We start from the raw sequence: 66684 nt of genomic DNA on the forward strand, positions 1-66684 counted from the left end.
GCTATTTTGAAGAAACTAGAATATAAAACATGTTTTTAGTTATTTATTTCACCTTTTTTGTTAAGTATATAAAACTCCACATGTGTTCATTCATAGTTTTGATGCTTCAGTGAGAATCTATATTGTAAATAGTCATGAAAATAAAGAAAACGCATTGAAAAAGAGAAGGTTTTGACCTGTACTGTATAAGCATGTGGTACATGTGTTCATGTGAAATGACTTGTAAAATTTTGTTTGACTCTGATTCAGGACTTGTAAACAGTATTCTGTGGTGGGTTCTTTTTTTTTTTCCAGTGCTGTGAATGTTAACCCGTTATCTAGAAACTTTATTGTGTGCACCTTTTTAAAGCTCCACTAGGTAGGATTGAGATTTTGTGCTCGTGGGCTCCCCCTACAGTTGTAGAGTGTAATAAATGTTTCAGGCGGATTAGTTTCTCTTTCTCGTTTTCTGGATTTCACAGACATGTTCGGTCTCTTTCCAGCTTCTGCCAGAGTGTCTGTATGTTAGTTTGTAAAGAATGAACCAGTAGTCCTTGTAGAACTGTTAGAACTAAAGGTCGGAAAGCAGGTCGCGGTTCTCGCGAGCGTTGGTCGCGGCCGCCTCGTAAAAACTTTCAGAGTCTGGTTTGAGCTCAGAGGAGCTCCGGCACAGACACGAGAGCACCGCTATTCCTCCTATTACACCTCAATGCAGCGCTGCAGTGAGTTTCAAGCTGTAATTTTACTTCTTTAAAAAGATCAAAAATCGTTTTTTTTTTCCGGTATGCGGTCGGAGTAGACAGACGTGGGTGCATCGTGCTCCAGCCAAAACTCGATAATTCCGTACTTAAACTCGTTTTTCAGGTAGGGAGAGAGTTTTAATACAATAAAAGGGAAGCCAGGACAGCGAGAAGCTAGCTTTAGGAACCGACCATGCCTAAAAATAAGGAGAAAAACGGCCAGACTTTAAAAGCTAACGAGGCACCCTCACAGGCTAATGCTAACTCAACCGAAACACCAAAGCTAACTGGTGCGGAGGTAACACCGAGTGATCTCCTGGAAGCCATAAAGGAGCTTAAGTCCGATCTCAAAGGGGACAATGACCAATTAAGAAAGTCTATCGACTCAATACGTCGGGAGATGAGCAGCAAACTAGACAGCCTAACCGAGGAATTGCAGGGGCTGAAGGAGCAACTGGGGGAGATGGAACACCGCGTGGCGCAGGTGGAGGACTGGGCCGCAGAAGTTTCTCGAGTCCTCACGGCTGCCACGCAGAGGGAAGAAAAGATACAGCGGAAACTCACAGATTTGGAATCCAGATCTAGGAGGAATAATATCCGCATATTTGGAGTGCCTGAAGGAGAGGAAGGTAGCTCGGTAACACATTTTGTGTCGGAGCTTATAAAGCGTGAATTCCCAGCGACTGCGGAGCTGGAACTAAAAATTCAGCGAGCCCATAGATCCCTCGCTCCCAAGCCAAGGTCTGAGGCGCCCCCGCGCCCCCTTATTCTAAACTTTCAGGAGTTCACGACAAAGGAGATCGTGCTAAGGGAGGCTTGGAAGAAAGGGAAAGTGCAACTGGGAAACCGAACGCTGTTTTTCGACCATGATTATGCCGCGGAGATCGTTCAAAAGCGCAGAGAATACAACGGGCTAAAGAAAGCTCTAAAGGAGAAAAACATCCGATTTCAGACGCCTTACACTAATATGAGAATTCACTGGGATGACGGCACCCAAACCTATAACAGCGCACATGAAGCAGGGCTGGAATTAAGGAGGCGAGGATTTACGGTAGCCGTACCTGAGGCAAGGGAAGAGGTGGACTCGGTTGGGACTCGATTGGAGGAGCTCCTTGGCTGGAAGCGTCAGGAAAAGTCCCGGAGATTAAGACGTTCGGCAGCCGCGGAGAGAGCTAAAGAATCGCTCCGGAGATTCGAAAGGTCTGACAAGTCAAGGTGTGGGAGCAGTGCCGGGTCAGAGGAGTAAAGGAGCTTCAGTTGTTCATAGCTGGGAGCAGCACCAGAAAGAGTATGGATCGCTGGACATATAGGATGGTGCATATCTTGCTGTTAACCACCTATGTGGGGCCCTTTCACTATGATTGGCTTCCCCCGCGACCCACCAGCAGGGTCATGGAGAAGGGTAGTTTTTTTCTCCATCACCGGAGGTACCGCTTGTTCTTAATTTGTTCTAGATTTTATTTCACAGTTCATGTTTTCAATAACACATGCATAGTGTTCAAAGGGGTGTCTGTAGCACTTACGTTGTTATATAAGTATGGCGCAGGGGGTTAAAATTGTGTCTTGGAATGTTAATGGCCTAGGTAACCCTGTAAAAAGGAGTAAAGTAATTGCAAAGCTGAGAAAGACAAGATCAGATATGGTGTTTCTCCAAGAGACACATTTAGCGAGAAATGAGCATGAAAATTTTAAAAAACTAGGCTTCACTAACTCTTTTTACAGCTCATGTAAGAATAGTAGGAGGAGGGGGGTCATTACGTTAATATCTAACAATGTCAATTTTGAAGTGATAACAGTAGAATCGGATAAGAATGGCAGATATGTTATTGTAAAGGGCAGATGTAATAAGGTTGTGTTCACTTTAGTTAATGTATATATACCTCCAGAGAGTGACCTGAAATTCCTCAGTCTTCTTTTTGACAAAATATTCTCCATGAGTGAAGGCATTTTAGTTTGTGCAGGTGATTGGAACACTGTATTGAACCACAGTCTGGATACTACAAGTAATAGACTACATAAGCTAAACAGATCTAAAAACATGAGGAACCTGATTAAGGATAATGGACTATTTGAAGTGTGGAGGGATTTCAACCCGGACGTAAAAGATTTTACTCATTACTCTTCAACGCATAAAGTTCACTCTAGAATAGATTACTTTTTAATGAACATCACGGATAGATGCAGGGTCTGTGACTGTTCAATTGGGACTGCTGATATCTCTGACCACAACACTATTTATTTGACAATTAACATAGAAGACATGAGACGAGAAACTCAATGGAAACTAAATATAGGATTATTAAATAGAAAAACAGTAGTGCAGGATATAAAGAGAGAAATTAAAGAATGCATAACCTTAAACAAAGATGATGAAGTAGAACCTACAATACTTTGGGATACGGTAAAGGCGGTAATGCGTGGTCACTTGATATCAAAAACATCTTATATAAAAAAGATGGAGAGACTTGAATATGACAACCTACAAAAACAGTTAAGAGAACTTGAAAAGCTATACCAACTTAACCACAGGGAAGAAGTGGCACAACAAATAAAAACAATAAAAGAAACACTGGACCAAAGGGCATGTGAAGAGCTTGAAAAGAAACTGCGATTCACTAAACAAACATTTTATGAATCTGGACCAAAGGCAACAAAAATTCTGGCAAGGCGCCTTAGAACACAAAAAACTAGGAACTTTATTAACAAAATCAAAGACCCCTCTACTAATACATTAACTTTTGATCCAGAGGACATTCATACAATCTTTAAGAACTATTATAAAACATTATATTCTCCATTGGAATACCTAAATGAAACCGAAATTCAAAACTACTTGCAGAAATTGGACCTCCCAACCATAGACCCTCACTTGAGTGAAGCATTAACCTCCCCAATAACAAAGGAAGAATTGGATAAAGCTATTAGTAAACTGAAGACTAATAAAAGTCCAGGGGGTGATGGATACCCAAATGAGTGGTACAAGATTTTTAGGGAGGAAGTCTCACCCCTACTGCTAGAGTCATTTAATTGGACACTTAAAAAAGCTACCATCCCACCCTCTTGGAGGGAGGCGATAATCTCCGTAATCCCTAAGGAAGGTAGAAACAAGGAACTTTGTGAGTCATATCGACCAATTTCTGTGCTTAATGTTGATAATAAACTCTATACTTCAATATTGGCCAAGAGAATGGAAACGCTTCTATTCAACTTGATAAATGAGGATCAGACAGGATTTATAATATACCGTCAAACCCAGGACAATATCAGAAGGACAATTCAAGTTATAGACACAGTCAATAAGCAAAAAATAGGCGCGGTCTTAATAAGCCTTGACGCTGAAAAGGCCTTCGATAGAGTGAGCTGGCCCTTTCTGTTTGCAGTTATGGAGAGAATGGGCTTTAGTAGCCAATTCATAAAGTGTATTCAAGCCCTTTATAAGGATCCAATAGCTCGAATAAAGATCAATGGCACTCTTTCAACTAGATTCAGTCTCTATAGAGGTACAAGGCAAGGATGCTGCTTAAGCCCCTCACTTTTTGTCCTATTTATTGAGCCATTGGCCCAGGAAATTAGAGAAAACAAGGACGTTGAAGGAATAAGGATAGCACAGCAAGAACATAAAATAGGATTATTTGCAGATGATATTATCACTTACATCCAAAACCCGGAATCTTCCCTTCCTAAGCTTTTTACAATTCTTAATGAGTTTGGAGAGAAATCGGGTTATAAACTAAATATTATAAAAACGCAGGTACTTTGTATCAATTATAGTCCAAGTAAATTACTTAAAAAGAAATTCAAGCTAAAATGGGATTTGGATGCAATAAAATATTTAGGAGTTAAGTTGGTTATAGATCTGAAGGGACTTTTCATGGCAAACTACCCAAATCTCAACAATAACATAAAAAGAGATCTAGCACAATGGTCATTACTGCCAATGGACTTTAGTTCTAGAATAGAAGTGATAAAAATGAACATACTCCCCAGATTACTGTACCTGTTTAGCTCTCTACCAGTCCAAATACCAGACTCTCAGTTCATAATCTGGGACAGACAAATATCAAGGTTTATCTGGGCAGGCAAGAGGCCGAGGATTAAGTTCAAGACATTGCAGTTGGGGAAAGATCAGGGAGGACTTTCCCTACCGAACCTAAGGGATTATTTCTATTCTGCCCAAATGAGATATATTGTGTGCTGGTGTTCCTCAGACTATACTGCTAAGTGGAAACAGATAGAATTGACCCAAAGCAAAGTCAAACCACAGGCCAGACTGGGAGAGAAACAGAGTAGATTTCAGGGGGACGATAACACTACAGTAACAGTAACACTAGCAATATGGACAGAGATAGTACAGAGATACAAGTTGGAGGGAGATTGCAGATTACTCCTTTGGCCCTCATATACTAGCGCCTTCAGACCAGGGAAGACGGATCAGACATTCAAAAGATGGACAGAAAAAGGCATAACAGCCATAGGTACTTTGACTGAGGTAAACAACTTTAAGTCATTTGAAAAGGTTAAAAAGGAATTCAAATTAGAAAACAAAGATCTGTTTCGATATCTGCAGTTACGACATTTCTATGATACCGAGGTGAAATCACAATTATTGGACAACTGCAACAAGCTAGTGGAAATGTTGTTGGTTTCAATCGATCAGATGCCCTCTAGGACTGTTTCTAAACTTTATTCTTGCCTTCAAAGATGTAAGGGGAATAATACATACAACGTAAAAGTTAAATGGGAAAAAGAAATGCAATTGGATATCTCTGAGAGTGACTGGCTTTTGATGTGTAAAACACAACTCACTTCAACCAGCTCTAGAAGTTGGAGGGAATTCGGCTGGAAGAATCTATTAAGGTACTTTATTACTCCCTATATCAAAAGTAAACAAACTAAAGTAAACCAGATTTGTTGGAGAGAATGTGGCCATATCAATCCCAATCACCTGCATGTTTTTTGGTCATGTGTGAAATTACAACCACTCTGGTCGGAAGTATTAGACATAATAGAGGAAGTCCTCCAATATGAAGTTCCGAGAGATCCAAGGATTTTATATCTTGGCCTGATTCCGGAAGGTTCGATTGAAAAAGCGGATGTTTATATCTTTAAAATAATGATTATGGCGGTAAAGAAAGTTATTACAAAGAACTGGTTGAAAAAAGAGTCACGAAAAATAAAACAATGGATGGAAATAATGGAAGAGATATATAACATGGAAAAAATGACATTCCTTCTGCGTATCCAAAAAAATGCGGCTGAGCTGAGCTGGCAGAAATGGACATTCTACAAGAACTCCAATGCAAATGACTTATAATTATGGGAACCGTCACCCCACTGTGCATGTTTTCTTTTCTTTTTTTTGTGTGTGCATATTTGTGATTGTACTTTGAAGTTCTTTCTTTTCTTTTCCTTTTGTTTTGTTTTCTCTACTTTTGTGATTCCTATGTATCAAAACAAAAATTGCTTAAAATAAAGAGTAGAAAAAAAAAAAAAAGATCAAAAATCAAGGAAATCCTACCTTGTGCTGCTTTAACACAAATGAATCATGGTAACATGTTTGTTTATAAACATCTTCCTTTAATTTCCTCACAAATGTCACAAAACCTGGTGGCATATTAACTACTGATGAGTTCAGAAGGTAGAAAGACTTTTATTTATGATGAAATATGGATTAAATCTCATGACTAATACAAGATGTGTTAAAAAATAAGATTTTTCTATTTAAATCGATCTTCACTTAAATGACCCAATATTGATTCATATAAACCTGAGATCGTTTTTACGAACTAGCCCATTCACCCCGTATATGTGTACAGTTTTAATATCTCATGTTTCATAATTCTTTTTTTCAAGCACTGCTTAATTAAAAAAAATAATAAAATCACACTGAGATAATCGTAGATTTTTAGATAGATTTAGAGCAGGGGTGTCCAAACTACGGTGCAAACTACGGTGCTCCAAAAAAGGAAACGGGCCACAAATGGTCCGCGGGCCGTAGTTTGGACACCCCTGCTCTAAATCTATTTTATTTTAGAAATAGAATGAAAGTTAGCCCGCTGTTAAGCAGGTTTTTATAATGTGAGATTCAAAGTTTGAACGCTAGGTGTCAGAAACAGGCCAAAGAGTCTGAAAGCAGAGAGAGTGCGCATTTCTAGTGCAGAAAAACGGGCCCAAAGAGTCTAAAAACAGAGAGAGTGCGCATTTCTAGCGCTGAAAAACGGCCAAAGAGTCTAAAAGGGCAGAGAGTGCTCAATTGTAGTGCAGAAAAACAGGTCAAAGAGTGTAAAAGGTAAAAGTTGCCGTAATTAAGGAGTTTAATATTAAGAGACATGATGAAATTAAACATCAATTTAAAAAATCTTAGTTTACACAACACTGTCAAAGATGAAGATAGTAAGTCAAGTAAAATGGTGTGTAAATGAAAGTAATCAGGAAAATGTATTATTTAAAGTGGTATATTTCATTATTTGTTTTATTACAGAGTCTGTGGCCCGTGACTTCAAATATATTTCTCCTTCTGGCCCCCAACAAAAAAAAGTTTGGACACCCCTGGTTAAGAAAAGGTTTTATTTATTTTACACCTAAATATGCATTATTTCAATTTCTGTGTTTCTGTGATTGAACCCTCTATGGCATGAATTCTATGGATTTCATAGAATGAGAAGGAGCTTTGTAGCCCCTTTGGAGATATCAAATATAAATTTCCATTTAACTGATCATTTGTATGCATGTTCTTGCTCAAAGCCAAGAATAGAGTAAGAATATAAACAGACCAGTATACTTCTTTATATATATGTGATAGCACATCTAAATCCTTTTTTACTTATGACTCACTTGTATGTCTTCTTGTACTGGACGTAGATATGTCCCATTATCGTATTAGTTCTAGTGTGTCATGTAGACCATGGTAATCAAATTCAACTTCAAATTTGAGCTCAAAGATAGACCCGGTTTTATGGGCAAACAGGACAAAACCGTAACAATGGATACTGTGAGACTTACTGTATCAGTGCGATCAGCGTTCAGTGATAATTAAGAATCACTGAATCAAAACTTAAAGTATTGATAGATTTCTGAGTTGTTATAACCAAGTTTTTCTTTTAACAATAATTAGCATTTCTTACTTTAAACTGGAGTATAAAGCTTCCATGTTAAAACTTAACAAATTTCAATTTGAAACTATTTATATTCATAAAAAAATATATGCTCCTAGAAATGAAAGTGTAAACAAAAAATGTGAAAACTTTAAAGCAAAACTATTGGAATGTACTTACTTTATTAAAAAACGTCTATAAACGATCCCTAATGATTCTATACTGTAAATGACTACTGTGTGCTTTTTATTGTAATTTCATGTCTGTTTTTTGGACAATGGCACAATTTTCAAAAAACTTGAGGAAATTTGCCACACCCTTGGCCTCAGATGTTAAGTCAGTACTCAAGTATCTATGAATACTGCGACTATTGGGAATATTTGTCCAAGGAGCTATGTTATTTCACTAAAAATGAAAAGTGTTTGGAACCATCCAAATATTTGTAAAACTGTAATTGGCACCAAGCCAGAGTTGACTTGGCCAAAATTGGTAACATCTACTCGCTCCAACCCTATGAACCTAGTCCACATAAAAGTGACTCTAAATAAACCAAAGCCATCTCTGCCCAGATTTATTCTAATGTGAGTTCACTATGCCACACATATGCCAAGTTATATATTGTATCAGTAAACAACAATTCAGTTGTTGTTGCTGTATCAGAAACTTGGTTAAATACTGACATTCTGGACAATACTCTAACCTTTCCTGGATTGGCGTGATCGTAAGAGCAGCAGGGGAGAAGGAGTACTGTATGGTAAGAGTGACCAGTGATGGTATAGCTACTTTGAAAAAGTAATCTGATTACTGATTACTGATTACTCCTTTAAAAAGTAACTTAGTTACTTTATGAATTACTTGATTTTAAAAGTAACTAAGTTATTTATTAGTTACTTTCAGCAGCTGCAGACACCACCTCCCGCCACATTTACATAAAAATTATAACCAGTTTTGCCAATACTCCCTTTACTGGAAAATGCATTTTAACAACAACAATGTATCTCTAGACATTTAAAGGTTTATTTAAATTTCCTGAAAAAAAAAAACATTTTAATAAAAATAAAAGACCATTTCTCTTGAACTAACTTAACATAAATATTTTCTTTTTATAAAAAAATAAAATATGGTCTTTCTTGATTTCACTTCACATAAATACTTGTTTTTATATAAAATATAAGTCTTTCTTGACCTGACATATTTAACACTGTAAAACTGAACATTGAACCTGTTGTTCTCTGCAGGGCAGCAAGGAGTGTTTTTATAAACAGAACCGTGTATATGGTCTAGGCCAGGGATCACATATATGTGGACTGCGGTCCGGACCCAGACGTTCTGCAATGCGGACCCAAACCAATAAACTACTGAAAAGGATTTAACTCTGAAAGCGTTTATTTAAAAAACTTTTCTTGTCTTTACGGTATTCACGCTCTGCAGTGAAATATTGAAAGAATATCAAAATGCTGAAGTTATCATTATTGTGAACCCAAACAGGTGTAACTCTGAACCATCTGTCATGTATGACACAAGCAAGGCCAGCCAACTTGATGCAATTTTTTACCAACATTCCTTCCATGTATGAACTACCTGTGCATTTGCCCCCTGTTGGCACTTCTGATCATCAAACCCTCATGTGGAATGCTGGTGAATAGCCCTGTCAGCCCACTCAGTGCATCATATGCCGAAAATGTACACATGAGCCAATGAGGCAGCTGTGGCTTCTTATGAACACTTTTGATGGTAGAGGTAAAGGTTACAGCCATTTCCTACATGATGCAGTCTATTGGACACAGCTGTTCCACTAAAGAAAGTGCCAATTACAAATAAAGACAAGCCGTTTTGCTCTGGAAAAAAAAATGCTTACAGAAACATACAATAGATTATTGTCAAAAAGATCAAGACAGCAAAGCAGAAATACTACAGGAAAGAGGTGGAGGAACTGCAGTGTTTCAGTTCAGAACAGTGGTTCAAATAATGTACAGCTCTAAAAGGAAAGGAGAATTGTAAGAAAACTGTAAGGAGAGTAAACATCAGCTCCCACAAAGCCACAGCATCACCCTCATCAGGACAGGGCAGAAACCTCGGGTGGCTCACAAGGTCCCATCTGGGCTACTGGCAACAGCCCATGACTGGCAGTTGAAAGCAGACCTCGGGAGACACATTGCAAGAACATCACTCAGGCTTGACCTGGTCTTAACATCTGAGTCTACCAAGCAAGTAGTGCTGCTGGAGCTTACAGTTCCCTAGCAAGAGCGGATGGAGGAGCCCACGAACGGAAGAAGCCCAAGTATCTGGAGCTGGTAGAGTCCTGCAGAGAGAGTGGCTGGACGACCCGCTGTGAACCAATTGAGGTGGGCTGCAGGGAATTCCTAAGGCAGTCTGTGCACCAGGCATTCAGGCTACTTGGCATCAGAGGGTTGCTAGAGAGAAGAGCCACCAGAAACGCGCACTAAGACACATTCATAAGCATCCATGCTGCTATAGAAAACTTGCCTACTTGCCTACTCTCCCTATTTTTGTGTATTTATCTTAATATCTATTTTATTTTATATCTTTATATTTATCTATTTTAACAATTGCTCTTTGGGTGTAACCTCGTTCCACCTCATGTGAGGTGAATGACAAAAAAGTCTCCTGAAATCAGAGTATTGGACAGGTAGAATCCATAGACTAAGTGGGGGAAAGTAGGCAGGACCTGACAGTATACCTTCTTGGGTTTTAAATACCTTTTATAAGGAATTGGCAGCTGTGTGGTGTGATTTTTTAAATGCATGTATCCTAAAAAAGTTAGCCCTAGCTTTCCAGTTGACTATCGTCAGCTGTGTTGGAAATGTGCATGAAGGAATACTAAGAGATGTCCTATTGAAGGACACAGCTTCTAAAATTGCCTCTTCTCAGCATGTTTTTATAAAACAAAATATTAACTTTGACTGCCCTGATTTAGACCCTGCAAAAGCTGGCATTAAGCACTTAATAATCAGCCCAGGGTGGATGTTAATGCAGTGTTTGTTGATTTTCCACGTGCAGTTGATACTATAAAGCACGATCAAATGCTTCATACACTTGCTTGAGGAGTTATCTGAGGGTTCCTGTATATCTGAGCTCTGTGCAATACCAGCTGGTGTCCCACAGGGGGGACTGTTATCTCCATTGCTCTTTGTCATCCAGTATGTATCAACAGCCTGGATTCTCATCTGCATACTTCTCTTATTCCAGTGATGATCTTACAATGACAGAGTTCCTGATGGGTCTCTACCAGGCTCGACTCAGAAAGCCCCAGATTCTATGGCTGATTGGCAGAGGTGGAAAGTAATGAATTACATTTACTCAAATTACTGTAATTAAGTAGATTTTATGAGTAATTTGTAATTTTTAAAGTAGTTTTTAAAATAGGTAATTTTACTTTTACTCAAGTATATTTTGACACAAGTAATTTACTTCGCTACATTGGAAAACTCCCCGTTACTGAGGAAAAAATAAAATGCTGTGAAAAAACAATTGTCTGAATAAAAACAGATGATCGCACGTGGAATAATGAGGCAATGCCTGCCCCGCCGGACAAAGCTGTTCAGCTTTTAAAAGTTAAACTTAAAAAGAACAAAGCTGTTCTAAACTTCAAATGGACGTATCCAAAATATCTAAATGACTATTTTTTTGTGAAAAATGTACTTGTTATAAGACAAACTGTAAAATATGGTGGAAAAATAAGCTCCTTAGATATTATTCAAAAGACAGAATACCTTTGGATCACCTCAAAAAATGGCCGTTTTCTCTTGTCCCACACATTGGGTGACCAACTCCTTTGTAAAATTTAACAATTAAAATAAGCTCTAAATAAATGACTTCCTCTTGTATATTGTTGATCTGCATCTCCTTTACTTATGAAAACAACTTCTTTGGTCTACATTGTTTTGCATGTTACAGTTTTTATGCTATTAAGTTGTGTCCCACAACATGCGCTCAACCCTGTTACCATAAGGAATTTTACCTGCAGAGAAAGAGTTAAAAATATTTCTCTACTGGCACAAAGGAAGTGACATCACAAGGACATTTTCTGCCCACATGGCAAGACCAAGAGTAAGTGCTCTAACAATTTTTAAGTTTTTTTTCCAAATGTGTTTGTCCAAGTTGTGTGTGTCACTCAGTGAACTCAACCCTGTTACTCATATTGTAAGACTAATAATGAGTAGAGTCAAAATTTACTTTATATACTTATATAATAATAATACAGTTAGCATCTGTTCCTGGGGTAAACCACAACTTAGCCTGGATTTACAACCCTGTTACTCGCCACCCTGTTACTGTAAGTTACCAAATATATTGCATAATCTAATAAAAAAAAAACTGCTTTGATACCTGAGCTTGACGAATCAAACTTTTTGATAGTCTATTACCTGTATTTAATAAATATATTACTAAAAATTAAGATCAAATTTTCCGAAGTGACCACCCCTGAAATGTACCAAAATCCTGGAATGTCCTTTTTGTGTAATAAACTCTTATCTGCCCAGGGGCAACTGTCTGCAGCGTATCATTTTAAAAACTTTATTTTTTTAAGATTTGGCACAAATACTTATTTAGACCTATGACATTGTTTTGCACCCTCATTTTCTCCTATGCAAGAAGTGGCAAAGTGTGCCGCACATTTTATCTACCTGGTTAAGTTAAATAGGCCAGTACATCACATAAAACCTCATTTTTTCTTGTTTTATTTTATTCCTAACTGTGTTTGTTTTCTGTTTATGCTTCAAGTTATCTTGTTTCATTTAATTAAATATTACCTGTATGTACGTTCTTTCTATCATCCTTCTGTCCGTAACGAACACACTGTTTAGAAACATTTTGTTTTGTTGGTAAAATTACTCATAACTGCTTAATCACTCTAGTGAGGAGTGAAATTTGCTGTGTTTTCTTCATTTATCAGACGATTTCTCGCATTCTCTTTCTATGATGCTCTGCCTCGCCCACCTTAGCAACCTCCGACCAATCAATCAAAACTATTGGCATAAATTGTGTTGTTGCAAAAGTCCTTAAGCGCTTATTGTGATTGGCTATACAAATTTAAAGAGCATTTTACATACTGCAACTGCCCATTTTACTCCACCCTACAGCAGGTTTATCAGATAAAGCAAGGCTGCTGAAAACCTTCTGCATTAAGTAGAGGCAGCAGAGAGCTGCTTTTCAGGCACAAAGCAAAACACCTCAGTGCATTAACTCACACCTTCCAGTTCAAAAACAGGAAACTGATACTATTTCCTCCATTTGTCAGAGAAGAGCTTTAGAAGAAAAATGAAGTCCAGAAGCAGTGCATCCCTCTTCCTCCTCTGCGCTCTGATTATTAACAACTTTACAGGTAATCTGCATTTTTAATCTTCATATCTTAATGTGATCGTTTGATCTGAAGTATAATCTGTATACCTGCATTATTACTGTTGATTATGAGAAAATGTGTCATTATGTTTTATTAATACAAAAATATTTCAGTTTGTCTGAGAAAAAAAAATAAAAGTGAAAAGTTTAAATTGAATTTAAAAATATATAAAAAGCTCTTTTAGGGGTTCAGTCAGGGCCGGGATTTATCTTATGATTTAGTGTCACATTATTGTTTCTCACACAGAATTTAAAAAATGAATTTGTTTGGTAAAATATTTGTATATATTTTCTTCTCCACAGACTCCAGTGCATGTGACTTCACTGTGGCAGTAGGGAGCCCTGTTACCATTAAGCTTGGCCTTGATCAAACTGATGAGCTTTTATGGAAACACGACTCTAAGAGAGTGTTTAAAGGAGAGGTTAAAACATTACCAACAAAACTAAACACCGCGAAGGTGACCAGTGGGTCCCTTGAAATCAATTCTGTAAAAATGAAAGATAATGGCGACCATGAGTTTGAAGTTTTCCTTTCGAATGGCAAATCTAAAGCAAAAAAAACAATCACACTGTGTGTTCATGGTAAGATATATACATATATATATATATATATATATGTGTTTCTGCAAGACTTAAATCTAAATATATAATTAATGCTGCAGGTAACAGCTTAATTGTCTCTTTTGTCATTAAACAATCATTTTCCATGTCTTGTTTAATAAGTTTATATTTAAGCTAAACGACTTTTTGTCTTTTTTTTTTAAATAGAAAAGCCACCTAAGCCAACGGTGAAAGTCACATGTATAGATGGGACTCCTTACATTACCTGTGAAGTTAAAGACCAAACCGGACGGACCTTCAGTTGGTATAAAAATGGGAAAAAAATTGATGGAAATTCTGCAAGTCTAAGAAACATTGAGAGAGACCAGGACTATGAGTGTGCTGTGGAACAACCCATTCCAAGTGAAAAGAGTAGTAATAAAGTCAGACCAGCCAAATGTAAGTACTCTACACAGTTTTATTCATTCATTATTATTCATTTTATGTTTTTATAAGTCCTTAAGCATAATTAATAACAGTAAACTAATTTATTGCCGATAAATTAAACCCAGTTCACATATTTAGACTGAGTTTTGTTAAAAATGAATGAAAGAAAGGGTAGAACTGAAAGAAACTAAAATATGATAATTTTTACCATTTTATACCAGGTTTAAAAAAAGGCAACAGTTTCTGTTCTCTGATGAATTTATTCACAGTGTGTGTTTTATTAATAAAAATGATCTGATAAATCATATTGTTTATTCTACTGATTTGTTCTTACAGATTATTTATTCTTAAGTACCATTGTTGTGCAGGAATGCATGTTTTTAGTGAATAATTGATTATTTTGATTAATATGTTTGATGTCATTTTGCAGGTACAAGTTCGAAGAACGGAGATGAAGACGATATGCTTTGGGGTTTTGAGCGCTGGATAATGATATGTTTTATAGCAGGAGGAGGGAGTCTGGTGCTGGTGCTGATGATCGTGCTGGTGATATGTGCCTGTCTGAGCTGCAAACGACGAGAGAAACACCTACAAGGTAAGATAAATCAGATTTTGTTGAAGGGACGAATTTTACCGCAATATACCTGCTTATGGGATTATGGTTTTCATCCTTTTAAAGTGAGTTAGTTCTTGTTCATGTTAATGTATGTCACAATGTATATCTCCATACTGTAACAATCTTTATTATTTTTTTATTAATTAACTAAAATTGTTATAAAATAAAAATGTTACACACTCTGGCAAAAATCTACTTACGTTTAGTTACAAACGTAGAATTATTTTTTTAGTCAACATCAGTGGCCATTAAATGGATAATTGTAGAGGCTAGATGTCAGGTGTCAGGAAAGTAAGGAAGGCTTTTTCTGATCAGGGGCCTCATGTACTAAAGGTATTTCACGCTCACGGTCAGATGTACTAAATTTGACTTGAACGTGAGAAAGTGCGTTCCCCCACGGCACTTTTGTTTCGGGCGTACGCATGTTTTTTTGTATGTATATATTGTGTTTTTGTCATTTGGCGACACTAAGAGGCGATGCATTGAAATTACAACTATTAAGATATCCTTTATGCACACATTGTAGTAATAAGCCATTATTGGGTAAAATAAAGTAAATTAACCAGACAATTTTATTGGCTTACTGAAATAATCGTTTAACGTGTTTCCACTTAGCCTAGATTATAAAAACATGCATAAAATGTTGTGCTGGTATTGTTAGAGATGTCAGCGTTGGCATTATTGGAAAATATTGCTAATGGCTGAATTTGTTCCGCATTTTCCGTGACCATTATGTTTTTTGGTGATGATGACTGACTTATAAACGGTTTTAGATTTCCAAGAGCATAAGAGGATAAGAAAACAAGCAGAGTGCGTGATGGGTGGCTTCTTGGTAAGCAACTCATTTAAAGCATTTAAATTATTATTTTAGGCATTATTATAATTATAACATTATACATTATACGTAATTGAGGGAGGAGTCGTGGCAGGTGTGAGGTTTTTGTGCATTTGCGCTTGATTTCAAGTTGATAACAATGTACTAAGAGAAAGTATGTGGGATTCTGCCTACACACGGTTTGATAAATCCGGATGTTTTTGTGCGTACAGAACTTTTTCAGGTCTGAGCGTACGGAACATTTTGGTAGGAAGTCCACACAAGTCTTAGTACATGAGGCCCCAGCTCTTTTTGACAACAATTAGAAAGTCCTCTAATTTTTACATATTTCAAGCCTTGAAATAGTATAATTATCTTGTGAAATCTCATAATAATAATAATAATAATAATAATAATAATAATAATAATAATAATAATAATAATAATAATAATAATAATCATTTATGATTATTATTATGTATATATTTATATATATAGTGCCTTTCCCGAAAACTTAAAGCACTCAACAACACAGCCACAGACAGAAGGTACAATGTATAAAAAACAGCATGCAGGTAATGCAGATAAAAAACAAAAACATGTACATGTAACACATAAAAGACATGTTATCTTATTAATTAAAGTGATAGCTTTAGGCAGTTTTAAAATGTGTGATGTGGTGTGGTCTTCTTTTAGTACGAATGAATCTGATGATTGGAATTTTATTTTTTGGTATTCATTCAGTTAGTGGAGCAATTAAAACTTATTTATGTTTTCCTTTTTTTGTTACTTTTAAATGGTTTTCCTTTTCATATACACCACCGGCCAAAGGTTTTACAACAGGTTTTACCTTTATTTTTGCCACTGAAGCTCTTCTTTGAAAATTAATGATTTTTAGTAAATAATTAATTGGTTAACAGCTTACAGCTAGTAAGTCGGCATCGCTGACTCAGTGCCTGGAGTTCGGTCAATTAGGTCAATTCGTGAGAGGCAGATTGAACCACAGATAACACAGGTGTAGGTGGATGTTGTTGATGATGATGATGATGATGGTGTGGTGGTGTCCTGTTTTTGCTTCCTGGTGGTGAGCCATGGTGGTCTCGTATTCTGGCAGCCCCCTGCGAAGCACCTGCTGCCACTGAAGGTGGTCCTGATCTAGGGCTGTCGCAATAACCGCAGTACAGCAATATCGCCTCTATTCATAAGAAAATTGCAGCATGTGGGACATACCGTGATATTGGCGTTTTCCCCATGCGGGGGCCTTATGATATAATACATGATCTACATTTATAACATAAAGCTTATTAATACTGTTTTGTTATAGTTAAATAATACAGTGTCTAGATTTTGCGAGACGTCGCTACCCACAGCCTCGCCTATATTGCGCTTCGGAGCGCGCATTGGTCCTCCGAGGTCTTCAGCCTCTTTTACTTTAGTTATTGCGATCAAAGGAACATAAATACAATCTGTTCTGGTCATGAATAAAGGAAATAAACCTTTTACTGATGCAGGAGGACTGCCTCTGTGTTATCAAATATACTGTGAAGCATGTTATGCGTGTCAACCTGGAGTTGTTTGTTGTTACACTGTTAAAAAGAGGAAAGAAAAATAATATAACAATCTATATAATGGAATTACGGACAGTTCTATAAATAGCTCATATGAGACCTGCTTTAAATCTGTAACACTATGTTAAATTATAATTGGGGGGACAGACACAGTCTGAATACATTGGTATCTAGGTAACGTCTCTTTGCAGCTCGCAGACGGTCGGTTAAGCCTCTCTGTCTGCGGCCTGGTCCCAGCTCTGGATTGTCAGCAGCTTCTAATACTACTCTGCCGACTAACTAAAAGACTATGAGCTATGCTGCATGAAAGTAAGGCAGCACCCTCCCGCGTGGGGTGGACACCATCCCTACCTAAAAGACCAGGCTTGCCCTCAAAGTGTAGCCAGTTATCTATAAAGCCCACATGATTTTCTGCACACCACTTGGACATCCAGCGGTTCAGCGAAGAAAGCCTGCTGTAAGCTTCATCACCACGCCTCATTGGGATGGGGCCAGAGCAGATTACCTCCTCGGACAGCGTCTGGGCCTGTTTAATCACCTCTTTAACATTAGCCTTAGTTACTTCAGACTGCCGCAGACGAATATCATTGGCCCCTACATGAATTACTACCCTCGAATATCTCCTATTCCCTAACCTGAGGTTGCCACTAATGTCCGTTGCTCTGGCTCCCGGTAAACAAGTAACTGTTGCCGCTGGTGCCCCTAAAGGAGTAGCTAATTTCACGTGTCGGACGATAGAGTCTCCTATCACCTATCAACATCTAAATGTGTTTTAGATGTGACCAAATGTAATTGTAATACGTAGGACAAATTATATATGTACAGACTCTGTACACCTGCACCTCTGTACGGACAGTGAGTTTTCTATTGTTCCATACTCTCTCTGTGAGCTCCCCAAAAGTAGAAGCAGCTTTTCCCATGTGGCCACTTAGTTCAGCATTAAGTGACAGGTTGTTGAATGATGGACCCGAGGTAGGTGAAGGTGTTCACAGCTTCCAGAGTGTAGTTTTTAATGGTGATGAGGGGAGGTTTTACAGTGCTTTTTCCTATTTAACTTTGTTTTAGTCAGACTATTGGTCAGAACCAGTCATTGAGAGTTAGCAAGCGCTCCTGGGAGCATGCTACCACTGCTGCGTCATCAGCAAACAGCATGTCCCAGAGGACAAGCAGCCTAACTTTTAATCTGGCTTTCAGACGGGCAGGGTTTTTGTGTTGATTGATAATCCCAAAACTTCCCAAAGGAGAAGGGAAAAGAAGTTTCCCCAAACAAGGAGGGTGCCAACACGCATCCCTGCTTGACACCACAACAGATTTTAAAGGGGGAAATAATATTTATAATATTAGGGGGAATAATATTTAGGGGGAAACAGTAGAATCATATCATCTAGCTTCGTGCAGCATTCTATGTCCATATACAAAAAAGGAGGACATAAAGATTATGTTATTTACTCTTAGCAAAGAAAAATACTTTTTTAAAAGGTTTAAACTGCTAAAACCCTGCAGATCTACAGTATTATGCTGTGTTATTCAGGTTATACACTCTGAATTTACTATAGAAATCTGTTACAGTAATACTAGCTGTAAAATGGATGATTTATGATTACTATTCTTTCTAAATACTGTTGGCCTGTTTTGTTGGTGCATGGCTGGAAGACCTGCCTGCTCCCACGCTCTAAAAAAGGATATGTGACATGTTTTACTTCCCAATATAGGGCAGTATTTTGTTTTTGCAACCTTATTTTTAAAATAAACCCACAAAACTTTTGGTCATGTTTACCACAAATCCTAAACTGGCATTACTTAATGATGAGGTTGTGAAAATATTGCACAATATTTTTAAGTGTAACCCACTAAACATTTTATTGATTTTTTTATAACAACAACAACAACAAATTCCTAAAATTACATAAGTCTGAGTTTCACTACCTGCATTCACTTAGAAAAATGTTTCTCAAGAAAGTATAATTAAGTTGTTTTTACTGTAAGATAATAAAAGTAAGATTTTACATAGCTGCTAAAACAAATTCTGTCACCTGAAGTGTGCAATGAAGCGCTATTAGCATTGTGCTAGCATCATTAATGTTAGGCTAGCAGTATTAGCGAGTCCAGCGATGCCGGCTACCGGGCTTAGCAGGCGAAAGCATCAGCCAGGCCAGGCTACCCAGTAGACAGAACAATTAGCATCTGTGCTCCAGCTATCTAATGACCAGCTGCTGAATTAATCAGGTGACTAGCTGACAAGCTAGATGGGACATTTAACCTTGGAAAAACCTACAGTTTCAGCTATCAACTTCTCTGAACAATTCAGCAACATGTACTTGTATTTCCTAGCTAGCTATCAGTGGCGGATGCTGGTCTTTCAAGGAGGGGAAGCTCAATTTCGGCCTACATCTTAACATATGTAGTTTTATTTATACGTAAACTCTTTTTTTGTGAACAAAAGGCATTATTTTTAAGTTTTCACTACACAACAAAAAGGTACCCATTCTTTACATTGAAGAATTATATAAAAAAAAAGACGCTATGAAATGAATAAACATAAAATGATCAGTAAAAAAACATTATGCAAAATCTTTAAAGTTGGTAAAGGAAAGAAATGCAGGTAAATTTATTTCCTTTTTGGGCAGTTTTAATTTCCTTAAATAATCCATTTATTAATTTAAATTATTTAAATTATTTTTAATGATAACACAATACTTACTACTGGCCCCTGTTCATTTATGTCCTGAGATAGTTTCATCAAGAAGAATGGCTATCAGTAATTTTTATTTGTTACAGCACTTCAGTCCACTGCTCCATAGACCCCCAGAGACGCTGAGCGTCCGATGGGCGGGACAAAGCCCAGCATTTATCCAATGACTCGTCTGGTTTGGCCGCGCGCTTTGCTCCGCTATTGAAGTCTGTGCACTGTTTAAAGCAGCGCTGTGAAGCTGCGGGAATGAGTTAGAGGAAAGCCGCGGCGTTACCAGTGATAAGAAGCTGATTCTGAAATAAGTTCAGCGCGGTGTAGCGCATATTTAATAAGTGACATGTACACACAACAGTATATATTTAATCACTTATTTTTTTACATTTTAGGGGAAGCTGAGCTTCCCTTGCAGTCTTAGAGCAATCGCCACTGCTAGCTATACCTACAGCATAGCCTAGCTAGCCACCAGATTAAGGTGGTGTTAATGTTGTGTAAACACACACAATATTGTGTATTTGCCGTTTTAATTAAGCAAAATTTACAAATGATCATTGTAGTTAAATCTTCTCTTTTTAATAAATAAAAAATGGTTTGCATTATTTATATTTTTGAGTCTTTACAAGAATAAATGAAAAGCATAAATGAAGGATGAAAGACAAAACTTGAACTGTTTGTTTTTTGTAATTGTAGATAAAGAGGAGTTACCCCGCTTTCCAGAATCTGCTAAACCTCCCCAGACTCATCAAACATCAGAGAACACTGCAGGAAATCAGCCAGCTTCCTCCCCAACAACACCCTGAAATCTCACACTATACATAAGATACATCCTGGATCTAAGAAGAGTCCTCTGCCTGCACCCGATAGATAATGATGAAGATGATGATGATGAACAACCTACACCATTATTCCAACCCAGGAAAAATGCTCCACACAGCAAAAAGAATTAAGCAGAGGTGGAAAGTAATGAATTACATTTACTCAAGTTACTGTAATTGAAAAGATTTTATGAGTAATTTGTAATTTTTAAACTAGTTTTTAAAATAGTTAATTCAAATTTTACTCAAGTACATTTTGACACAAGTAATTTACTTTGCTACATTGGAAAACTCCCCGTTACTGAGTAAAAAATTAAATGCTGAGAGAAAAAAAACTATTGTCTGAATTAAAAAATAAATTGGCACGGATGCTCGTGCGAGGAATAAGGAGGCAATAACGTCCTCATGCAATACAAAATGTGCCCCGCCGGACAGAGCTGCCAGCTTTCAAAACTTCCACATCAAACCTGAGAAAGCATGTGGTGTAAGTACTTTTAAATAAACTGCTTTAATGTAAAAAAAAAAAACATGTAAATTTAAAGCAGTTAAAGCAGAGCAATAATAATGAACTGTAAAACAATAAAAATACAGTTTATAGTCACCTATATGACCATAACCTTTTAATAGTAAAGAAAAAAATTGGATCATAGAAACCTATACCGCTTGTTTGATGGGGGGGTCTGAACAAATACTGCCTGAAAGATCCAAATTATTATGTGAAATAATAGTTCATTAAAACGATTTAATTTATGATTTGTTTTTACTTTTTTTACATCAAATAATTAAAAGTAACTATGTAACTTTTACTCAAAGTACATTTTAAATTGAGTACTTTTTACTTTTACTCGAGTAGATTTTTAGATGGGTACTTTTACTTTTACTTGAGTAGAATTTTAGCAAAGTAAAGGTACTTTTACTTAATTACATTTTTTCAGTACTTTTTCCACCTCTGGATTAAAGAGAAAAGAAAAATCAAAATTTGACCACATTGATTTCTCATGTCTTTTGTCTAAGAGTTTAGTCTCAATAGATCTCAATGAAGTCTCACATTGAGCTCAAATCTTTCACAGTAATAAAAATAATTTATTAAAGACAGAGGTGTCAATTAATGAAGCACAAGTATTCTGTTGCCTTACACACGTAGAAATGTGGGTTATCTATACTTTACTGGAGTTATTATTATTCAAGTGAATTTTTCCTTCTACTTCTTACATTTTTACACAAATATCTGAACTTTCTACACATTTCTTACATTTTAAAATTAGCCTTTTTTTTTTTACGCCTGTTGCATTTCATCTTGTTTATATTGCAGCTTCTCATTATTAAAATAAAAAAATATAGCAGACATATGTAGCCCAGTATGTAGTCTAGTTTTTACCTTTTAATAAATTTGCATTGTCCTAAAATCAGAGGTGGAAAGTAATGAATTACATTTACTCACATTACTGTAAATTAAGTAAATTTCATGAGTAATTTGTAATTTAAAAATAGAATCAAGTACATTTTGACACAAGTAATTTACTTTGCTACATTGGAAAACTCCGTTATTGAGTATAAATAAAATGCTGGGGAAAAAAATTAATTTGAAGCGATTATTTTTTTTTTTACATTAAATAAATAAAAGTTACTATGTAACTTTTACTCAAATTACATTTTAAATTGAGTACTTTTTTACTTTTACTCAAGTAGATTTTTAGATGGGTACTTTTACTTTTACTTGAGTAGAATTTTAGCAAAGTAAAGGTACTTTTACTCAATTACAATTGTTCAGTACTTTTTCCACCTCTGCCTAAAATACGTTCATTTTCAAAGTGCATATATATGCAGCTAAAACAGGAAGCCTAGTGCATCCCAATTTTTGTAACAATGACTTATATGTAGCATATTATATAACATTATAGTCATTATGGCTTTTAGTAAAATGTGTTTTGGGGAGGAGGAGGGGGGGGGGTGCACTATAGGACTCTGTGACATGACCTATGCTTTTGTCCTTAATGCCATTTTTTCCCCTTTTTGTTTTTATACTTTAAGTAGTAAAACCTTGTATCGATACTTCCAGCTAAATATTGAATGCTACTTACTTAGTGCTAATGTTTGAATTGTTGTACCAGCAATAACACTTCAGGTGTTATTTCTAAAATCTGATTTTTTTTTTACTATGCAAATTTATCTCTGTTCAAGAAATAAAAGGTTCAGTAATAAATGTTAAACTGTTTGAACAGTTGTTTTGTTGATTAATTTGAAGGTGTTTAGTTAGTGTTAAACAACTTTAGTTCTTTACTTTTGAATAATTTTATAGCGTTTAGGCAGTGGTGGTTCAGTGGTTAAATCACTGCGTAATTGATGGCAAGGTTTACAGTTTAATTCCTGGGTTTGGCAAGCAGCAAGTCGATCTCCCTAAATCTAATCTGACTCTTCAGCCACATTCTCAGTTTTGACTTCTTTAAACTCTTAAGTACAGTGATATGAAAAAAAGTTTGAGCACTCTTGATAATGTTTGTTTTTTTCTTTATATACAGTCATATAAAAAAGTTTGTGCACCCCTATTAATCTTAATCATTTTTAGTTGTAAATATTTGGGTACAGCCATTTCAGTTTGATATATCTAATAACTGATGGACACAGTAATATTTCAGGATTGAAATGAGGTTTATTGTACTAACAGAAAATGTGCAATATGCATTAAACCAAAATTTGACCGCTGCAAAAGTATGGGCACCCTTATCATTTTATTGATTTGAATACTCCTAACTACTTTTTACTGACTTACTGAAGCACAAAATTGGTTTGGTAACCTCATTGAGCTTTGAACTTCATAGCCAGGTGTATCCAATCATGAGAAAAGGTATTTAAGGTGGCCAATTGCAAGTTGTTCTCCTATTTGAATCTCCTCTGAAGAGCGGCATCATGGGCTCATCAAAACAACTCTCAAATGATCTAAAAACAAAGATTGTTCAACATAGTTGTTCAGGGGAAGGATACAAAAAGTTGTCTCAGAGATTTAACCTGTCAGTTTCCACTGTGAGGAACATAGTAAGGAAATGGAAGAGCACAGGGACAGTTCTTGTTAAGCCCAGAAGTGGCAGGCCAAGAAAAATATCAGAAAGGCAGAGAAGAAGAATGGTGAGAACAGTCAAGGACAATCCACAGACCACCTCCAAAGAGCTGCAGCATCATCTTGCTGCAGATGGTGTCACTATAGCAGATAAAAACAGTGAAATTTGAGAAGTGAATGGAAGTTTATAGGATTTACAGAAAGTGTGCAATAATTCTTTAAACTAAATTATTGGTTTGAGAAAGGGTTAATGTGGCCAGTTGCAAGTTTTCACTCCTCTTTGCATCTTCTCTGAAGAATGACAACATGGGAGCCTCAAAACTAAACTCTGTAATGACCTGAAAACAAAGATTGTTTAACATCATGATTTAGGGGAAGGTTCTAGTTAAGGTGGGGGTGAACAATGGAGAGAACAGTCATAGTGAACCCACAGACCAGCTCCAAATACCAACAACAAATTGTATCTAAAAAAAGGAATCAACTCAAACCCAACACTGTTAAAAAGGTTATTTTTTTAATAAAAATCAATAATTTATATTATTTCCATCTGTTGCAGTTTCCTGTCTTTCAGTTCCATAAGCATTATTGCATTCAGTGAACATCAATGATGTATTTATTTTAATTGTTCATCATCACATCACTCAAATAATAATATACCCACACGTAAACACATTTTTATATTATTGAAACACATGGAAAGGTAGTTTATTGTATATACAGACGTTCCAGGATTCTCTGGCTCAGTAATGATTTAGTCTGTTATATTTCCTATTGCACAGCAGGTGTCACTACTGACAATGAGCCAATGAGGCTTCTGGTAATGAACCTTTTGGTGAACCTTTGAGCTGAAAAGCCTTATCTATCTATTGGTTCATGAAGCCTCCTTTGTGTTCAGTGAAGGTACTGGAATCTTGTTAAAGTTGAGGGTCTCATGGATTCCAGTCAATATCAGCAGATTCTTGAGAACAATGTTTAAGAATCAGTGAGAAAGTTGAAGTTAAAGCGCCGGGGCTGGATACTTTAACAAGACAACGACCCTAAACTCTGCTCAAAATCTACTAAAGAATGTAAAACATTCATGCAGAGGAACAAGTACAACGTTCTGGAATGATCATCTCAGATCATCTCAGTCCTCAGACCTGAATATTATGGAATATAATCTGTGGTGTGATTTAAAGCAGCTGTTCATGATCAGAAACCTGAATCAAACCTGACTGAACTGGAGATTTGGAGTTTTGTAAAGAAGAATGATCCAAAATACCTTCAACCAGAAGCTTCAATCAGACTCTCAGAGGAAACTATAGGAAGCATTAAAAGGCTGTTATTTCTAAAAAAGGAGAAAATCCTATAAACTTAATTTTAATTCTTAAACACCACTGTGTTCGTCTGCTATATAATATAAATGCAACTGACTGCTCATCTTAAATTGTGGAAACTATTATGGGTGCCCAAATTGTTTCATACCATCGTATATTGTGATGTGGCCACCATGACCCGGCAGTCAAGAAGCACATAGATACGCAGACACTGACGTATTTTATTCGGCAAAAACACCCTCCGCCATCACCGAAACATACTTATATAAATGTAGCCCACCCTAAAAATACTTATTTTTTTTTATAAAATTATTTTTTTATCTTATTTTGTTTTAATGTGAAATGTTCAGGACTTTTAAAGTATTTTTCAGACACTTTTCTTATTCTTACTGTTCGTAAATGCCATACGTGAGCTGATGCGCCCTCTATAGGTTAGACTTATTGTGCAGTATTTCAGTTTGGAGGGAGGACAGTAGTTCGGCTGCTCATAAACTTACAGCTTTTGTCAATATTATTATAGATGTTCAATTCTGAAAAGCCTTTTCTGTGTGTCTGAATTATATTATTTTTCATATTAGGTAAGAAAATTTAAGTTATCCTGTACATTTTACACTTTATTTTTACACTTAATTTCTGAGCACGTGTACCAACCACATGTGCTACATGCTAGCTATGGGGAAGATTAGCCAGCTATTTAGAAGCATGTACCAGGTTCAGTTTCTGTACGGAAATAATGAATAACGTGTTAATTAATTGTTTAATTGCTCATTGTTCATGTTGAAAGTTTATATTGTGCTGTTATACATTTATCTGGTTCTAAAAAAAAATTATGTAATAGTATAGGTCAGACTTATTGCTCAGTATTTCAGTTTGGAGGGAGGACAGTAGTTTGGCTGCTAATAAAACAGCTTTTGCCCTGCATCAGTAAAGAGAAAAGAGACGCTACGTATTCTACAGCTCTACAGACTGTTCCACAAACTCCAATTCACAGGGGTTCATTTCAAACCAAACGAGACTTAAGCTGCAGCTATTTTTATTAGCTTTTTTTTTATTTTATTTTGATGAATGGCCATTCATATGCATAATTGTGGTTCCTGGAAATGTTTGAGTTGAATACAATATACGTGACATTTTACAGAAGCATAAAGCATAATAAGAATGTTTTCAAAAGTAAATGCAACTGTTGTGGTGTGTGCTTATTGTGCAAATTATTAATTTCTTTCTCCTTTGGCCGCAAAAGAAAGTAAACTATATTTATATATATATTTATTTTTCTTAGTTCCTTTCTTACACTTACAAACCCAGGACACTATCCAATTGACTGGTGGTGATTCCTAGACTCTGATGATAATTAATTTTTCTCTTCCAGTGACCAGAGCCATATTTAGAACTGGGTTACATAAACATAAGAGACAGCCCAGTGAGGCTGTCCAATTAATGTTATTGTACTTACAAAGATGGAAGAAGAAGCTGCCAAATGTGCAAAATTAAGGACAGACTCCAGCTGCAGCCAGTAAACAGAGATATGGAAATAATCTTGAATCGTCAGCTATTGCGCAACGTTTACAATGTCAATTATTTTGTAGAGCCCAATACACATCATTAACCCCTTAACACAGCAAAGGGGTTAATATCTGGCTGTGTTTATGAATAATTATAGATGCCTAATATGCCATTTTAAAGCCTAAAATCTCTGCTTTTCTGTTGTCTAGCCTATTTAGCTGTATATCCTTTCAGGAAATAAACATTTAGGGCGAAATATGCCTTGTTTATTAGAATTATGATTCATAATTTCCATATTTGTGTGTTTTGTACGTATTATATTTGATCCAAGCGGACACATACATTATTCAAATCGCCTAAACCTTAGGATTACAAAACATTAAACCTTTTTACTGTAGGATGTAAACCTTGATACTATAGGATACGGTTCCTGAATTAGAGCCGAAAGAGTGCTTATACTTTTTACCGCAGCTTTATAAACAGGCCCTCACCCCCCCTGCTCACCTTACAAACCAGCAGATCCAACAAACCAGTCTCCAGTAATCCTCATTTATATCCAAACAGTGCTTGAAGGATATTGAGCCATAAAACAATTAATATCTATTTAAATCCGCTGTAACACAACTTCCCTTTAAGCTACCTGTATATAATTAATATGGTCGGAAAGCTTAAAGTCTCATCTGATCAAATATTTGTCGGCCGACTCTGTCAGCCAATCAGGTGGCGAGTTCTGCAGGGTAAGAAGGGAGGTGGGGGCTTGTTACCCGACACTCAACACAACAGTGCACAATATCACTTCTGTAGGAGTAGAATATACAAAAACAACTCCTTTACTGCAAAATAAGTTAGAAAATAAGTCGTTTTTATTCGTATTAAGTTTCCAGTCCAGTTTCCAAAGAAAATACCATTCCAAGTTTAAATCTCTATAATATCTAACCAGTGAAATGGAGCAGTTTATAATTTTATATGATGATTGTAAACACTTTATAACAAAATATAGAGCTGCAAAACCACTTCATCCATATAAATATTTCATTTTATGGATCTGAAAAGATTTTTTTTTTTACCATATTTTGACCATTACATGTTCAGTTAAATCATTTTAAGTGTTCTCAATTCTTTTTGTAAAGGCTTCTAAGTAATATTAATTCATAAAATTACATTTTTCACATTTTAAATCTTTATCTGATTTAAATTTGAATGAAACATGTTTAAGTGAAGGGTGTTCTGTTAACTTACCAACATATACTTGAACTTATATGCAATAAAAAGGCATTGTAAGAGCTAGCTGCTGTTTCATTTATTTAAATTCCTCCTCCATGGAAAAAGTGGGCCGGATTTGGGCATGAAACTCCCGGGCTGAAAAAGGGGCCCACTCCGGCCCTGATTACAAATGAAATCTCCAGGCTCTGTCAAGGGAATTTCTACTTTTATTCTTTATATAAGAGCCACACTCTGAGATCTGCTGTAGTTCTGCTGCAGGTGGAGACTGTCCGACTTGATTTCTCTCCACCTCCACCCCCCAACTGCCCCCGGCTGCTCTCGCTGACCAGCAAAGCGAGGCGCAACTGCATCTCAAACACGCCTATTAACAGAGACTTTCCAGTTCAAAAACAGGAAACTGACACTATTTCCTCCATTTGTCAGAGAAGAGCTTTAGAAGAAAAATGAAGTCCAGAAGCAGTGCATCCCTCTTCCTCCTCTGCGCTCTGATTATTAACAACTTTACAGGTAATCTGCAATTTTTCTCTTCTTATGTCTTAATATTATCATTTGATCTGTAATTATAACTGTTGATTATGAGGAAATGTGTCATTATTTTCTATTAATACAAAAATATTTCAGTTTGTCTGAATGAAAGGGTAACACTTTATAGTACTGGTACATGATAAGACATTAATTAAGACATTCATTAAGCATGAACTCCTAAGTAGGAACAAGTGAATGAATCATATATTAATATCTGCAAGGTTAAGTTACTCACCATTAAATATACGTGTACTAATGAATAAATATAAGTGTAATAAAGGCTTTATACACTATATGAATATACCAGTAATTAAAATGTCAATTAATCATGTGGTTTCAATTTGACATTCCACATTGTACATTTAGAGTTTTGAGTTTTTAAAGGTCTGTGCTGATTAACTGTGTAAAACCCTTTATTGTATTATATGGTGTATTAATAACTTATATAATTTATTGAGTATAAATAGGTTTCTGAGTTACCATTTTTTTAAACCTAAAGGCATGTTATTTAGTTTAGTTTTAATTTAGTTTGTGCAAAATGACTTTTATTTTGAAGGCCTACAGAATTACTGTGTAACTGTATATTCACACCGAACGCGATAAAATCGCTCTGTGTCGCCTGTCCAACAGGCGATGAGTCGCTTGGGGGCGTGTCTCACTCAGAACCAGCTGTCGCTGGTGGGCGTTTTCCAAATACGACACATACAGAAACAAGGGTTCAGCCTCTCTACACAATTCCTAAACATTAAAAACTTTTATAACTATTTTTAAGTACAATTATTTAACATAATTATTTCATATTACAATAAATGGGTTCACTTAAATATAAAACATTATTTTCCTTAATGTAGTAAATCATTCTCTTAATTTGTCCATAATTTCAAATATTGTTAACTTAATGTCTAAAATAAATTCTTGTAATTAATATGTTTACTTAAATATATTAAATCATCCTCTTGATTTAATAAACAGTCTTTCTCTTAATTTAATAAATAATTCCCTCAGTTTTAATAAATCTTTCTGTAAAATGTAATGAATAATTCCCTCAATTTTACCTAAATCGTTTCAAATTCCATACCTCAGTTTGAACAAATTGTTACGTTAAATGTATTAATTACTTTCTTCAGTTGTAATAAATCATTATGTTAACTTATTATAAATAATTCTCTTTGTTTCAATAAAAGGTTCTGTTAATTAAAAAAAATATTCCCTTAGTTGTCATAAATCGTTCTGTTAATTTATAAATAATTTCCTCAGTTTAATATATAGTTTTCTATTAAATAAGGTAATTCTGTAAGGATAGTACTATAGTGGGGTAGCCGCTGGTGTAGTGGAGTATTTTACCTCAGATCAGCTCAGTTCAGTTCTGTTCTTTCCGTTTTGCTGGCGGAATAAATCTTCAGTAGGAACCGAAAATCAGAGCAGCGATTTCAGCCCGGACATATGAGAATCTGTTTCTGATTGGTAGTCGCCGCCGCGCGTCGCTGCTTATTTGCATAAAGTTAAGTTCTGGTCAACTCTCTCGCGTCGCTCAAACCGCCCGCTTCGCATCGCGTCGCGCCGCGTCGCTGCCTGTCACCCAGTGTCGCTCGCTCTCATTGAAAATGAATGACTTCCGGCTGCTTTGTCACTCGCGTCGCGTTCGGTGTGGACGCACGGTTAAGTGCAAACACAGCGGAAGTGCTGGAAGCACGAGCTCTTACGCTGGATACTGTTAGTTTTTTTTTCTTTTCATTTTTGTTTTGTTGAAGTTTTCTACAAGATTATCAGCAATAAATTGCTATTGAACCATCAGTAAAGATTCACGATGTTATTCAGAGGAATTTGAATGGGCTTTTCAAAAACTGGCCTCTGTCACATTCTGTGGTGAATAAATCTGAAATCTAAAATAATCTTCTGAAAATTTGATCTTTAATTTGATCATTTTTAGTCATATATTTATTAAATACAGGTAATAGACTATCAAAAAGTTTGATTCGTCAAGCTCAGGTATCAAAGCAGTTTTTTAAATTAGATTATGCAATATATTTGGTAACTTACAGTAACAGGGTGGCGAGTAACAGGGTTGCAAATCTAGGCTAAGTTGTGGTTTACCCCAGGATTCAAGGATTCAAGGATTCAAGGAGATTTTATTGTCATTCGCATCTTATGTGGTACATGAGGTGGAACGAAATTGTGATCTCACGATCCAGTTTACACCCAGGAGCTGTTATTAAATAGATATATAGATAAAAGTACAATAAAGGAATACAATAAAAATAGAATATACAAAATAATTAAAGATAAATACCCCAAATGAAATAAATAGAAAGAGTAGACAGGTTGCAACAACAAGTCCAGAGTGCAAATGTGCTATAGCAGCATGAAATGAATTAGAGCAGTAGAAAATAAAGTGTCTCAGTGCGGGTAAAGTGACCGTGTTTGTGCAGTAATTGTCCTTGTGTGTCAGTGCAGTGTGTTGTTAAGTGGAGTTTAAGAGTCTTACAGCTTCCGGAATGAAGCTGTTTCTCAGTCTGGTTGTTTTGCACTTGATGCTCCGCAGCCTCCGTCCTGAGGGAAGCGGGACAAAAAGTGCATGTGCTGGGTGGGTGGGATCCTTCCTGATGCAGGTGGCCCTCTTCCTGCATCTGGAGGTGTAGATGTCCATGGTGCTGCCTGGATGAGGGACGCGTTGAAAATGTCGGCCAGGACGTCCGAGAGCTGGTCTGCGCAGTCTCTTAGCACCCGTCCGGGGATGTTGTCCGGGCCAGCAGCTTTTCGGGGGTTCATCCTTCTCAGCGTTCTCCTTACTTCTGCTGGTGTCACGCTGAGGGGCTCCTCTCCTGGTGAGTGTGGGAGTCTGGTGCTGGGGGGGGGTGTCAGGATTCTCAAAGCGGGCGTAGAACTTGTTGAGAGCCTCAGGCAGGGATGGGTCTTTGGAGCTTTGTGCAGCATTGGATTTGTAGTCCGTGATGCACTTGATGCCCCTCCACATGCTCTGTGGATCCTGGGAGGAAAAGTGTCCCTGGATTTTCTGAGCATATGCAGCTTTTGCCCTCTTAACTCCAACAGTCAGCTCTCTTCTAGCCCTTCTGAGTTCGTCTGGGTCTCCAGACCTGAAGGCAGCATCCCTGGCTTTCAACAGAGAACGCACCTCTGCGTTCAGCCAGGGCTTCTGGTTGGGGTAGCAAGTCACAGTCTTGGTGGTAGTGACATCCTCAGTGCACTTGCTGATGTACCCAAGAACAGCAGATGTGTATTCCTCCAGATCCAGCTCCCCCTCACACTCAGCAGCATCCCTGAAGACCTGCCAGTCTGTGCAGCCGAAGCAGTCCTGCAGCACAGCGTCGCCGTCACTGGGCCACACAGTGATGGTCTTCTGTGTGGGTTTGAAGCGTCGCAGCGGGGGGTGGTATGCGGGGACCAGCATGATGGAGATGTGGTCTGAAAGCCCGAGGTGGGGGCGCGGGAATGCCCTGTAAGCGTCTTTCACGGAGGAATAAACGCGGTCTAACGTATTATTACCTCGCGTTGGGATGTTCACGTGTTGGTAAAACCTCGGCAGCGTGTTCTTCAGTTCTACGTGGTTAAAATCCCCCGCTACCACGTAGAACGCGTCCGGATGCTTGTTCTGAAGCGAGCTGATGTTGTCATGGAGCTCCTTCAGCGCGTTGTTAGCATTAGCATCCGGTGCTATGTAAACAGCAATCACGAACACCGCCGAAAACTCACGAGGCAGATAGTGAGGGCGACACTTCACAGTCAGCTGTTCTGTCGCCTCGGAGCAGTGGCTGTTTACCAACACGCATTTTGTGCACCAACCTTTGTTTGTGTAGACGCACAAACCGCCCCCCCCGGGATTTTCCAGATAAAAGGCTGCGGTCCGCTCGGAAGAGCTGCCGGCCGGCGAGCTGGAAGGCTGAGTCCGGCATGGTCTGGTTCAGCCAGGTTTCCGTGAGACAAATCACAGCGCAGTTCCTCATCTCCTCAGAAACATTCATCCTCAGCCGCAGCAGGTCCAGTTTGTTATCCAAAGCGCGGACATTAGACAGGAAAAGCGACGGAATCGGGGGCTGGTTAGCATTAGCCTTTAGCCTGGCTAGCACACCACCGCGTTTACCTCACTTCTGACGCCGCTGGCACCGCCTCCTCCTGCCCTTTGTCTGCAGCGATCCGCTCCCCCACGCCGGAGCGCGGAGGAGCTGTAGCTCGCCCAGCGTAGCTCGGATATTATTGTCCAAAGTTGCTGTTTTACTGACCAAACTGTCCATAATCCTCAAAAGTTCGGTCCTGCTATAACTCACACGCGTGGGGTGCGTGAAGTTGGGTTCAGAACCGACGGAAAAACAGCTCAAAAAAGGGTGTTCGCTAGGAGCGTGAGTAGCCGCTGCACTACTGCGCGCCGCCATCAGTAGCATATAGGGAGCAGGAGCAGATTCTAACTGTAAAATTTAGCTATGTATACAAGATCAAGGACAAACATGGTTATATAAGTATATAAAGTAAATTTTGACTCTACTCATTATTAGTCTCACAATATGAGTAACATGGTTGAGTTCACTGAGTGACACACACAACTTGGACAAACACATTTAGAAAAAAAACTTGAAAATTGTTAGAGCACTTACTCTTGGTCTTGCCATGTGGGCAGAAAATGTCCTTGTGATGTCACTTCCTTTGTGCCAGTAGAGAAATATTTTGAACTCTTTCTCTGCAGGTAAAATTCCTTATGGTAACAGGGTTGAGCGCATGTTGTGGGACACAACTTAATAGCATAAAAACTGTAACATGCAAAACATTGTAGACCAAAGAAGTTGTTTTCATAAGTAAAGGAGATGCAGATCAACAATATACAAGAGGAAGTCATTTATTTACAGCTTATTTTAATTGTTAAATTTGCCAAAGGAGTTGCTCACCCAATGTGTGGGACAAGAGAAAACGGCCATTTTTTGAGGTGGTCCAAAGGTATTCGGTCTTTTGAATAATATCTAAGGAGCTTATATTTCCACCATATTTTACAGTTTGTCTTATAACACGTACATTTTTCACAAAAAAATAGTCATTTAGATATTTTGGATACGTACATTTGAAATTTAAGTGGTGGGACAGGAAATGTACCAAAATCCTGGAATGTCCCACAAAATGAGGACACGACTTCAGTGGATTATGGTAATGCTACAGAAACTCTTATATTTTTATATATTTTTATATATATATATATATATTACTCATGAACTATCAGTAATAAATGCTTAACATTTAATGCATTTAATGCTTCACTTTCAGTCATGTTTTTATAGCTTATTCATTATTACAAATACACTGGGGAAAAATAACATAATACTTTCACATATGAAAGCAAGTTAATGGATGTGCTATTTTACCTTTTACCAATGTAACAGCCTCAGGTGCCTTTTTGCTTTTATGACAGATAAATAGGACATAAAAATAAAACAATAAAGAGTATTAAACTCTCCTTCCAACTAATCTTATTGGAGTAAGTCATCTACAGGTATGTGTGCACTGTAGTAATATAAGTGCCAGCATTCTGGAAAAGATGACAGGGTGGACATGCAGGTGTCTGTGTTGTTTACTCAAAAATATAAGTGTATTTTTTTAATATGGATGATTTTAAATGTTATCATTCTGTAAAATATGACAGAATGGAACTAAAAAACAAACAAACCTTGCAAATATTTTATATGATTCATTCATTTGTTCCTGCTTAATGCATCCTTACTTACTGAAGAGTTCATCCTGAATAAATGCCTTAGTTAAAGTCATGTCATGAACCATTACTATAAAGTGTTACCATTAAAAGCTCTCTCATGCATTCAGTTATGGTCGAGATGTATCTTATAATTTAGTGTCACATCATGATTTCTTACACGGAAAGTAAAAATTAATTTGGTAAAATATTTGTATATTTTTCTTCTCCACAGACTCCAGTGCATGTGACTTCACTGTGGCAGTAGGGAGCCCTGTTACCATTAACCTTGGCCTTGATCAAACTGATGAGCTTTTATGGAAACACAACTCTCAGAGAGTGTTTAAAGGACTGGTTATTACAGCTCCAACAAAACTAAACAACGTGAAGCTGACCACTGATGGGTCCCTTATAATCCATTCTGTAAAAATGAAAGATAATGGCGACCATGAGTTTGAAGTTTTCCTTTCGAATGGCAAATCTAAAGCAAAAAAATCCATCACTCTTTGTGTTCATGGTAAGATAATTGGCAAAAAAATCCAAACCTACATGGCCCTGTGTGAAAAAGTGATTGCCCCCTTGTTAAAACATACCGTCAATGTGGTTTCTGACACCTGAGTACACTGTCTATAGCCACACACAGGCCTGATTATTGCCACACCTGTTTTCAATAAAGACCTCACTTAAATAGAACCTGTCTAACAAAGTGGAGTTCACCAAAAGATCTTTAAAAACTCCACATCCTGCAGAGATCCAAAGAAATTCAGAAACAAGTGAGAAAGAAGGTAGTTGAGATCTATCAGTCTGGAAAGGGTTATAAAGCCATTTCCAAAGCTGTGGGAATCCAGTGAACCACATTGAGAGCTATTGTCCACAAATGGCGAAGAAATGGACAGTGGTGAATCTTCCCAGGAGTGACCGGCCGCCCAAAATTACCAAAAGAGCGCAGCGAGGACTCATCCAAGAGGTCACAAAAGACCTACAACAACATCTAAAGAACTGCAGGCCTCACTTAACTCAGTTAGGGTCAGTGTTCATGCCTCCAACATCAGAAAGAGACTGGGCAAAAATAGCCGACATGGCACAGAGTTCCTAGATGAAAACCACTGCTGAGCAAAAAGAACATTAAAGCTCGTCTAAATTTTTCCAGAACAAATCCTGATGATCCCCAAGACTTTTGGGAAAACATTCTGTGGACCAATGAGACAAAAGTTGAATTCTTTGGAAGGTGTGTCTCCTATTGCATCTGGTGTTAAAGAATCACTGCATTCCAGATAAAGAACATTATACCAACAGGGCTGTTTTGCTGGGTCAGGGCCTGGAAGACTTGCTGTGATAAATGGAACTATGAATTCTGCTGTCTACCAAAAGATCCTGATGGAGAATGATGTCCCACCATCTGTTCGTGACCTCAAGCTGAAATGAACTCGGGTTCTGCAGCAGGACAATGATCCAAAACACACCAGCAAGTCCACCTCTGATTGGCTGAAGAAAATAAAATGAAGACTTTGGAGTGGCCTAGTCAAAATCCTGACCTGAATCTGATTGAGATGCTGTGGCGTGATCTTAAAAAGGCCGTTCATGCTCAAAAATTCTCCAATGTGGCTGAATTACAACAATTCTGCAAAGAAGAGTGGAGCCAAAATTCCTCCACAACGCTGTAAAAGACTCATTGTCTCAGGTTATCACAAACGCTTGGCTGCAGTTGTTGCTGCTAAGGGTGACCCGACCAGCTATTAGGTTTAGGGGGCAATCACTTTTTCACACAGGGTCATGTAGGTTTGGATTTCTTTTCCCTTTATAGTAAACACCTTCATTTAAAAATAGCATTTTGTGTTTACCTGTGTTCTCTTTGACCATTTAAATTGGTTTGATGTTTCGAAACATTTAGGTGTGACAAACATGCAAAAAATCAGAAAATCAGGAAGGGGCAAACTCTTTTTCACACCACTGTATACAGTATTTATTTCATGTTATCAGTTGATATTTAAACTAAACCACTTTTTTATCTTTTTGTTTAATAGAAAAGCTCATTAAGCCAACAGTGGACATCACATGTATAGATGGGACTCCTTCCATCAGCTGTGAAGTTGAAGACAAAACCGGACTGACCTTCAGTTGGTATAAAAATGAGGAAAAAATGGATGAAAATTCTGCAAGTCTAAGAAACATTGAGAGAGATCAGGACTATGAGTGTGCTGTGGAAAAACCCATTCCAAGTGAAAAGAGTAATAAATTCAGACTAAGTACCACTAAATGTAAGTACTCTACACAGCTTTATAAGTCCTTAACCATAATTAAGCACAGTTAACTAATTTACTACTAGGAGCAATCCCACTATACATATTTTGTCTAAGAGTTGTCCCTAAAAAGTAATAAAAGAAAAGGCTGAACTTTCTCATAGCAGGTTTAAAAAAAAACAGGCAAGTTTTTGATCTCTGATTCATTTTCTCCAAATTAGTGTTTTATTAACCTTTTTTTCTATTCATACTGAATTGAAAAAAAAAATTAAAACGTTTTTTTTAAGGGTTCATTTATGGGTGGGATGTATCTTATGATTTAGTGTCACATCGTGATTTCTTACACAGAATGTAAAAATGAATTTGTCTGGTAAAATATTTGTATATATTTTCTTCTCCACAGACTCCAGTGCATGTGACTTCACTGTGGCAGTAGGGAGCCCTGTTACCATTAAGCTTGGCCTTGATCAAACTGATGAGCTTGTATGGAGACACAACTCTAAGAGAGTGTTTAAAGGAGAGGTTAGCAGATTACCAACAAAACTAAACATCGCGAAGGTGAACACTGATGGATCCCTTATAATCAATTCTGTAAAAATGGAAGATAATGGCGACCATGAGTTTGAAGTTTTCCTGTCGAATGGCAGATCTAAAGCAAAAAAATCAATCACACTGTGTGTTCATGGTAAGATATAGTATATGTTTGTGTAAGATATATACAGTATATATGTCATGTTATAAGTTGATATTTAAACTAAACCACTTTTTTATCATTTTGTTTAATAGAAAAGCTCCTTAAGCCAACAGTGGACATCACATGTATAGATGGGAAACCTTCCATCAGCTGTGAAGTTGAAGACAAAACTGGACTGACCTTCAGTTGGTATAAAAATGAGAAAAAAATGGATGAAAATTCTGCAAGTCTAAGAAACATTGAGAGAGATCAGGACTATGAGTGTGCTGTGGAACAACCCATTCCAAGTGAAAAGAGTAATAAATTCAGACTAAGTACCACTAAATGTAAGTACTCTACACAGCTTTATTTATTTATTACTTCATTATTATAAAAATACACAAGGAGTGCTATAACGTGTCACACTGGCACTAATATGACCAATATTAGATGTTATATATGAACCTTGAGTGTATTATTGTGATTATACCACAGTTCCATTAACGCTGTTTATTAACCCTCTATTGCATGAACAACTTTTTAAACATCATATATTTTTTTAATTGTGTTTTTGTGACTTCAAATTGGTTAAATAATTCAAATTAAAACAAAAATCATAAAAAATTTTTTTTGGGGGGGTACTTGGTAATTTGTTGCCATATGGCAACAACGCGGGTTCGGTGAACATGCTCTAAGGATGAAAATGAAGAAGTTTTAGCTGACTGATACAATACATGCAGAAAAACAGCTATTGAACTATCACTTTCCATAACAAACCATTTGCAATTTTTTTTTTTCTGATCAGGAAATTAATATATTTGTTAATATATCATATGAAAATAGCATAATGTTAAGAAATTAAATATGTTTTCAAGTTAAAATCATATACCTATCTGCAAATACAGTGCCAGGATAGCCCTGTCCTATGTAACTCAATGGGAGCCCATTAGGATACATGTATAGAATGAATGTCACTGTATGCATGTTGTTGCCATATGGCAACAAATTCATTTTTGCCTTTTACAGAGAAAGTATAACTTTATATTTGGATTAAATGATAAAAAATGAAAGCTTACTTTCCCCAGATTTATGTTGAATTTTTTTATGATCAAAATATGTCTTGAAGTTTGAAAACTAGCAATGTATAGGTTCCCACTTTGACGTGACCTTCACAGTGTGGCGCATCCACATGGAAAGGGTTGGCAAACAGGATTTCCTGATTAACTGATGTCATCAAACTGATAAATATTTCAAAAGTAAAGTCCCATTTTCACACAAAATGGGAAAAGTGGTGGATATTATGTCATTCTCTATTGAAAATACTCATAAAAAGAATTTGTTGCCATATGGCAACAACATGCAATAGAGGGTTAAAAGATTTTGAGTTAAACAGGATGAGAAAATGATTGGTTATAAACACTCTGCCAGTTAAAATAGTTCCATAGCTGCTCTGTTTGTATCTGCGCTGTAAACTCCATTTTAGTCAAAATTGTGGAAATCTAAACGTACTGTAAATAAACAGAAGCACTTTACTCACCAAAATAAACGTTTTTCAAGAGAGAAATCTGTGTAGATTCAAGTCCAGTGCTCGCTTGACTGAAAGAAAATGGTTTTTTTTAAGAATTAAAGTTTTGTTAACTTCTTGTTTTTGACCTTGCCTGCACCGCCTATTGGAGACATGGCATTTTTTCACTGTGCCTATAGAATCTAGCGCCTCCCAGTGGTGTATAATGACATCACATTTGGTTTGTATTTGGTTTGTAATCGTTGCTAGATTACTTGTATGTGGCGGAGTATTACATGGAGAGCTTCAGTTACAGAGCATTATCGGCTAATAATGTGGCTCATAAAATGCTTTTTAGCCAGGGTCAGAACTAACTGTGGTATAATATTCATTTTACACAAGTCCTTAACCATAATTAAGCACAGTCAACTAATGTATTGCTAAGAGCTATCTCACTATACATATTTTGACTAAGATTTGTTCCTAAAAAGTAGTAAATGAAAAGGCTGAACTTTTTCATAAAATGTTTAAAAAACAAGGCAACAGTTTCTGATCTCTGATAAATATATCCAAAATTAGTGTTTCATAAATCATTATTTTGTATTAAAACAAATAATTCAGTTTGCAAACTAAATAAATACAAATCTTATGATTTAGTGTCATCGTGATTTCTTACACAGAATGTAAAAATGAATTTGTCTGGTAAAATATTTGTATATATTTTCTTCTCCACAGACTCCAGTGCATGTGACTTCACTGTGGCAGTAGGGAGCCCTGTTACCATTAAGCTTGGCCTTGATCAAACTGATGAGCTTGTATGGAGACACAACTCTAAGAGAGTGTTTAAAGGAGAGGTTAGCAGATTACCAACAAAACTAAACAACGCAAAGGTGACCAGTGATGGATCCCTTGTAATCAGTTCTGTAAAAAAAGAAGATAATGGCGACCATGAGTTTGAAGCTTTTCTTTCCTCTGGCAGATCTAAACCAGAATCGAAAAAATCTGTCAAACTGTGTGTTCATGGTAAGATATATACATATATATATATATATATATATATATATATATGTTTCTGCAAAACTTAAATCTAAATATATAATTAATGCTGCAGGTAACAGCTTAATTGTCTCTTTTGTCATTGAACAATCATTTTCCACGACTTTTTGTCTTTTTTTTTTAAATAGAAAAGCCCCCTAAGCCAACAGTGGACATCACATGTATAGATGGGATCCCTTCCATCAGCTGTGAAGTTGAAGACAAAACTGGACTGACCTTCAGTTGGTATAAAAATGAGGAAAAAATTGATGAAACTTCTGCAAGTCTAAGAAACATTGAGAGAGATCAGGACTATGAGTGTGCTGTGGAACAACCCATTCCAAGTGAAAAGAGTAATAAATTCAGACTAAGTACCACTAAATGTAAGTACTCTACACAGCTTTATTTATTTATTACCGTTAATTTTATATTGTTATATGTCCTTAACCATAATTAAGCACAGTTAAATAATTTATTGCCAAGAGCAATCTCAGTTTACATATTTTGTCTAAGCGTTGTCCCTAAAAAGTAATAAAATGTATCCAAAATTATTTTTTTATTAAGCTTTTTTTTTCTATTAACACAAAAAATAGTTTAGTTTATCAGAGACAAAAATAACAAAAAGAACTAGGTTTAAATTGAATTAATAAATAAATAAATAAATAAATAAAAAGCACTTTTAGGGTTTCAGTTCTGGTCAGGATTGTGAACAATAAGCACAGATGACACTGGAAGACACTTTAGCGAGTTTTAATTTGAAGGCGCAAGGAAACACAAATCAGTCAACAAACATTACATTACATTTGGCAGACGCTTTTGTCCAAAGTGACTTACAATAGTCAAGTACAAAAGTAATAGTAGTTAAAGGTAAAAACATCTTTATACAGGGCCTAAAGGAGGTCAAAGGGAATAATAGGATAGAGGAGTGAAGGAGGGGAAGAAGGAAAAGAGGTAAGAAGTAGTTAGTGTGTGTCACGCAGCCTGACTCTCCTTCCACACCTCTGGACTCCACTTCCCAGAATCCTTTGGGTTATGACGTCACCGTCAGTCGCTCGCCGTCGCCCAATCACGTTACGCTCCGGCGCTCAGACTCACCTGTGTTCTGAGGAAGATCCGGGTTATGCTCTCTGTTTTTCTGTATTTAAGGTCGCACTGTGTAATGTATCTTCGCGAGGTATTGTCGACTTATGTTGCGTACTAAGCGGTTTCTTCCTGTTCTTTGTTATTGCCTTCCCGTTACGACCCTGTTTTCGGATTACCGGTTAATGTCTTTTGTTTTGCCCTTATTGGATTTGATGTTTGGTTGGACTGTTTCTCGGTTACGATCTCGGACTGTTTATACGACTACATCTTCTGTCTTTGGTGAGATCTTTGTTTACCTGGCTATACTGTTAGCTGCATTTGCTTGCCTGCCTGTAAATAAACCTGTGAGTACATTCTACTCGGCGTGCGTCACTCCTCACTACCTGCCGTTACATAATACCTCGCCTTCTAAAAGAGCGATGGCTGAGTTTAATAACCTACAGCAGGCAGTCGGGAATCAGGGGAGGGTTCTCGAGCAGCATAGCCAGCTTTTTGAGAGCATTACTCACACCGTTACTGCTCTTAGTACTCGGAACAACACTCCCAGCTAGCTCAGATTACCGCTAGCCTCCAGGGTATCGCTTCTCAGCTCGCCCAGCTGAGCGTGGCTAACCCCGTTAGCTTAGCTTCTGCTAGCTTGCCTCCGGTTAGCTCTTTCACCCAGCCAGCAACCGCTTTTCCGGTGAGTAAACCTGATAAATACGATGGTACTCCGGATTCTTGTAGGGTTTTTTTGTTACAAATATCGTTATTTTTTGCTAATTCTGCGGTTGGTTCCGATTCAGCGCGAATTTCATTTTTTATTTCGCGTCTCACCGGTAAAGCCCTAGACTGGGCTACTGCTGTTTGGCCTAGCATGGAGAGAGCTACATATGAACACTTTCTCAAGGAGTTTAAGTTAGTTTTTGATCACCCTCATTATGGTCAATCTCAGGGGGAGTTATTAGTTAAATTACGTCAGGAAAATCGTTCTGTGTCTGATTATGCTTTAGAATTCCGTACATTGGCTGCTGGTAGTGGGTGGAATGAACCGGCTTTACGGGTCATGTTTCGCAATGGGCTCAGGGCTGATGTATTAGCTGAATTGGCCTGTAAGGATGATGGACTTCCCTTGGATGAACTTATTTCTCTGGCCATTAGACTGGATCAATTGAAACAAGGCGCTGTAATGAATCGTAAAGCTACTACTCCACGCATGTTGGGATATGTGTCACGTGTTTCTGCATCAACGCGATCAGTGGTCTCCAGTCACAGCAACGAGGAACCTATGCAAGTGGATGCTACTCGATTGTCCAGAGAGGAACGTTTGCGACGATTTCAAGCTGGACTGTGTTTCTATTGTGGCGGAGCTGGTCATGTGTTGAGTAACTGCCAAATATGCCCCTCTCGAGCTAAACGCCAAGAAGAAACTTCCGGTTCGTCCCACGGTGGGCTCTCCCATGGTTTCCATGGCAACCCGGACCGTCCATACGAACCACCTGCCACTAGCTCGGGAAAGCGTGTGGAAACCCCTCGGATTCCACACGCTACAAGGGTAAGCAGACTCAATCCTGACATGTTTTCCAGATCTTTTATAATCTCTGTAATACTTTTCTGCCAGTCTTCTTCTTTTGTGTTCCCAGCTCTGATAGATTCCGGCGCCGAGGGAAACTTTATTCATGAGCAGCTGGCTAGACAACTCCTGATCTCATTAGAAAACCTGGAGGATCCCATAAAACTGTCTGCTGTGGATGGGACCCCAGTCGGACAGGGAAGCATAACCAGCACCACCAAACCTGTCAAGATGAGCGTCAGCGCACTGCACTCTGAGGAGATCAGGTTTTTTGTTATGAAAGACACTCGATATCAAATAATTTTAGGACTTCCATGGTTAAGAAAGCACGATCCTATGATTACCTGGTCTAACAAGGAAATTACTTCCTGGTCATCCTATTGTATGAAACATTGTTTGAAGGTTCCTAAGGTTAAACTCCAATCCACTTCTGTTGAAAGTCCAGAGCCAGAGTCTCTTGCACATATTCCTCCTGTTTATCAAGATTTATGTGAAGTTTTCAGTAAAACTCGTGCTACCCAGCTTCCTCCTCATCGTTCCTATGATTGTGCTATTGAACTAATTGATAACCAGATACCCCCTAAATCACGTATATATCCTCTTACCCAAACTGAGGAAAGAGCTATGGAGGAATATGTGCAGGAGGCTCTAACACAGGGTTTTATTCGCCACTCTACTTCCCCTGTTGCTGCTCCCTTTTTCTTTGTTAAAAAGAAGGATGGTGGTCTCCGTCCCTGTATAGATTATCGACAACTTAACGCTGTAACAAAGACCAACCCATATCCTCTTCCTTTAGTACCTGTCGCTCTTGAACAATTGCGTGGAGCTTCTGTTTTTACGAAATTAGACCTTCGCAGTGCGTACAACTTGGTGAGGATTAGAGAGGGAGATGAATGGAAGACGGCCTTTTTTACCACTAGAGGGCACTATGAGTACCAGGTTATGCCTTTTGGCCTCAAAAATGCACCTTCTGTTTTTCAATCATTTATCAATGATGTTTTGCGTGACATGCTGGGCAAATTTGTCATTGCATTTATAGACGACATTCTGATCTACTCCACTGATATGTCCTCTCATGTCTCTCATGTACGAGCAGTCCTAACCCGCCTTCTTCAGAACCAGCTTTTTGTGAAAGCTGAGAAATGTGAATTTTACAGGTCTACTGTAACCTTTTTAGGGTATGTGATCAGCGATCAGGGCGTTTCCATGGATGAAAAGAAGGTTCAAGCGGTTGTTGATTGGCCCCAACCTAAGTCAGTTAAGGAGTTACAGAGATTTCTAGGCTTCGCTAATTTCTACAGACGATTTATTCGCAGTTACAGTTCTATTGCAGCTCCACTCACCAATCTGCTAAAACACAATACCAGAACTCTGATTTGGTCCGAATCTGCTGTCAATGCCTTTACTACTCTTAAGAGGGTGTTCACTACAGCCCCTCTTTTAAAACACCCAGATCCTAAAGAACCGTTTGTTGTGGAAGTAGACGCATCCAGTGTAGGAGTAGGTGCTGTTCTCTCTCAGCGTTTAGGCTCCCCTAGTAAACTACATCCAGTAGCCTATTTTTCCCACAAACTCTCCCCAGCTGAGCGCAATTATGGTATAGGGGATCGTGAACTTTTGGCCATCAAGCTGGCATTGGAGGAATGGAGGCATTGGTTAGAGGGAGCGTTACATCCATTCGTTGTTATCACTGATCACAGAAATCTAGAGTATCTGCGATCCATGAAAACTATGAATTCACGTCAAGCACGCTGGTCTTTGTTTTTTGCACGTTTTGAGTTTGTAGTGACTTATAGACCAGGTTCCAGAAATACTAAGGCTGACGCTCTCTCCCGCATTTTTGAAGATAATGGTATTGAAGGTCCAGAACTTACACCCATCATAAAACCAGAGATTATTTTGGCTCCTATTAGATGGGAGATCTCGGAAGAAATTGATCGAGTTAACTCAATAACTCCTCCCCCTGAAACATGCCCACCAGACAGCACCTACGTACCAGATCAATGCAGAGCCAGACTAATTGCTTGGGCTCATACCTCCCCTTCGTCAGGTCATCCGGGTGAAACACGTACTTTTCAATTATTAGAAAATCGTTTTTGGTGGGAAAAAATGCGTCTAGATGTTCACAATTTTGTGTCCTCTTGCACCGTTTGTGCTCAGAGTAAAGTTCCGCGTACTCTACCGGCAGGCAAATTAATGCCCTTACCTATCCCAGCCAGACCCTGGTCTCATTTAGCTGTCGATTTTGTTACCGACCTTCCTGTTTCTTTAGGTCAAACTGTTGTAACTGTTGTCAGGTTCATTCCGTTTAGTAAACTACCCACAGCGTTGGAAGCTGCAGAAGCTCTATTTAATCATGTTTTTCGCATTTTTGGAATTCCTGAAGATATAGTTTCTGATCGTGGACCTCAGTTTATTTCCCAAGTCTGGTCAGCCTTTATGAATAGGTTAGGAATTTCTGTCAGTCTTTCTTCAGGTTATCATCCTCAGAGCAACGGCCAATGTGAGAGGATGAATCAAGAACTGGGTAAATTCTTAAGAATATATTGTTGTAATAATTTCCATGACTGGGCCAAATATCTCCCCTGGGCAGAAATTGCTCAGAATTCGCTCATCAGTTCTACTACCAAGTTAACTCCTTTTCAATGCTGTTTAGGTTACCAACCACCTCTCATGCCCTGGTCAGCCGAACCCTCTAACATCCCCGCTGTTGATGATTGGATGCGTCGGAGCGAGGAGGTTTGGGAGGAGACTCACAGATGTATTGAGGCAGTCTTAGAACGGCAAAAACGACAAGCTGACCGCCTACGTCGTGAGACCCCCCTTTACTCTCCAGGAGATAGAGTTTGGCTATCTACCAGGGATTTCCGGCTGTCTGATGGCAATAAAAAGCTTTCAGTTAAGTATATTGGTCCTTTCAAAATCATTAAGAAAATTAATGAGGTTACCTACCGTCTTGATATACCTTCTCACTATCGTGTATGTCCTTCATTTCATGTCTCCTTGTTAAAGCCGGTTATCCCTGGTCCTCTGGATGAGACTTCGCTTGGGTCACCTCCTCCCCCACCTATGGATATGGAGGGTGGTCCTGTGTATGCGGTGGAACGTTTGTTGGACTCCAGGAGAAGAAGGGGGGCCCTGGAATATCTTGTGGACTGGAAGGGTTACGGACCAGAGGAGCGAAGTTGGGTCCCAGTGGCTGATGTCCTGGATCCCTTAATGGTGGAGGACTTCCACCGGTCTCATCCGTCTCGTCCGGCACCACGCCCCAGAGGTCGTCCTAGGAGAGAGTCTCCAGGTCCTAGAAGGGGTAGACGCGGGAGTGCTGGCTCTGTCCGATCCTTCAGTTCCATCCGCGGCTCCAGGAGGGGTCGTCCCAGATCCAGGGCTCCTGTCCACTATGTTCCCGCTGCCAGGCCACCTGTCCGGGTCTCCACTGAGTGTGGGGGAGCGGTTCCCTTGTGTCGTCCTCATCCGTCAACCGTTTCGGACTCTTTGGGGGGGAGTACTGTCACGCAGCCTGACTCTCCTTCCACACCTCTGGACTCCACTTCCCAGAATCCTTTGGGTTATGACGTCACCGTCAGTCGCTCGCCGTCGCCCAATCACGTTACGCTCCGGCGCTCAGACTCACCTGTGTTCTGAGGAAGATCCGGGTTATGCTCTCTGTTTTTCTGTATTTAAGGTCGCACTGTGTAATGTATCTTCGCGAGGTATTGTCGACTTATGTTGCGTACTAAGCGGTTTCTTCCTGTTCTTTGTTATTGCCTTCTCGTTACGACCCTGTTTTCGGATTACCGGTTAATGTCTTTTGTTTTGCCCTTATTGGATTTGATGTTTGGTTGGACTGTTTCTCGGTTACGATCTCGGACTGTTTATACGACTACATCTTCTGTCTTTGGTGAGATCTTTGTTTACCTGGCTATACTGTTAGCTGCATTTGCTTGCCTGCCTGTAAATAAACCTGTGAGTACATTCTCCTCGGCGTGCGTCACTCCTCACTACCTGCCGTTACAGTGTGTTAGAGGTGTTAGGAGAGTAAGTGCTCTTTGAAGAGCTCTGTCTTCAGGAGTTTATTAAAGATAGTGAGAGATTCTCCTGATCTGGTAGTAGAAGGTAGTTAGTTAGAGGTGTTAGGAGAGTAAGTGTTCTTTGAAGAGCTCTGTCTTCAGGAGTTTATTAACGATAGTGAGAGATTCTCCTGATCTGGTAGTAGAAGGTAGTTAGTTAGAGGTGTTAGGAGAGTAAGTGCTCTTTGAAGAGCTCTGTCTTCAGGAGTTTATTAAAGATAGTGAGAGATTCTCCTGATCTGGTAGTAGAAGGTAGTTAGTTAGAGGTGTTAGGAGAGTAAGTGCTCTTTGAAGAGCTCTGTCTTCAGGAGTTTATTAAAGATAGTGAGAGATTCTCCTGATCTGGTAGTAGAAGGTAGTTTGTTCCACCATTGGGGAACTCTGTATGAGAACAGTCTGGATTGCTTTGTGTGAATGTTTGTTTGGTAAAGCGAGGCGACGTTCATTGGAGGAGCGCAGCGGCCGGGAGGTAGCGTAAGTCTTCAGGGGTGATCAGTGCAGGTAGGAAGGAGCTGTTCAGTTCACCTTGTAGGCGATTGTAGGAGCTTTGAATTTAATAAGAGCAGCAACTGGTAGCCAGTGGAGCTCAATGAGCAGTGGGGTGACATGTGCCCGTTTTGGTTGGTTGAAGACCAGACGTGCTGCTGCATTCTGGATCATCTGGAGTGGTTTTACTACACAGGCCGGGGGGTTAGTACAGTTAGTTTGGCATTGCAGTAGTTGAGGCGTGAGATGACGACTGATTGTACCAGGAGTTGGGTGGCCTGTTGCGTCAGAAACTGTCTAATTTGTCTGATGTTATAAAGCGTGAAGCGGCAGGATCGAGCAACTGAAGCCACATGGTGCGTGAAGGAGAGCTGGTCATCAACCAGAACACCCAGGTTCCTATAACAAACTTTGTCGGTGAGAGAGAGAGTCGATGCTTATAGAGAGTTTGTATTGAAAAGGTTTTGCTGATATAACCAGAAGTTCAGTCTTAGAGAGATATGGTTGAAGGTGATGCTCCTTCATCCATGAGGATATGTCTGAGATACACTGCGATATCCGTGCAGAGATTGAGTGATCTTCAGGTGAGAATGACTGGAATATCTGTGTGTTATCAGCAAAGCAATGACAAAACACAACAAAACTTATCACCTAAACTAAGGGAAGCTAGCAGTAACAAGAAAACAGACTACCAAACTATAAACTGGACAACACAATAGGGCATAACAGAGCTAGAATTGTCAGGAATTGTGGCAGAGCAAAGGCACATGGAAGGTGCAATGCTGCACAGGGATCTGAACAGAAGGGTTTATATAGGCAGAGCTTACAAGCAGGGAACGAGATCCGGTGTTAGTACTCAGGGGAGGCAGAGCATTGAATTGTCACTGAAGGGGGAGTGGTGGGGAAATACTGGTTGGTGAATGTAACGTCAGACATTACAGGGATGTATCTTATGATTTAGCGTCACATTGTGATTTCTGACGCGGAATTTAAAAATGAATTTGTCTGGTAAAACATTTGCATATTTTTTCTTCTCCACAGACTCCAGTGCATGTGACTTTACTGTGGCAGTAGGGAGCACTATTACCATTTACCTTGGTGTTGATGAAACTGATGAGCTTGTATGGAGACACAACTCTCAGAGAGTGTTTAAAGGACTGGTTATTACAGCACCAACAAAACTAAAAAATGTGAAGCTGACCACTGATGGATCCCTTATAATCAATTCTGTAAAAATGGAAGATAATGGCGACCATGAGTTTGAAGCTTTTCTTTCGAATGGCAAATCTAAAGCAAAAAAATCCATCACACTGTGTGTTTATGGTAAGATATAGTATATGTTTGTGTAAGATATATACAGTATATATTTTATGTTTTCAGTTGATATTTAAACCATCTCTAAACCATATCTAAACCACTTTTTTATCATTTTGTTTAATAGAAAAGCTCATTAAGCCAACAGTGGACATCACATGTATAAATGGGATCCCTTCCATCAGCTGTGAAGTTGAAGACAAAACCGGACTGACCTTCAATTGGTATAAAAATGAGAAAAAAATGGATGAAAATTCTGCAAGTCTAAGAAACATTGAGAGAGATCAGGACTATGAGTGTGCTGTGGAACAACCCATTCCAAGTGAAAAGAGTAATAAATTCAGACTAAGTACAACCGAAGGTAAGTACTCTACACAGTCCTCAACCATAATTAAGCACAGTAAACTAAGTTATAGCTTGAAGCAATTTCACTATACATATTTTGTCTAAGAGTTAAAATACAAAGTTAAGTCTAGAGTTAAGTCTTAAAAAGTAGTAAAAGAAAAGGCTGAACTTTTTCATAGCAGGTTAAAAAAACAAGGTAAAAGTTTTTGATCTCTGATTAATTTATCCAAAATATTATTTTGTATTAAAACAAAAATATTTCTGTTTGTCAGAGAAAAAAAGTACACAGTTTAAATTGTACTCCTGCTCTACAACCCTGCACGGATCAACGTTAACACACTCAGAATCTCAAAATTGCGTGTTTTCACCGGATCCAGCTCATCAGCTAATAAACACTCATTTATTGACTTTAGATTTACTAATGGAATATATCTGATCCTTTAGTAAAAGCTCTAAACTCTACTATGCAGAACTATATTATTATTGTTATTAATTTTCCATTCTTTTAAATAGCAGAATACTTTGACTTTTATTTCTCTGCCCGGACCCGACCCAGGAAATAGTCTGTGATGTTATCATCTAAATTTTTAATACTATTTTTATTTTATATAAAGCTATGGCCTGATAAATCACCATATATCTAAGTAACAAAGTATTACTGTTAATGAAAACAAACGAAATAACGAAAACTGAAAGTAAAAGTTCTCCTTAACTGAGACTAATAAAAACAGTAAATAAAAGAAAAAACTAAAACGAACTGAAATTACAGATTAAATACCCTCATTTTCGTGTTTGTTAATTTATTTATAAAGCGCTGTTTTCACTACAGCAGTTTAACAGCGGGTGGTGTTGTGTCATTTCTGCTCACGAAGCAGAGCCAGATTCTGCGGGGGTCAGCGGTCCTCGGAATTATTTATATTTACAGCGCTCGAGCTAGCGGCAAAATAAAGACAGAAAACCCTGAGAAAACTGCAGAATTCAGTATGGGATTAGAATATGTTTTGTAGAGAAACAGGAGATGAGGAATATTTGAGAAGCAGCTGTAACTTTACCTGTGAGTAACTCACACACCAGAACACCCCACGCTGCAGGATAAACTGATAAATCTGATCATTTCGGTGGTTGGTTGGTTGTTGGGGTTTTAATGCCACTCCAGCACAAATGTGGCTATTTTGTGGCGATAATTTTGGTGAAAATTAGTGAAACCTGTAGAGTTTATTGAGTTTTTGCTGTATGATCCCCTCAGTGAGAATCCCCAACCCATAACCATAATCAGTGAGCTCCAACTGCTTACCCCTCCCACTGCTCTTTCATTGTGGATGCGCAGAATGTCTTAAACGTCCCGTTTTTAAAAGTTCAGGTTTGGCACGTCACGTGGTTAATATACCGTCACTATTTTACAATACCGTCACCATATTTAAAAACCGTGGTATACTGAAATACCGTCACACCGCCCAACCCTACTTAGCAGGCACTGCTATTCTACGTTCAACCCCCCTCCTTTATCCGGGCTTGTAACCGGCAAAGTGAACTTAAAAGAGACACTTTGGCAGAGTTACTTAGTTTTTTTGTTTTCTTTCTTTTTGCGCTTGTTTTAAACCTATAATACACAAATTGTTCAATGATGAGCTAGCTAGCTAGATGTTTAGCTTTTCACAAAGAGGCACACACTGTAGACAGGGGGAGAGTGACAGGCTACTGAACCCGAGTGGACAAATCCTTACGAAATACGTTAAAAAAAGCAGTTTCGTGAAGAGAGTGGTCAAAAAGGAGGAAAAGGGTCAGCAATGAGTAAACAAAGTACAAAGTAAACGCGAGGTAGAAGAGCTATGCAAAATAGATTCAATACGGGGTTGCAATAGAGTGAAAGCAGGTTCTATTTATACCAGCTAGAATAAGGGTTTAGATTGTTGCTTTTCCTCAGGCTTTGGCGTGTCGGGCTCAGGATAATGGTCTGGTATGTAAGCCTATGTTTTTTAATGCTGTTTTTTATATAAAGCTATGGTGTGATAATTACTATACACACTGTGATTGTAAGTTATAATGATATAATCACTCAGCTCTGGCCTGCACAGATCCTGCGCTCGTCCGATGCCGCAGCTTTCCTTTCGGCCAAAATGAAAAGCTCAGCACGTTGTACACTTTTGGAGGAGATTAGAGCTTAGATTATGGTGTGATAATCACGATATAGTAACGTAACAAAGCAAGCAGTGATGGGAATAACCAGATCTCAAATAGGTGACAGAAACAGATACAGGAACTCCAGTTCCCACAAAGCAGTGTGTACTCAGGGATTTTGTGCTAAAAAGGGAGGTTTCATGTTCCTGTTTTATCTTTCTCAGAAACGTGGGCTCTTGACGTACTCAGAAAGCCTTTGTGTTAAATGTTTTCTGAATTTCTACTCATTTCGCAATATTTCATGTGATCCAGCTCTTGTTCCACTGTGATCATTTGCACTATTTGCACTTTCCTTTTAGATTTTTTGAACAGTTTTTCTATTCATATACACATGATTCATATACACATTCATATATATAAAAATTTAGAACACCCCCAGCCAGTAAAGCTCTTCAGGCTCAGTCAATAACCAGAAATGGTACAAAAACCTTTACTATATTGTAAACATACTGTAAAAAACTTACACAAATTGTTTAAAAAAGAGGAGGTGGTTTTTAACAAAAAATGTAAGTCGAATCTCGATTTCTTGTGCCTGAGAAGCCCAACCCTTCAGAGGCAGATTCGACCACAGATGATACAGGTGTAGGTGGGTTTTGGTGATGATGATGGTGTGGTGATGTCCTGTTTTTGATTCGTCCTTGTCCTCTTTGCTTCCTGGTGGCAAACCATGGTGGTTTCATTACATTACATTTCATTACATTTGGCAGACAATTTTATCCAAAGCGACTTACAATAATGCTATACATAGAGTAATAGAAGCTCAAGGTAAAATACATTCTTAGACAGGGCCTAAAGAAGGTCAAATGAAAATAGTGGGATAGAGGAGGAAGGGATAGAGATACAGTAGAGCACTGATGACACAGACAGTAAGTTCCATACTCTCTCTGTGAGCTTCCCAAAAGTAGAAGCAGCTTTTCCTATATGGCCACTTAGTTCAGCATCGAGTGACAGGTTGTTGAATGATGGATCTAAGGTAGGTGAAGGTGTTCACGGCTTCCAGAGTGTAGTTTCTGAAGGTGATATGGGGAGGTTTTACAGTGGCTTGTCCCACTGTCTTTGTTTTAGCCAGGCTATTGGTCAGGCTAAAGTGCTTACAGGCTTGGGTGAACCAGTCCATGAGACTTTGCAAGCGCTCCTAGGAGTATGCTACCACTGCTGCATCATTAGCAAACAGCATTTCCTGGATGACAAGCGGCCTAACTTTTGATTTGGCTTACAGACGGGCAGGGTTCTTGTGTAGTTCTGTTATTGTGTAGAGGTAAACTCCCTCAGTTGATAATCCCAAAGCTTGCCGATATAGGAGGGATGAGAAGTTCCCAAACAAGGAGGGTGCCAACATTGCAGCCCTGCTGGACACCACAACATTTTTTGAAGGAGTCTAAATTGGACCCGTCAAACTGTATGGTACCTTGCATGCCTTTGGGAAAAGATAAAGGATTGCTTTTCAGTGATAGGTATTCCCTCCCTGTGATTCTGGGAAGATCTTTTCTGCGAGGACCTGGAGTCTGTTCAGCACAACTCTTGCAAAGAGCTTAATGTTGATACTGATTAGAGAGATACCGTGATAGTTGTTACAGTCATTTCTGCAGACAAACCAAGTCTCCCTGAAGCTGTGAGAGTCTCCCGCATTTCGGTAGAGGCTCCCTGATGCCCGCGAGTCACATATAATCTCCCAGAATTCAGAACCAGTGCCCCAAACGCGCACACAGGCCACAGACTTTTTTTCTCTAATCGCGTGTGGGAACGAGAGAGAACACAGAGAGGGTTCTGATTGGCCTGTTCTCTGCAAAGAGTCTGTGAGACAGCCAATCAGTTTTTAGTGTGGGCGGGCAGTGTTTTTCCCCCCTCCCGGACGGGATTTGTTCAGAGAGTGAGAGAAAGCAGATCATGGGGGAGGCAATATTAATAATTATTGTAATATGATATAAAATGTTTTTGATGTTGTGCATTTTTTTGTGATATTGTAACTGTCAATTTTTGTCAAATAAAGGCTTTTTTCCAAAAAAAAAAAGGAAAGCAGAGGCCGGGCCTTCCAAAAAGAAAAAAGATAAAACTCATTTCACCTCTGAATACTCTAAATTTAATTTTTAAAAAAAAAGTAAAATTAATTAATATAAAGGTAAAGTTTCATTATCCTTTGGTGTGTGTGCAAGTTTTTTTTTTTGTTTGTTTGTTTTTTGGCCGGGTGGGGTGGGGGGGTAACCTCCCTGAAATCAACTTTTGCAACTTGGGATGTCTGCTTCTGTCTCCCTTATTCTTATACGGGGGTGAAAATGGCGGCATCCTGCATGTTTTGTGGTACAGCACCACTGCAGCACATGTATAGTGGAAATGTATAGTGATGCCACATTTAATTTTGTAACAAATACATACAATTCAATTAGAATGTTTCAAGCATTGTACTTACATTTTTTTTTACTTCCCCACAAACAAACTTTCCACCAGTTTCACCCCCTCTCACACTAACACTGAGCATGTGTCACGCACACACTCACATCTCAGTCTGGCTTTCCTGTTGATTCTACAGATTTTACTTCTGTTTTGTGGTTTGTTTAAATCAGTGTTAAGAACTGCTTCTCACTTTGAGTCTAGTTTTCTTCTGAAGGTTTCCTGAGTCACTGATTCTTGAGAATCCTTTGCAAACATGGAAGGTTCATCTATAGGTTTATTTTTATTTTTTATTAATTTATTGATTATATATAAAAAAGGTCAAAGTCTAAAAAAAAAGGCTTAAAAAGATATTTATCAAAATGAATAAAATCAGAAACTACAAGGTCAACTACATTCCTGAAGACCCTGTTTTCAAACCTTCAGCTCTGCTGCAAGTGTAAAGATCACTCAAGCCCCTGTTCCTTTGCTGTTTTCTCTTAAACTTGTTCATATTTTTGACAACAAGTCAACACCGTCAGTTTTATATTAAAATATTTGATTATATTATAACGTACATATGTACTTTTTTTTAAGAAGTTGTCTGATGTAGCTGCAAACAGAGAAAAAACAAGATGGCTAATATGAACAGCTCATGTATAGATCATGTGAAAGAGGAGGTTTCAAAAACCTCCAAATGCCTCTTAACTGAGGCTAGAATAGAATGACTGATTTGACAGCAAATACCAGTATCTTCTATATTATTTAACTCTGATTAAGAGTGTTTTCCTTTTCTCTCAATACATTATTATGCAGTTTTCGTAGTAGCTGCACTGGATACGCTGGATGCACATAATGCACCTACTACCTGAAAAAAATTGCATGCTAAGGTAACTGACCGCTAGCACTAGTCTGCTCAGCTACATTTAAATTTAAGATATTTAGCAGACACATCCTTACCCAGTGCAGCTTAGAAATCTTGAAATCTTACTAACATGTTATTTTTAAAGAAATATGCTAGTTCGTAGAGACTAGAAGACATACTGTTTCCTTCTCTGTACATTTCAGATAAATATAATCTATATCAACTATGTGTAGCTTTCTATGTGTATATAGAGTTATGAAGGATATAAACATTGTGTTTCTTACTTGATTATAACTGAAATAGCTGTAAAATGGACTATTTATGATTATTAGTCTTTCAAAATACGATTGGCCTATCTTTTTGGAGCGTGGCTAGAAAACCATCTGCTCCCACACTGTAAAGACATATATGCCAGTTTTACTTAATGTTATTTGTGATAACACACAACCTCGAGTGTTCTATTGCTTTTATACAAGTTTTTTTATTTTACAAAATGAATAAAGAAAATAAATAAAAAAAACTTTAAGAAATTTAATTTGAATATGCTTTAATATGGACTGAGCCTTCCACCAAAACGTAGTTCCACAACAACTGTAACAGAACTGAAACTTAACTACAAAACGGTGTATGGTTCATACAGACCAACACCACGAAAGTTAGCTTGAAAATCAAAATTGGGAATAAGTGAAGATGGTAACGTTAGGAGCGTGAAATAACGCTGATACTCTCCTCTCCTGCTCCGTGGAGTCATCTTCAGGTGAACACTGCGCATTTTTTGAGCATTTCTGCTTGTTTTGCTGGGTGGTGTTGGTTTTAGCTAGCCGGCTGGACTGTGGTTAGGTTAGCGTAGCTTGCTTTAGCTCAGCATTAGCTTAGCTTAGCCTAGCCTGGCTGGTTAAGTTACTGTTCTGGCTGTCAGACGGCATTACCCGAGCGATTTTCTTTCCCTTTTTTCCTCAAAAGACGAGTCAGCGCTGCAGGCGAGCGTTCCGTGGCTGAGCGCTAGCCTGTGCTAAGCTAACGCAGCTGCCGGTGATTCAAAACTGTACTGTGTATATACGCCGTTACTTGGCAACGCGTCGGCGGAGTGATACAACTTTAGTGTGAGAAGGCCGTGATGTTATCACAAATATCATCACGGCTAGAACACTTCTCAACCAATCAGATTGTGAGGTCGGAACTAGCTGCTGTAACTATCCAGCAAGCTAGCTTAGACAAATTAGTCATTTTGACCTTGTGAAAAGCTTCAGTCAGCTAGTTAGTTTCCTAATAAATTCAGCAACATTTACTGTGCATTTCCAGTCTACTTAGCCACCAGTTTAAGATTGTATTAGATTTTTTATTATTAGTTTATTACTTGCCTACTTCCCAGAAACGTCTGTAAACTGTATATTAATAAACAGAATTCACTGCTTATTAATAAAACCAACTCAAACTGCACAGATATCTCACACACTCGTACCGCATAATCCTTCTTTAAGACTTCTTACATAAAGCTTCTAGAAGTTCTTGCAGTTCCAAACAGTCTTAAAATATTTTGTTAGGCGTGTTTAATTCTTTCGTGTTGACTTTACTTACATTTATATGTTTATATGTTTCTACAACTCTAAATATAATACACACACAGAATATTGGGATGTATTTATTACTTTAATTAAGCAAAGTTTAAAAAGTCTAATTTTAGGTCAATTATTATTATTATTATTATTATTATTATTATTATTATTATTATTATTATTATTGTTGTTATTATTATTCTCAAAATGAGCAAAGATGACTAGGCCTAAGTCTCATTAAATTTCCTCAAATTCATATGCAAATTTCTAAACAAAGTAAACACAATATTAAGCAAAATTCACAAATTATCATTTTAGGTAAAATATTCTCATTTAATGAGCAAAGCTTACTGGGCTCAGAAACAATTTATTAAAGTGCAGTGGTGGTGTGAGCTCTTCACTAGGAAGGTCTAATGCAGGGGTGTTCAAACTTTTTTTGTTGGGGGCCAGAAGGAGAAATATATTTGAAGTCACGGGCCACAGACTCTATAATAAAACAAATAATGAAATATACCACTTTAAATAATACTTTTTCCTGATTATTTCATTTACACACCATTTTACTTGACTCACTATCTTTATCTTTAACAGTGTTGTGTAAATTTTGATTTTTCAAACTGATGTTTCATTTCATGATGTCTCTTAATATTAAACTCCTTAATTACGGCAACTTTTAGACTCTTTGGCCCGTTTTTCTGCGCTAGAAATGCGCACCCTCTCTGCTTTTAGACTCTTTGGCCTGTTTTTTTGCGCTAGAAATGAGCACTCTTTCCGCTTTTAGACTCTTTGGCCCGTTTTTCTGCGCTAGAAATGCGCACTCTCTCCGCTTTTAGACTCTTTGGCCCGTTATTCTGCGCTAGAAATGCGCACCCTCTCTGCTTTTAGACTCTTTGGCCCATTTTTTTCGCTAGAAATGCGCACTCTCTCCACTTTTAGACTCTTTGGCCCGTTTTTCTGCCCTAGAAATGCGCACCCTCTCTGCTTTTAGACTCTTTGGCCCGTTTTTTGCGCTAGAAATGCGCACTCTCTCCGCTTTTAGACTCTTTGGCCTGTTTTTCTGCGCTAGAAATGCGCACCCTCTCCGCTTTTAGACTCTTTGGCCCGTTTTTCTGCGCTAGAAATGCGCACCCTCTCTGCTTTTAGACTCTTTGGCCCGTTTTTTTTGCGCTAGAAATGCGCACCATCTCCGCTTTTAGACTCTTTGACCCGTTTTTCTGCGCTAGAACTGAGCACTCTCTGCACTTTTAGACTCTTTGGCCCGTTTTTCTGCACTAGAAAAGCTCACTCTCTCCACTTTTAGACTCTTTGGCCCGTTTCTGACACCTAGTGTTCAAACTTTGAATCTCACATTATAAAAACCTGCTTAACAGTTTTTCAGTAATTACGGCAACTTTTAGACTCTTTGGCCCGTTTTTCTGCGCTAGAAATGCGCACCCTCTCCGCTTTTAGACTCTTTGGCCTGTTTTTTTGCGCTAGAAATGAGCACTCTTTCCGCTTTTAGACTCTTTGGCCCGTTTTTCTGCGCTAGAAATGCGCACTCTCTCCGCTTTTAGACTCTTTGGCCCGTTATTCTGCGCTAGAAATGCGCACCCTCTCTGCTTTTAGACTCTTTGGCCCATTTTTTTCGCTAGAAATGCGCACTCCCTCCACTTTTAGACTCTTTGGCCCGTTTTTCTGCCCTAGAAATGCGCACCCTCTCTGCTTTTAGACTCTTTGGCCCGTTTTTTGCGCTAGAAATGCGCACTCTCTCCGCTTTTAGACTCTTTGGCCTGTTTTTCTGCGCTAGAAATGCGCACCCTCTCCGCTTTTAGACTCTTTGGCCCGTTTTTCTGAGCTAGAAATGCGCACCATCTCCGCTTTTAGACTCTTTGACCCGTTTTTCTGCGCTAGAACTGAGCACTCTCTGCACTTTTAGACTCTTTGGCCCGTTTTTCTGCACTAGAAAAGCTCACTCTCTCCACTTTTAGACTCTTTGGCCCGTTTCTGACACCTAGTGTTCAAACTTTGAATCTCACATTATAAAAACCTGCTTAACAGTTTTTCAGTAATTACGGCAACTTTTAGACTCTTTGGCCCGTTTTTCTGCACTAGAAATGCGCACCCTCTCCGCTTTTAGACTCTTTGGCCTGTTTTTTTGCGCTAGAAATGAGCACTCTTTCCGCTTTTAGACTCTTTGGCCCGTTTTTCTGCGCTAGAAATGCGCACTCTCTCCGCTTTTAGACTCTTTGGCCCGTTATTCTGCGCTAGAAATGCGCACCCTCTCTGCTTTTAGACTCTTTGGCCCATTTTTTTCGCTAGAAATGCGCACTCTCTCCACTTTTAGACTCTTTGGCCCGTTTTTCTGCCCTAGAAATGCGCACCCTCTCTGCTTTTAGACTCTTAGGCCTGTTTTTTGCGCTAGAAATGCGCACTCTCTCCGCTTTTAGACTCTTTGGCCTGTTTTTCTGCGCTAGAAATGCGCACCCTCTCCGCTTTTAGACTCTTTGGCCCGTTTTTCTGCGCTAGTAATGCGCACCCTCTCTGCTTTTAGACTCTTTGGCCCATTTTTTTCGCTAGAAATGCGCACTCTCTCCACTTTTAGACTCTTTGGCCCGTTTTTCTGCCCTAGAAATGCGCACCCTCTCTGCTTTTAGACTCTTTGGCCCGTTTTTTGCGCTAGAAATGCGCACTCTCTCCGCTTTTAGACTCTTTGGCCTGTTTTTCTGCGCTAGAAATGCGCACCCTCTCCGCTTTTAGACTCTTTGGCCCGTTTTTCTGCGCTAGAAATGCGCACCATCTCCGCTTTTAGACTCTTTGACCCGTTTTTCTGCGCTAGAACTGAGCACTCTCTGCACTTTTAGACTCTTTGGCCCGTTTTTCTGCACTAGAAAAGCTCACTCTCTCCACTTTTAGACTCTTTGGCCCGTTTCTGACACCTAGTGTTCAAACTTTGAATCTCACATTATAAAATCCTGCTTAACAGCGGGCCAACTTTCATTCTATTTCTAAAATACGTCGCGGGCCGCTCCAAAAAAGGAAACGGGCCGCAAATGGCCCGCGGGCCGTAGTTTGGACACCCCTGTTCTAATGTTTTCCCTGATTCCTAAGAATGCACTGAAAAAAAAAATAAATAAAAAAATAATAATGAGTTGCATTTGCATTGTGTCCTGACAAGAATAATTATAAATGGCATAAATGAGGAACAAAAGACAAAACTTAAACTGTTTTTTTTTTTTCTGTAGATGAAGAAGAGCTCATGCTAAACAGCTCTCCACACTCTCCTACACCTCTCCAGACTCAGCAAACATAGAAGATTAATGCAGGATTTCATCCAGCTCCTCCCCAACACCCTAAAATCTCCAATTATGAAATACTTTTGAACACATCTGTACATGCAGCTAAAACAGGGAGCCTAGTGCATCCCACATTTATCAACATTAACATTTATAGGACTCCTAAGCTTTTGTTCTTAATGACATTGCTTTTACTTCTATACTTTTTAAACCACTTTTACACTTTTACTTGAGTTAAAAGCTTAAGAAATATTTTAAACTCTAGTATCTTTACTTCTACCGGAATAACACACTTTTTGTTTTGATGCTGCATACTATAGAATGCATTCTTAAATAGTTTCTAAAGTTTGAATTCTTCTTTTTTTAATCAGTCCTGTGATTTAGTGGTAAATGAGAAATTGTACAAACACTTGTGATGTTATTTCTACAATATGATTTTTTTTTACTATGCAATGTTTTTTCCTGTTTAAGAAAATAAAGGTTTATTGGATTGGACAGTTGTTTGTGTTCATCAATTTAATTGTGTTTAATTAGGGTTACACCACCAACTAGTCATTAGATCTCCCTGGATCTCATGTGCATCTTAATGCAAATTCTCAGTTTTGACTTCTTCAACCTCAGAAGTATCTCATGTCTCATTTCTGTCTAATGCTATGTCTGCAGTAATCAAAGTGTGTTAAGATCACTATTCATTTCTAGTGAATATCATGGTGAGGTTGTAAATCACAAAGTTTTATATATAGTATTTGCACTTAAAAATAAAAATAAAATAAAAATGATCCTAAAAATCGCCTGTGCACCTTATGTATGTACTCCGCTGAAGTACAGCGTTATACACATAGATATATTATGTGTAGATGCCACATACCCTGCCTCCTGGCGTGCCTGCATGTTACAAACAGCAGAAATACAGTTATGAGTTTATATTTGTTACAAAACAGCAGAGTTATAGTTATGATTCAGGACACTGTCACACTCACACATTACAAATATAAGCTTTCATGCTTTAGTAATTTATATTATGCTCTTTAACAAAGGCAGACATATGGTATAGCATATAAATAAGGTTTATTAATTAATTTTATATTTATATATACACATATACACATGAATACACACTCTGATATGTATATGAACGTTGTTGTTTTATTCTTTAATCTCCGGACAACATTTATCTTGTCATTAATCAGGACAACATGTGATCCCCTCCACAGACTCAGTAATGAGCAGCGCTGATGCTCCTCCAGTGGGAAATAGACAATCTCTAGGATACTATAAATCACATGTGTCAAACACAAGGCCCGCGGGCCAAATGTGGCCCGCCACGTCTTTTTATGTGGCCCGCGAGAGCTTGTAAGATCTTAGTGTCTATAATAAATAAGTCAGAAGCGTTCTTTGACCAAAAAATACATTTCCCACAATGCTTGTCGATTGTATTACCCGCAAAGTTACGGCTTACTGCCACTACACGGCAGTGTAGTCATTGATGTGGAAACCCTGCCGGAGGGAAGGTGTAACTTCGCGGGTGGAATTGAGACATATAAATGTTTATCCCATAATGTCCAGAAAAAGAGAAGTTGATGCAGACGGACGGCTGTGCTTCAAGGCGAAAGACCGGTATGCCTTTTGTGTTACGAAGAGTGTTACTGACCAAAATAAACGCTTTTTAGGAGAGATAAGTTCTGTGTAAATATTTATAAGACAATAGCTGACAAAATCTGTTTTAATGACGTTAATAAACATCACTGTGACAGCGCTAGTCGCAGTTTCACCGCAGCAAAGTACGAGGACGTGAATCACTTATCTAACCAGCCTTTACTGATTTCTGCCCCCAATAACCCTTTCAATAACCTCCAATAGCCTTTAATAGTCTTCAGTAGCCTTCAACAGTCTAACCTTGCAGCCGTGGTGTGTCCACTAAACTCCGTAGTTATAAACATCCTGAGGTTAGCAGCGCGATAACTGACCTGTTTATAATGTAATCCCAGCAGTGACTCATGCTCTAAACGGCTGCTGTTAGCTGATTGGGCTGAAAGATGAACTGTAGAGAGCTGTATTATTCGGTTACAAAAATCTTTATTTCATACACAGAAGAACTTAAAAATTGTAAAAACGCTCCAGACTGGCTGAGCTGAGCCCTGTAGCCCGTGGCTGGGCTGTAGCTCTGACTCAGTAAAGACTGCGGACTTGTGGTGCTGCTGCTGCAGCTCCCACTAGTGGTTGGATGAGGAACTGCTAAATCTGAGGAAATGCTATGTTCTTAACAGCTCACAATTTTTGATTTTATATTTATTAAGCCTTATTTCAGTTAATAATTTCAAAGTTAATATAACTTGATGTCATTTCTATTCACTTGAATAGTTTGGTTCTTGATTGATGGAGTTTTTGGATTTCATGACATGACAAATTAAAAGGATTTATGTTAATAGAGCAACAAGCAAACATTTTTTCCATGCAACTGTAATATTTGATTGAATAAATAATATATTGAGAGTTATTTAACATTAAGGAGTAATTACATTCATTTACATATATTACATTTGGTTACATTTTATTACATTTATAAGTTACATCTGGCCCTCGGAGGACAGCCAATATGCCAATGTGGCCCTCGGCCAAAATGAGTTTGACACCCCTGCTATAAATGGTGCATGTAAAAGTGTTGCTGCCTCCACATGGCCAAAAAAATGTCTTGTGTGTGTGTGGGGATTTATTGTTGTTCATATATTATTAAAGTGTAACATGCACTGTTTATTATATTATATACATGTATGGTCCATTCCACCTAATGAGTGCCAGCTGCTTGTTGAATCTCCAATTAAAACTTTTTTTTAAATCTTTTTTAAACTCTGGACCTATTTTAACTTAAATATTATGCATTTACTATAAAAAATATATATATAAAAGCATGAATGTGATTTGGACTCCTAAACAATGCAAAAAAAAAAAAAAAACATCTCTGAAGGATTTTAATAATTATATTTCATGGTAAAGTTTGTAGTTAAGAGAGTGGACAGAGGTAACAAATGCTTTTTTTTCAGTGTTCTAAGTAGTTTTATTATTATTTTTTAAATTACATATCTTACTTTTGCAATTAGTTCAATGTACAAGACACTATGCGTAACAATAAAGTGCATTTAAAGTTATTTTGTATATGTAAAATACATACACTTTCGCCGTTCAGAGGTGAGTATTATTGGAGTGTAGCCTGCTGCTAATCCCAGCTAGCATTCGTGGAAAGAAAGCTTCCTTTAACACTCTTAGCGTAGCGCTGTCGAGCAGCATTTACTAGCGGTTAGCTGCTAATGATAATATTGCTACAACCCACAGCCTTAGTGGAAATCTGGGAATCTAAACTTACTGTAAATAAACTGAAGCACTTTACTCATCCAAATAAACAGTTGTCAGGAGAGAAATCTGTGTAGATTAACATTCAGCACTCGTTTGACTTTTTAAAGAATTTTTTTTTAAGAATTACAGATTTGTTTACTTAGCTTATTTATTTTAGTTACCCCACCACCACCCAGAAGCGAGACCTGCTGGATTAGAAGCCACATCCCTGTTCCTTAATAGTGTTGTATAATGCGTCTTATATATGAAAATAGACATTTATTGATAGTGCACCTTATAATGTGATGCACTTTATATTGTGAAAAATACAGTAAACTGCTCAAATAAATGAAGGGAACACTCGCAGTATAACACAAAGTCAGTTCAACTTTGGAGATATCAATCTACTTAAGTAGCATATGTGAAATTTTTAATCAATTTGAATCTTCAGTACAAATGAAATTCACCACAGATACTCCAGAGGCACACAGATACAGAGTCAACAGCAAGACAACCCACAAAAAAGGCATTTACAGGTTTTTAAGGGAGTTTTTAAGAGGTCATATTAATTGAAAGCTACAGTTTCAATAGTAGTAGTCATATTAGTTAAATAAAAATTAATGTGAGCAGGATTATTTTTATTTTTTTTGTAAGAAAGTTCATTAGTAGAAACAGAAAAGACTGAAGGTTTTAATGCATGTTGCTGCCACTAGATGGAGACAGTCTCTCTTTAGTCAAAAAGAAAATTTACAAAACGTTTAATTCCCCATGTTCTTTATAGAGTTCTATTTTGACATTTCTTTTTAAATAATATTACTGATCTTAGTAACAGGGTCCAGTTTCTGCATGCTGTCAGTGACCTCTTTACACCTGGCTGAAAGTTGTCCATTGTGTTGTGAGAGGAAGAGATGATTTGAAAATTTTCATTTATGTCACTATTTTCTTAGTGAAACCCAGTTTAACTCAGTTTGTTTTATCAGAACTCTTACAGTTAGAGGGCCCTGGCTGTATATTACTGTACCAAAAGTGGCTTCTAAAAGCCACCCCTTCCTTTCTCCTTTTTTCACATTTTTGCACATCTTGTCACCTTTCAACCACAAACTTAAATATTTTTATTGAGATTTCTATTGAGATTTTAAGTGGACATGGTCTTTATGATGCTGTGTGTTTACTAGTGTTCTCTAACAAACCACTGAGGCATTCACAGAACAGCTGTATTTATACTGAGAATAAATTACACACAGCTGGACTTATTTGATTAACATTTTAAAACCATGTGTCATTTTCATTCCAGTTCACAACTATGTGCTATTTTGTGTTGGTCTATTAATTAAAATTTCAATATAATACATTTAAAATTGTGGTTGTAAGGTGATAAAATGTGAAAAAAGTTAAAGGGTATGAATACTTTTGCAAGACATTGTTTGTTGGCACCCGTTGGGTGGTTGGCCCTACCCTTGATTCCACCAGTGATGCTGTGATTCCTATTTTAATGATTAGTTGAATCAGGTTTGTTAGGAGAAGAGAAAGACATACATTTGCGGGGCAGGGGTTGCCAGGTTGGGGTAAAACCCTGCTATAAGAGGTTAAGTAATGTTTTGCATGTATTCTTTTTTTTCCTTCCTTTAATAAGTAAACTGTTACTCTACACCAGGGGTCACTAATAGACAGAGCTCGGTCCGGGTCCGGACCCAGACGTTGTCCAATCCGGACACAAACTGATAAACTACTGAGAAGGATTTAATTCTGACAGCGTTCATTTATTGTCTTTATGGTTTTCGTGCTTTACAGCGCAGTAAACTTACAGACCAATCACGTGTGCTGTAAGATCACCAAACGCTCTCCTTTGCCAATCAGATCTGTGCAGATGCGAGAGGGCGGAGTGGGAGAATAAAGCGAGAAAAGCTAATACAGATGGTGCGCACCAGAAAAAAACATTAAAATACTACAGTTATAAAGCATACTAACAGTAATGTAACCGAGCGGAGTTACTCAGAGGAATTAAAGAGAAACAACCGAGACAAGAGTCCAAAATATTCCACTTTACTCCACCTGATCAGAAACTCCTCAACAAGAAAAAAAACTCCCTCTCTACTCCCAAAACAACCCTACCTCAAAACTAAGGCAACCCCCGGGGGACAAAAAGCATTAACAACTTCCCCCATCAGTTTTACCCACAACATAATAAAGTCTGATACAGTAATAATATTAAATAAAATAAAACTGCTGTTTAAAGCTGATATTTTGGCCGAGTTCAGCAAACATTTCTCTATATATTGTACGATTTTTCATTCATGTAATTATCTTGACAGGCAGGCCTAAATCTAATACAAATAAAATCTAATTTAATAAATATAGCATTTTGAAACAAAGTTAACATACAAATTCACATTAATAGACTCACTAAGTTAAATTATTGAGGGTGTTCCATTTATTTTATGATAGGTTGATAATGTAATTATTGTGACAGGTCTATTTAAAACAATACATATTGTTGAAATATACTAGTATGTGTATTTGTTTTGTCTTTCAGTTGTTGATGACATTAAAAAAACACTGACAGAACTACTATAGGCTTCTTCAGTATACAGTATATATAATACTGAATTATAACGTTTATAACTATAAAATTCCACTGTAAATGTGAATGTTATCGTCCTGCTGAAAGATGGCGCTATTGCGCTTTATATATATTTTTACAATAAAGAACACACTGAGCTCAGCTTCACTAAAAGCCAAAAACCTAAAAACCTCAAGAGCTTAGAGGACAACTGAAGTAAAAAATTTAAATCAAGACATTTAAAAAGTCATTTGAATGAATTAAAATCTACAGCAGCTGCTCCAGATGGGTGGTTTATTCAGTTAAATTCATAATGATGAATACTGGAAATCACTGTGTGTGACCACAGTTCACTCTGCTGTAATCCACAAACGCAGGTTAAATCTTTATCATGCAAAGAAGAATCCATAAAACAACATCATCTAGAAATGATGTTGTTTGATGTTGTTTTCTTGGACATCTACACCTCCAGATGCAGGAAGAGGGCCACCTGCATCAGGAAGGATCCCACCCACCCAGCACATGCACTTTTTGTCCCGCTTCCCTCAGGACGGAGGCTGCGGAGCATCAAGTGCAAAACAACCAGACTGAGAAACAGCTTCATTCCGGAAGCTGTAAGACTCTTAAACTCCACTTAACAACACACTGCACTGACACACAAGGACAATTACTGCACAAACACGGTCACTTTACCCGCACTGAGACACTTTATTTTCTACTGCTCTAATTCATTTCATGCTGCTATAGCACATTTGCACTCTGGACTTGTTGCTGCAACCTGTCTACTCTTTCTATTTATTTCATTTGGGGTATTTATCTTTAACTATTTTGTATATTCTATTTTTATTGTATTCCTTTATTGTACTTTTATCTATATATCTATTTAATAACAGCTCCTGGGTGTAAACTGGATCGTGAGATCACAATTTCGTTCCACCTCATGTACCACATAAGATGCGAATGACAATAAAATCTCCTTGAATCCTTGAATCCTTGAAATGGCGCCAGCTTCTCTGGACCAAAGCTGATTTAAAACGGCCTGAGACAAAATCCAAAACTGTTCTGTGGTCTAAATCAGTTTTAGCAAAGAGAAAAAAGACAGCTGTGTTTCTGGATTGTGTCGACAGATTACTTCTTCTTTGTGTGATACATTAACATTACATTACAGTGTCCCCCGAGGGCCCGAATATCACAAGCATCCAATACTGACTGTCTGCCTTGTCTCTTGTGCACAGACATTTCTCCAGATTCTGTTCTATTCATCTTTTGATGAATTGTTTTCTGAAATTGTTTTTAAAAAAAGTTGATTTTTTAAAAATATTTTTGACTATTTAATATATTCAGAAGACTACAGACATCATACACAGAAATCATATCTACTGGGTGGACAATTTCTGTGAAATCTTGCATTTGTTTTAAATATACATTTTGATTTTTTTTTATTATTTTAATTACTCCGATATTTTACCACGACAGGGTGTACAGTTTAAACTTTTCCTCTTTATACTCACTATGGAAACAATATGATCAATATTGAGGAAGTGAAGTTAATATTAAGGTTGTGATTTGACTCATTTAAAGGTTTAATTTTTTTAAACATCTTTAAAACATAGAAACACATTCTTATACAATATTGTGTTCTTAAATACTGGGCAGCACTACATCAAAAACAATGTATAACACAAAGTACTAAACATGCATTAAATTCAAGGTTAACATTCTTCTGTATGTGTAATAATGTGTTTATTTAGACTAAATATTGAGTTTTGTAGCCTCTATGCTGTGGATCAGCATGTTTTACAAAGCACTAAAACAAGTGAAATGACAGATTTTAAAACTGATAAATGATCAGTTAACTTAAAATGTAAGTGTTAAAAATATAAAAGTAATATTAGTAAAAGGTATGCCCACACTGAATAAGAGTAAAACAGTGTCAAATGCTTTTAAGACAGAGTTGCGTTGCATGTATTCATAAAGCAGCTCTGTTTGTAGCCTGATATTAATACATGTTATAGCTGTTTAAAGGAGGAAAAACCTTTAACATGAAGAATTAGAATTTAGCTGTTTTATCAGAGAAATTCAGAAAATACATATTAGACATACATTTAATAAAAACGACATTACCTCTATTACCTCACTATTTACACTGGTGTGGAATAACAGGTGGAATGAATGCCTCACCTGTGGACAACACTCTAAGTGGCAAAGTGTTTCAGGTGTTTCCACACCATCCTGGTGACCTGCATCCCGTGTTAACCCCAGTGTGTCCCCAGGTAGTT

At 37.9% G+C, this 66684-nt stretch overlaps 1 protein-coding gene and 1 long non-coding RNA gene across 7 annotated transcripts; both read left to right on the plus strand.

Moving 5' to 3' along the window:
* The first annotated feature begins 12989 nt into the window (after nucleotides 1-12989).
* Nucleotides 12990-59015, plus strand: LOC111193570 (titin). 6 transcript variants are annotated; one of them, XM_049469265.1, is made up of 10 exons: nucleotides 12990-13160; nucleotides 34211-34492; nucleotides 36000-36233; nucleotides 36619-36900; nucleotides 37002-37235; nucleotides 39128-39415; nucleotides 39577-39810; nucleotides 47660-47941; nucleotides 48060-48293; nucleotides 58465-59013. In XM_049469265.1, the coding sequence occupies exons 1-10, from the start codon at nucleotides 13097-13099 to the stop codon at nucleotides 58530-58532; spliced, it is 2202 nt and encodes a 733-aa protein (XP_049325222.1). In that variant the 5' UTR covers nucleotides 12990-13096; the 3' UTR covers nucleotides 58533-59013. The 6 variants fall into 6 exon arrangements, with proteins under 6 accessions (XP_049325222.1, XP_022530671.2, XP_049325225.1 ...); XM_022674950.2 differs by lacking the exon at nucleotides 12990-13160 and adding an exon at nucleotides 28186-28271; XM_049469268.1 differs by lacking the exons at nucleotides 12990-13160; nucleotides 37002-37235; nucleotides 39128-39415 and adding an exon at nucleotides 28186-28271 and having other exon boundaries at nucleotides 58465-59015.
* Nucleotides 13606-14150, plus strand: LOC125785571 (uncharacterized). Its single transcript, XR_007427919.1, has 2 exons — nucleotides 13606-13759; nucleotides 13946-14150. It is a non-coding gene; the product is annotated as an uncharacterized LOC125785571 (long non-coding RNA).
* Nucleotides 59016-66684: the final 7669 nt, after the last annotated feature.

The sequence above is a fragment of the Astyanax mexicanus genome, chromosome 21 (assembly GCF_023375975.1).
Source record: "Astyanax mexicanus isolate ESR-SI-001 chromosome 21, AstMex3_surface, whole genome shotgun sequence".
Taxonomy (NCBI): Eukaryota; Metazoa; Chordata; class Actinopteri; order Characiformes; family Acestrorhamphidae; genus Astyanax; species Astyanax mexicanus.

Excerpts from the sequence above, each read along its gene's own strand:
- LOC111193570 (XM_049469265.1), top strand. The coding sequence starts at position 13,097 with ATGAAGTCCAGAAGCAGTGCATCCCTCTTCCTCCTCTGCGCTCTGATT. Across the intron at positions 36,234-36,618 it reads CAGACTAAGTACCACTAAAT|ACTCCAGTGCATGTGACTTC; the intron begins GTAAGTACTCTA and ends TCTTCTCCACAG. Across the intron at positions 47,942-48,059 it reads CATCACACTGTGTGTTTATG|AAAAGCTCATTAAGCCAACA; the intron begins GTAAGATATAGT and ends TTTGTTTAATAG.